The sequence below is a fragment of the Gossypium raimondii genome, chromosome 3 (genome assembly GCF_025698545.1).
Source record: "Gossypium raimondii isolate GPD5lz chromosome 3, ASM2569854v1, whole genome shotgun sequence".
NCBI lineage: Eukaryota > Viridiplantae > Streptophyta > Magnoliopsida > Malvales > Malvaceae > Gossypium > Gossypium raimondii.
Window position 1 is genome coordinate 57,008,665 of NC_068567.1, and position 72,089 is coordinate 57,080,753.

A 72,089-nucleotide genomic window follows, 5' to 3' on the forward strand; every position below is an offset into this window, starting at 1 on the left:
TTGAAGCGACAAGACATAGTGGATTGGAATAGGGCTACTTGAAGAAGAAAGACACCAAGAAGTCAAGACTCAACGAGACCGGGCAAAATCGGTCTTTCTTAGTCTTTACTCTATTCTCGTTACACGACAACGAGTAAAGAGGGGCAGCTGTATAGCCTAATTTTATACCCGAGCCCAATTAACCTTCAGCCCATTGCAAACCTACCCAAAACCCAATACAACACAACCCAAACAAATTTAACCCTAAGCCCAATGGCCCAACTAACTAAACAATTTTCAGAAAAAAAAAGAAAAAATAGAAACCCTAGCCCCTAGGTGCGCCGCACCTAGGGCCTTCTGCCACCGTCCCATCACCCCACTCGTCACCGCCTCTGACCAGCGCCACGCGGCCTCACCTGCTCCCAACTGCTTACCTGCAAACAAGTAAACAAAGCAGCAACAATAAGAAAATAATAGAAAAATTGTAAAAGGCTATATAAAGCCATTCGAATTTTTTAAAGGGGGATTTTTTTGTTTTGAAATCGGTATAAAAACCGATAGAAACCATTGTAACGTGGAACCATTTTTTTGTTTTTTTCCTGGTTTTTGAGAAATAAAAAGAGGAGATTCAAACAAAAAGTAAAAAAAAAGTCCCAAAAGCAAAGGTTTTTACTTTTGTTCTTTTTTCGAAACCTTTTATTCATTTTTTAATTGCTCTCTTTTAATATACATATATATACAGTATGTATATATATATATAAACGGGGAAATGCACCTTTTCAACTTTCTGGCCACCGTGGACGGCGACGCCGTCGACGGTGATCGACAGTCGGCGCGGCGGTGGTCGGCCGATCCTCTGGCCGGATTCTGGGCAGCAGTCAGAGAAGGGGAGAGTGTTTTTGAAATTTTTTTTGAAAAGAAGGAGAAAATGAAATGTTTCGAAAAAAAGTTGGCTTAAATAGGCTTCCCAAACGACGTCGTTTTGGGCAGCCTTTTCAAGCACCAAAACGGCGCCGTTTTAAGGCCGACTCGATCTGCCCGACCCGTTCCAGGCTAAGATCCGCGCTTTTTTTAGCGGAAGGGCTAATTGCGCTATCAGCCGTTTCGTTTTTAAATAATTTTGCAATCAAGTTTTGTTCCTTTTTAAATTTGCCCTGTAATTTATGTTGATTTACTATCTGGTCCATTTTGAAACGCGGTGCTTTGGAGGGTGGGAATATTTCCCATTTTGGTCCCTCTATTTTTACGCGCGTTACATTTAGGCCCCAATTTTTTTTTAAAATTTGGATCTTTAATTTTATTTTTCTTTCAACTTAGTCCCTTTCGCGTTTTATTTCTAATTTAGTCCCTTTCGCTTTTTATTTCTAATTTGGGCTCTCAATTCTATTTTTAACTTCATTTTAATACGCTTTTCGTTTATTATCATTTTTTTATATTTATATATATATATGTACATTTTTATAGCATATTTAATATGTACATACATACATATTTTTATATATTTTATAATCTATATATATATACATTTTACTAATATATATACATATTTATGTGTTTTTTATAAATTCTATATACATATATGTGTATATACATACTTACATAAACTTTTATATTTAATAATTTTAAAATACATATATACATATATTTTCATATTTTTATATATTTATGTACATACACACGTTTTATAACGTATATACTTATATTTCATATATTTTTGTATTTTATAATCTATATACATATATATGTAAATACTTATATTTTTATATTTTATAATTCATATATATCTTTTATTTATTTTCTTCTTTTATTTATTTATTTACACGTCTGTTATTATTATTTGTTATGCTTTAGAATTTTATTTGTTTATTACTTGTTATTGTGCATACGTGATTGATTTTATATATATATTTGTCTTCTTATTTATTTATCTTTTGTTGTTGCTTGTATTATTTTACTTACATCATCATCATTGTTATTCCATTACACCCATTTTTATTTAGATTTCAAAAAAGAAACTTTAAAAATATAAGTAATACTCGGTATTTGGGATCTTCGAGAGAATCGAGCCCTAACGTATTGGGTTCCAATTTTCTTCGTTGAACCTAAATAATCGAGATTACTCTTTAAAAAATAATAAAAAGCTCATTATCGGGAATTCAATACGTTGTGTCCTAACGCATTGGATATGACACGTTGTTTTCCCGATATGAGGACCTAGCCTAATACCTCTAGCCCAGTCAAACCCATACGGCCCAAATGACCCTGCACTCCAAAGAATGAGTCAAACCAGGTTTCGAGATCGAAACCCTAGTGCTGTCACTGTCAGCGTCAACGACAAGTGGCCACCGACCCACCGCTCACCCACTTGCCCATGCCATTGAATACCTGCAAAACAATAAAAGAGCAAGTAGATAGAAAAGAAAAGGGGGGCTATAAAAGCCGAACACTGCTGTGATTTCGGGGTTCTTCTCCGTTTTTTGTAAAAAAAACGTTACAGAGAAACACAAAAATAAAACAGATTCAAGTAAGAAAAGAAATGCAAGCAGAAAAGGAAAGCCAAGGTTTCTCTCTTTATTTATTTTTCTTTTCTCGAAACCATCCACAAATGTACAAGTATTTATTTATATAATACGCATACATCTATACATATAAAAAAAAGAGTAAAAAAGAAGACGAGGATACCTGCTTATTAGGTCGTGTGAAAAGAGGAATTTTTTTAGCCCTCCGGCCGCCGCATACGGTGGGGCGGTGCCGGCAGCCGATGTGACGTCGACTGGCCGGACACCGTCCAGGCCCTCAGACCCCCAGAGAAAAGAGCCATTTTTTTCTGAAAATGAGAAAGAAATGATTTTTTTGAGAAATTCTTGGATTAAATAGTCGAACAAAACGACGCCATTTTCCCCCCAGGATACTCGTGTCGACCCAACCCGCAAGAGAGAATCCGCGTGTTTTGTCAAAAGGGGAAATTGCGATTCTGGCCCCTCCATGTTCTAGCTTTTCGCGATCAAATTTCTTTTATTTTTAAAATTTTACCCTTTAATTTATTTTCAACTTCAATTTGATTCTCGTTGGACGATGTCGTTTTATAAGCGAGGGGTTATCCTCCTCTTTAGTCCTTCGCCCTTTCGCGCCCTTCCGCTTTTGGTCCTCCTTTGTGCATTTTAATATAATTTTAACCTTTAAATTTTATTTTTTTCCAAATTGGTCCATTTTTGTTATTTCATTATTTTATTAACTAATCCAGTTATTATTATACTTATTTTATAGGTATATATATATATTGCTATTACGTTATTATATCTATACCATTAGCTTTATATTATAATTTTATTTATATTTACTTATTTAAATTTTAAATAAAATTGTCTTATTATATTACTATTATAATTATTTATATATATATATATATCATTACACCTAATCATGTACATATGTTTATATTTCCTCATATATCTATACTTCCTTATATGTAATTTTATATATGTTTTCTATACCTTATATACACACATATATATATATACATTTTACAATATATACAAATATAAATTTATCCTTTTATTACTTATGTACATATTTACGTATTTATATACCTTTCTAATATATTGCATTTTATACCTTATATTATTTATATACCTTTATATACATATATATTTAATGTATTATATATATCTTTTATACACCTTTTAATTTTGATATACATATATTTATACCTTTATATATACATATATATACGTATACATATATCTTTTGTATTTTATTACTTTCACTTATTTATCTATTCTTTCATATTGTCATTATATTAAATGTTTCATTCTTTTCCTTATATATTCGTTATTCGGCATGTTATTAATTCATTTTTCTTGTTTTTATTATTGTTCGTATTATATTACATTATCGTATTTATTATTGTTTCGCATACGTATCCAATGTAATTTTTTTTCGCATTTTTTTCATCTTACTTTATTCAATATATCAAAACCTGTTTTTCTCATATTTCGATATTCGAAGAATCGTACCCTAACTTACGGGGTTTCAATTTTCTCGATAAATCTAAATACGTGAATCATTTCAAACAAAGTTTTTAAATGCACTCGGGAATTAACGAAAGATCGTGTTCTAACTCACGGGACATGATCTCTTTCCTAAACCCGAGGTAACCAAATATCTTTCAAAAATAAATAAATTTCAGCATTCATTCGCGCATTGAGAATTCAAGACATTGTGTCCTAACTTACGAGATGCGATTCTTTTTTTCTCGATCAACGTGAAGTATGCCCTTTTTTCTTTTCAAATAGTTTTTGTATTTCGATAAAATATCGCATTTTAAATCTCTTCAAAGTTTTCAATCTTTCGACACTAAGACATTAATTAATCGACCAGGTACCAATTTTGGGTGTTACGAGGGTGCTAATCCTTCCTCGTATGCAACCGACTCCCGAACCTGTTTTTCTAAATTTCGTGGACCAATAATTGTTGTTTTAATAAAATCAAATCGTGTATTAAAAACAACCACTTTTCGAGGTGATCTAATCACACCTCATCAAAAAGGATTGGTGGCGACTCCCACATTCGGTTTCATTTTTTATAAAACCCAAGTTGACCCTGTTTTTATCAAAAAATGGTGTCAACAGCTTGGCAACTCCACTGGGGACCAAATAAGTGAGTCAAGCCACGAGTTGATTACTTTTTGTCTTTTTTTCAAAAATCAAAAACTTGGTTTAAATATACGATCCTTTCGTTGCATTTCATTCGTCTTTATTACGATCGTCATCATTGTGGTTTATAATCGCTGTGTTTTGGTATCTTTTTGCACATTGCATTGCATGACCATTGGTCGCATCCTTTTAAGTGGGAGTGAGAAACTACGATTTCGTGAGGTTTTCACCTCCACATGGGATAGTGAATCGCTTCCAGGATACATCCGTACCTTTTTCTTTGTGAGATTTTCATCTCCGCATGGCCATAGGGAATTGTATTCCCTGAACTGAACTCGATCTGTATGAGCCTATAATGGGTGAGGATCGAGGAATCTGCTGGTTCGGGTACCTTTACTTTAGAACTAAACCGCATGTAGAACACCTTAGGAGCCCACCCTAGGTAGAGCCACTTCAAGCCCTTAGTGGTCACCCAAATAGGTGCTCTATGTATTTCTTTCTTGCTTGCTTTTGATTTGTACTAATCCATTTTCTTTTTTCTTGGTTATAATTGCATTGCATTATCATCATAGAAAAGAGGTGTCGATTCACGTTCAGCATCTAGATAGAAAGCTTATCATGGAGAAGGGGTTTCTTGATAAAGTAGAAGACAATGCAGCTGTCCGAGTATGGACTGAGACGACGCAACGAGAGAAAGGCGATAGTCTTACAGAGGGATATGCATTAGAGTTGTGGGATTTCACACGTATCAGCGTAATCCAAAATGATCTTCAGGAAATGAAGGAAATATGGGGACAATGGGATGATAAGATCAAACAGTTGTTCTACTGCAACTACGGTGACTTGCCTTATCTGCTCAGTGTCAAAGTGGACAAGCATTTGTTCTGAGCCCTTGCCCAATTTTGGAATCCTGCTTACAGTTGTTTCACTTTTGGAAAAGTGGACTTAGTGCCTACTGTAGAAGAATATACAACCTTGCTTCAGTGCCCAAAGATTCAAGTTGACAAGGCTTACTCTAGAGCTGTTAGTGACCCGACATTTTTGAAAAAAATGATGAACATTACAGGAATGAGCGAACAGTGGGTTGCTGCCCGAATCTAACAGAAAGGTGAAAGTAATTGCGTTCCTTGGAAAAGCTTGAGAGATTTAGTGCTAGCACACCCTGATGTGAAGAAAAGAGTTGATGCCTTTGCTCTAGGTATCTATGGATTGGTAATCTTCCCCAAAGCTTTAGGACACATAGACGAAAGTGTCTCTGATTTATTTGATCGGCTTAGTAAAAGGGTCACGCCCGTCCCGGCAATATTGGTAGAAACTTTTAGATCCTTGAATTCATGTTGGAGAGTAGGCGAGGGAAGATTTATTGGATGCACACAGCTCTTATTAGCATGGTTTCATAGCCACTCCTGGAAAGTAGAAAAAGTCTATTATCGAGTATTCTCCGATAGCTACTCCCCTCTGGAGGAATTGGTGGCTACGCCAAGGCGAGATGATATTTCGGAAGAAAAATGGATGGCGATACTTCAGAATCTCCGATATGAAGACGTCGAATGGAGAGCCCCTTCGATGATTCCCAATGAGATTTTATACTGATGTGGAGATTTTGATTGGGTTCCTCTACTCGGAATATGGGGAGTCATCGAATACGCTCCTCTACTCGTATCAAGGTAGTACAGATCACGACAATTCATACCAGCAACGCAGGGGCTGGCCCAATGCCAATTTTCCTATAGGGGTGACAATTACAAGAAAAAGGTTCAAGAAATGTCTAATGCCTAGAATCAAACCTGTCGAATGAAGACCTTGGCTGTGGGTCCAGCAATGACCCTCGAATATAGGTGGCGTGACTAAAGGGTTAATGACAACATCCCCGCGGCAAATCCAAAAACCGCTCGATCTTTGGAAGAGCACCTACAAGTAATTCCCTCTGAGCTGGAAATCATCAAGCAAGATTTTGAAAAGAGGAATTTGGAATTAGGGAGGAATATAGAGCAATTAGAGGAAGAAAAAATACATCTAGGACTAGATGTTGATGTTCAAAAATTAGAGGTCGATAAACTGATAAAAGGAAAGAACAAGGCCAAAGAGGATTTAGACAGCCTGAAGACGGGCTACAAGAAGTTCCGTAGGTCAATGAGAATTGCCGGCTTGGGTAAAATGTCGGAGCAATGGCGACAAGAAATTCAGGAGGAAAAGATTAAAGTTGGTCAATGGGAAAACAAATTCCAAAATACTCTAGCTCGAGAAGTTACCTTGGAAAAGAGTTTGTTAGTATGCCAAAATGAGAATACGGGATTGCAAGTTCGAGTAACCGAGTTAGAAAGGTCACTTCACCAGCACCGTAGCCGTAATTCCATGGTCGAGTTAAAAGTAAGCTTAAGCAAAATCGAGGAATTGAGGGGAAAAGTGGGAGAGCTCGAAGACGCGTTGTAGAATAGCGAACTTAGAATAAAGCTTTTTGAAAGGGGTAATAAATAGTGGCAAGAGCAGCTCCATCGATCCCAGGACCAGATTAGAGATAGAGATTATATTATGGGCGAGGCGGTGGCCCAGGTGCGCGAACTAGCAGACCATCTACAAGACCTAGCAATTCAAGCTGATGTATTAAGTTTGAAGTATGAGTCAGAATCGGACCGGGGCCTAGAGTTAGCTTGGCTTCTTAGAAAGGTTAAGGCTTTGAGTATAAGGGCAAAGCCGTACATGTAATCTATTTTATGTAAAGAAATTTCTTTTCTAGTAAAGTTTTCTAGTGAAGTTGAATCAAAATCAATGCATCTTTTTCCATTCATCTCATGCATTTGTATTACATCACATGCATCAAGTTTAATAACATGCCCTAATAAAATAAAATTATAACAGTTATCCTGGAACATCCCTACGTCACGCGAAGGAAAACGAAAGCGATGGATCAAATATTAGAAAGGTTGGAGCAACTGATGGATCAAAGATTAGAAAGGTTGGAACAATTGCAAAAAGAAATGCAAGATCAAATACAAGAAAAACTAGCTAAAATGCTGCAAGACATGGAAGAATCTCAAAGAGATTTATTGAGTCATTTAAAATAGTTACTAGCTGGGGGGCAAGATAAGGGAAAGAGCCCTGTGGTCAATTTTGGGGATGATCATGAAGACCCTGTCTATCCTCCAGGTTTCGCCCCAACTAATATCCAGGCGCAACTAGAGGTGCACCCACAGAGGGTACCTGTCACAATCAGATCCCAATACCAAATCGGTGCCCCAGCGTCGATGAACTTCCCAGCGGGCTCAGGTTCTAATCTTAGGGATAATCCTACAAATCACGTAGTTCCTGATCTCAACGATGTAGCAGAAATGAAGAAGGCAAGAGTCGACCTGCCAAAACAACTAGAAGACCGGTGTAGGTGGCTAGAGGAGAAGTTTAAAGCCATGGGAAACGCTAACTATCATCGAGGAATGAACGCTAAAGACTTAAGTCTGGTACCTGATTTGGTGCTCCCTCCCAAATTTAAAATGCTGGAGTTCGAAAAGTATAACGGGACTAGTCGTCCTGAAGCTCATATTACTATGTTCTATTGGAAGATGACGGGGTACATCAACAATGATCAATTGTTGATTCACTGCTTTCAAGACAGTTTGACTGGGTCAGCGGCAAGATGGTATAACCAATTAAGCCGAGCCAACATCCATTAATGGAAGGATTTGGCGCAGGCTTTTATGAAGTAATACAGCCACGTGATGGATATAGCACCCGATCGAATTACATTGCAGAACATGGAAAAGAAGCCTGGTGAGAGCTTCAGACAATATGCCCAAAGATTGAGAGAAGTGGCAGCGCAAGTCCAACCACCACTTCTGGAGAAAGAGACAACCATGCTTTTCATCAATACTTTGAAGGCTCCATTTATCAATCATATGTTGGGCAGTGCCACTAAAAGCTTTTCAGACATATTGATGTCCGGAGAAATGATAGAGAACGCCATAAGATGCGGCAAGATAGAAGCGGTAGAAAGTGCTAAAAGGTCATCCTCGAGAAAGAAAGAACACGAGATAAAAAATGCAAATATAATTAACAAGGACTATTCCAAACCAATCACGGTGAGACAAGTGAGAGCACTAACCATTAGTCATCAAGGCTCTTCAAGGCAGGAATCCAATCCAAGGCCAAATGTAGAATGACTCCAATTTACTCTCATTCCAATGACGTATCAGAGCTGTACCAAAACTTATTCGATGCACATGTGGTGTCTTCATACTACCTAAAACCCATACAACCTCTATATCCTAAATGGTACGACGCGAATACCCAATGCGAGTATCACGCGGGGACTACGAGGCACTCGATTGAAAATTGCACTGCGTTCAAGAAGTTAGTTGAAAAATTTATCCAGATGGGGATCGTAAAGTTTGATGACCCATCAGGACCGAACGTAGCAGGTAATCCGTTACCTAATCATGTTGATAAAGGGGTTAACGCGATAATCAAGAATGGGAAAAAAGAATTAAAAATGACATAGCCGAGATAAAATCCCGGTTTAAATGGGTTTGGAGACAAATGATAAAAGGAGGCCTTATCAGACAGGATTCAATGGAAAGGCCTGAGGGAACGAGAAAGTACTGTGAGTTCCATGCTGAAGAGGGTTACGATATCTAAAAATGTGCTGAGTTTAGAACAATGGTGCAAAACTTGATGGATAACAAAGAGTTGGAGTTTTATGAAGAGATCGATGGATTAGAAGGGGGAGAATTTTACGCCTCAGAGGAAGGATCTGCGGGGAAAACCCAAAAGGTTAATCACTCAGTGGTGATTATTTCAAGGCTAAAGAGCACAGAATCTGGAATACAAATAGCGCCAAGGGTCATAATCCAAAAACCTATTTCCTTTTCCTACAAGGATAGCAAAAGAGTTCCTTGGAATTATGACTGCAACGTGGCAATCCCTGGAGAAGAGAACTCGGTAAATGCTACTAAAGAGAATGACAATGTAGGCTTCTATACATGAAGTGGAAAATGCTACGATCTGGCGAATGCAAGAGTGGAACCTACAAAAGGAAAAGCCTTAGCAGTTGAGCTAGGGGAAACAAAAATAGATAGAATTGAATCGCATGTTAATCAGCCAATAACTCAAAATAAGGCTAGAGAATTTCTAAAATTCTTAAAGCGTAACGAGTATAACATGGTGGAACAACTACAAAAGCAACCAACTCATATCTCGGTGCTCGAGTTGCTTCTAAGTTCAGAGACACATCGTAATGCACTGATGAAAGTACTAAATGAAACTTATGTCGCTAACGATATCTCGGTGAACAAGTTGGACCGTCTGGTTAGCAATATAAGTGTTGATAATTTTATTTTCTTTAATGATGATGAAATACCGCCAGGGGGAAGAGGAGCCACCAAAGCCTTACATATCACCACTCGTTGCAAAGAATACACGTTACCAGGAGTGTTAATCGATAATGGATCGGCCTTAAATGTCTTACCCTTATCCACCTTAAACAGGTTACCTGTGGATAGCTCTCACATGAAGTCATGTCAGAATATAGTGAGAGCATTTGATGGCACTGAAAGGAGGGTAATAGGAAGAATAGAAATACCCCTTTTGATTGGCCCGAACACATACGAGGTGGATTTCTTAGTGATGGACATCAAGCCTTCGCATAATTACTTGTTGGGAAGACCTTGGATTCATTCAGCAGGAGCAGTGCCTTCATTATTGCATCAAAAGTTGAAATTGGTAACAGAAGGCCGATTAGTTACGATAAGCGCTGAAGAAGACATTATTGCATCAGTAACCAGTGATGCACCATATTTAGAAACGGATGATGAGGCGATTGAATTTTTTTATCCTTAGAATTCGTGAATATGACATTTGTTGTCGAAGGGAGTAAGAACTCAATGCCTAGCCTATCTAGAGCCACGAGGATGGGACTACAAATGACGGTTGGGAAAGGAGCCATGCCTGAGAGAGGACTTGGAAGGTTCCTTCAAGAAAGGATAGAGGCGCCAGTGATGAAAGATAAACGAGACCTCTTTGGCTTAGGATTTAAGCCAAACGCAAAGCAAAGACGGAAAGAGTTAAAAAAAGACCAGAGAGAAGGAAGGTGCGTTTGAGTGGAGAAGAAATTGATTGAGAACCTATGACTTTCCCCCACATATCCAAGACCTTCGTATCAGGGGAACCATGTATTCTAGATTGAGGACACCAAGAAAGGAAACTACAGAGGAAATGTTAGGAAGCTTGAACATGAATGCCATATTCAAAGAAGAATTCGAAGAAGGAAGTATATCAGGCATCCGTCCCTTTGAACCTGGAAGTGTTCTAAATAATTGGACTGCAGAATATATATCTAAAGTTTTTAAAGCTTTCCCAAAGTAATATTCAAAACATACTAATTGTTTTAAGCCTAGAGACAGTGAAAACTTTTTGTGAAATTAGCATATGTTTGAACATTGTGACTTCAATGAAATATATCTTCGTAATTATTTTTTGAGCATATATTCTTCTAAGATTCTTTCATTCTTTCATACGAATAGTCATCTTGGATGTTTTTATTTTATTTCAAATCATTCTTCCATTAATTCATGGCCATACTATAAATAAGTATTCTTAAATTCATACATTCCTTGTATACTTTTTGGTACATATAACAGGTCCTTAAATATCAATGACATGAGTGGTTCTACTATGGACTCAAAAAATCCTTTTGAATGGGATACGTGTCTAGAGGAATCTCATGATTTTGAAGATAACATAGATTGCAACCTATCTCCGGACTTGTTGAGGATGGTAGAGCAGGAGGAGAAACAAATCCTACCTCACAAGGAGACGGTGGAGACTGTGATTCTAGAGGAAGGAAAGGTGGTGAAAATTAGAACATGCATAGCTGAAGAAATGAAACAAAACTTTATTAAGTTGCTTCAGGAGTTCAAAGATGTTTCGCATGGTCATACCAGGATATGCCTGGGTTAAATACCGATATTGTAGTTCACCGTCTCCCTATAAAGGAGGATGGCAAGCCAGTTCAGTAAAAACTCTGAAGAATGAGGCCGAATGTTGTACTAAAAATAAAGGAGGAAGTGCAAAAATAATTTGATGCTGGGTTCCTACAAGTGGTCAAATAGTCCGAGTGGGTAGCCAATATTGTATCTGTCCCTAAGAAAGATGGAAAGGTACGAGTGTGTGTAGATTACAGAGATTTAAATAAGGCTAGCCCAAAAGATAATTTTCCTTTCCCTCATATCGACACCTTGATAGATAACACGGCAGGACACTCGCTGTTTTCTTTCATGGATGGTTTCTCGGGATATAACCAAATTAAGATGCATCCTGAGGATATGAAGAAAACTACATTCATAATCTTATGGGGACTTTCTGTTATAAAGTGATGCTATTTAGGTTGAAAAATACGGGAGCCACATACCAGAGAGCCATGGTGACCCTTTTCTATGATATGATGCATGAGGAGATTGAAGTATATGTTAACGACATGATCGCAAAATCCCAGACGGAAAGAGAACATGTGCAAGTTCTAAGAAAGTTATTCTTAAGATTAAGGAAGTTCCAACTCAAACTTAATCCATCCAAATGTATCTTTGGAGCTAGGTTAGGGAAACTTCTGGGATTTGTAATCAGTGAAAAAAGGGATTGAAGTCGACCCAGACAAAGTCAAGGAAATTCGAGATTTGCCTCCACCACGTACTCAGAAAGAAGTTAGAGGTTTTTTTGGAAGACTGAATTACATTGCTCAGTTTATTTCGCAGCTAACTGAGAAATGTGACCCAATATTCCGTCTTTTGAAGAAGCACAATCAAAACATGTGGAATGGGGGATGCCAGGAGGCTTTTGATAAGATAAAACAGTACTTGTCCAAGACTTCAGTATTGTCACCGCCTAGGCCAATTAAACCATTGATCCTGTATTTAACAGTGTTCGACAACTCCATGGGATGTGTGCTGGGTCAACATGAAAAGACAGGAAAGAAGGAAAAGGCGATCTATTATCTTAGTAAGAAATTTACTGATTGCGAAATGAGGTATACGCCTATTGAAAAATTATGTTGCGCCTTGATCTGGACGACACGAAGATTGAGGCAATACATGCTCTATCATACTATTTGGCTAATTTTAAAGTTAGATCCTCTAAAGTATATGATGGAGTCAATGGCATTTAATGGGAGGATGGCTAGGTGGCAGATCCTACTCTCTGAATTTGATATAGTCTACGTAAATCAGAAGGCTATCCAAGGGAGCGCGATAGTAAAATTTTTAGCCAGTAGAGCTTTAGAAGACTACGAACCTCTAAATTTTGATTTCCCGAATGAAGACTTGATGTATGTGGCAACCGCTAAAGAGGATTCCCACGAAAATCATCCTTGGAAGTTAAGCTTTGATGGAGCTTCGAATGTTGTAGGTAATGGAATTGGGGCAGTCCTGGTGTCCCCTGACGGAGATCATTATCCTTTTACCAGTAAATTGGATTTTGATTGCATCAATAACATGGCTGAGTATGAAGCTTGCATCATGGGCATCCGGGCAGCCATAGAGCGAAAAATTAAGATACTAAAGGTATACGGAGACTCTGCATTGGTAATATACCAGCTCAAAGGGGAATGGGAAACGAGAGACCCAAAGTTAGTCCACTATCAAAAATTGGTTCTGGAATTGATTGAGGAGTTTGATAGTGTCACCTTTTGTTATCTCCCACGAGACGAGAACTAGATGGCTGATGCTTTAGCCACGCTAGCCTCTATGATCAAAGTAAACAAACCAGAAGATTTGAGGCCTACTCAGATCAGCATTCATGAGACCCCAGCTCCTTGCTACAGTATTGAAGAAGAGGAAAATGATGACCATCCATGGTACCAAGACATACTATGATATGTAAAGAACCGTTAATACCCCAACCATGCGATAGAAAATGAAAAAAGGAAATTGAGAAGACTGGCTATTGATAATGTTCTGGATGGAGAGATTTTGTACAAGAGGGGAAGGGATCAAGTATTGTTGAGATGCGTAGATGCTGTGGAGGCTAAGAAAATCTTAGAAGAAGTCCATAAAGGTATCTATGGAACGCATGCCAATGGCCTCACAATGGCCAAACAGATTATGAGATTCGGGTACTATTGTTCCACCATGGAAGGAGATTGCATTAATTATGCCAAAAAGTGCCATAAATGTCAAATTTGTGGTGATAAAATGCATGCACCACCTTCGCCCCTTCACATTATGACCTCTCCATGGCCTTTTTCCATGTGGGGAATGGATGTCATTGGGCCAATATCTCCAAAGGCTTCTAATGAGCATCGTTTTATTTTTGTGGAGACTGCTTAGTATGCTAACATCACGAAATCAGCAGTTAGCAGGTTTCTGAAAAAGGAGATTATATATTGATACGGGATGCCTGAAAGGATCATATCTGACAATGCGCTGAACTTGAACAACAACTTAATAGCGGAAGTTTGTAATCAGTTCAAGATCAAACACCATAATTCGTCACCGTACCGCCTCAAAATGAATGGTACCGTGGAAGCAGCTAACAAAAATATCAAGAAAATTATAGGGAAAATGACTGAAACCTACAAGGACTGGCACAAGAAATTACCTTTCGCTCTCCTAGCATATCGAACATCCGTTAGGACTTCTACTGGAGCGACACCGTTTTCTTTAGTTTATGGGATGGAGGCAGTGTTACCCATTGAAGTTGAGATCCCTTCTCTTCGGGTGTTGGCCTAGCTCAGGTTAGAAGAGGCTGAATGGGTTCAATCTCGATATGACCAGCTAAATCTGATAGAAGAAAAGAGGCTGAGAGCTATTTGTCATGGTCAGATGTATCAGAAATGAATGATACGAGCCTATAACAAAAAGGTTCGTCCTAGAGAATTTCACGAGGGGGGCCTAGTGTTGAAAAAGATTCTTCCTCTACAAAAGGATTTTAGATGAAAATGGATGCCGAATTGGAGAGGACCTTATGTCGTAAAGAAGGCCTTTTCTAGAAGGGCTCTGATCTTAAGTGTGATGGATGGTGAAAGCCTGCTAAATCTTATAAACTCAGATTAAGTCAAGAAGTACTTCACTTGAAGAAAGAGGACCAAGGTGAAAACCCACAAAAGGCGCTTTAAGTTCTAAAAAAAAAAAGAAGGAGAGGCCAAGGTGAAAACCCATAAAGGGTGCCTTGAGACCTAAGGTGATTTGAGTTGAAAACCCGAAAAGGGCAGCTCAAATTTTGGATCAAATTGGGGCATGAGGTGATCAGAATAGCTCAAATGCAGACAGGGGCATATGGCGACCTTGTTATACCTAAATCAACAGGAAAGGGTAGGCAGCATCTTGGGGCATCGACAAAAGCACTATAGATCTCCTAAATACATGTCAACTTCAGAAGGGTCTTTAGGAAGTTTGCGTGGAGAAGCCCATGCTACGATATCTGGGGCACCTGTTGTCATTTTATCTATCTAGAATATTAGCAAAATTTGTTGTCTTGATTAATTTTTTTAGAGCTCTGCACTCAATAAAATTCCATTTTGTCCATTGGGACAATCTTTTTCATCCTATTTATTTTGAATCTTAGCAAAATTTGCTATCCTGATTATTTTACTTGTTTAGAGCTTCGATCTCAATAAATTTCATCTTGCCCCTTATGATGATCTTTTCCAAGTTTTTTCCATTGAAATGAAGTTTAATGGACTATTAAAGGAGTTTTGCATATTACTCCGGAAGCTTCTAAATAATACGGGAACCTGAAATAGGACTATTGTTTAGAATACGCCAAGTTTAAAGGTCGAAATGTCTAAAGAGGAAAGTCTAAATCAGGACTATCCTTTTGGATTTTGTTGTCCAAACATGGATTGAACAAAACGGTAAAATGTCGTGTTGGTGACAAATCTTCGATGAACAAACAAGCAATAGTCACCGAATGATAAGAAGAGGTTTCTCGAAAGAGAAAATTCTACAATTGTACATAAACATTTGATATGACACCCTTGGAAAGGTGTAGGGGACTAAGAAAATTCGGATCCTGTATCCCCGAATTACAGTGGGAAAGTTTTGAGAAAGAGTCAGATCTTATACTCAGTAGGAGGAAGATGGCTCGAATGTTATATCCCAAAATTACCGTGGACTTAACCTTGAAGATTACAACGGATTGAACTTTGAAGATTACAGTGGGGGGCAATCCGGCTAAGTAAGGGGTGAGTGTTACCAGCTGAGCAAGATAGCATTTTGACGCATTGGCAATAAAGCCTTATTGAATGATGAGCAATAACAACTCGAAATTGAGGGATCATTTCTCATGACATTTCTGCATTCGTCCAAATGTCATTCATACATGTCTAGATAGGAGCATTTGATTCATTCTGATCATGTCATCCTAATCACTAGGCAAAATTAGGTTCATAAAATTGAATATACAAGTCATGTTCCCCAAAGAACAGATCAATGAAGTTGCAAATCTTGCCTTCCTGTATTGGCAGTAAAGCAGATCGGAAGCACTAGTCTTATCTCCCTAAGCAGTAGTAGAGCAGATTGAAGTCACGATGGCGAATCTTACTTTTCAGGTGATGCAATGGAACAAATTAAAGCCGCAATGGTGAATCTTGCTTCCCCGAGAATACAGTTGAAATGATTGAAGCCACTACGGCGAATCTTACTTCCCTGACGGTGCAGTGGAACAGATTGAAGCCGCAACGGTGAATCTTACTTCCCTGACATTACAGTCAAAAAGATTGAAGACACAACGGTGAATCTTACTTCCCTGGTAGTGCAGTGGAACAGATTGAAGCCGCAACGGCAAATCTTGTTTCCCCGACATTGCAGTCAAAAAGATTGAAGCCACAACAGTGAATCTTACTTCCCTGGCAGTGCAGTGGAACAGATTGAAGCCGCAACGGTGAATCTTGTTTCCCCGACATTGCAGTCAAAAAGATTGAAGCCACAATGGTGAATCTTACTTCCCTAGCAGTGCAGTGGAACAGATTGAAGCCGCAACGGTGAGTCTTGTTTCTCCGACATTGCAGTTGAAAAGATTAAAGCTGCAACGGCGAATCCTACTTCCCTGGCGGTGCAGTGGAACAGATTGAAGCCACAATGGTGAATCTTGCTTCCCCGACATTACAATTAAAAAGATTAAAGCTACAACAGCGAATTTCACATCCCTGATGAACAAATCGCATCCGACCTTATCCCCCTGAAGTTACAGTGGGGCAGGTTGAACATGCCAATCTTATATCTCTGAAGTTGCAATAGAGCAAATTGCATCTAACCTCGTCCCCCTGAGGTTGCCGTGGAGCAGGTATAAGAAAAACCAAAATCTTGTCTCCCTGAAATTGCTGCAAGGAAGTTTGAAGTTACAAGTCAGAACTCTCTGAAACGCAGTGGAGTGGGTTGAAGCACCAAGGCGCAGTGAACTGCAATGAAGTTGCTTGAAAAAGTGAAACACCAGAAGAAGTCGAGAATCAACGAGACCAGGCAAAACCGATCTTTCTTAGTTTTTTCTCTGTTCTCGTTACACGACAACGAGCAAAGAAGGGCAGCTATACAACCCATTTTGCCCGGCCCATTACAAACCCACTTAAAATCTACCCCAAAGCCCAAATTACACCTGGGGCCCATTACAAATTAAACCCCAAATAGACCTAACCTTATACCCCTAGCCCAGTCAAACCCATACGACCCAAATGACCCCAGACCCAGCAACGAGTCAAACTAGGGTTTCAGAGACTGAAACCCTAGTGCCGCCGCACCTGTCGCGTCAACAGTAAGTGGCCACCGACCCACCGCTCGCCCACTTGCCCACGCCATTGAGTACCTGCAAAACAATAAAAGAGCAAGTAGATAGAAAAGAATAGGGGGCTATAAAAGCTGAACTGTAATGACCCAAAATTCACGGGCATCGGAAAAGTATAATATCGGGCCTCCGTCTTAGTAAATTGTGTTCGAAAATAATTATTAGAAATATTTACTAGACTAGTTATGTGTTTAATTAGGTTTTAAATAGGTGAATTTTAGTTTAATTAAGAGTAATTAGGAAAAGGGTCAAATTGAATAAAGAATGAAAGCCTAATTATAGATTAAAAGAAAGTAAAAAGGGCTAAAATGGCAATTAAGCCATTTATATGAGATGAGGGCATATAAGCATTAAAATCTAAGATTTTATTTGAGTTATACATAAATATTATATATATTTATAATAATTATTAACCATTATTATGGTTTTATATTATTATTATTATTATTATTATTATTATTATTATTATTATCATCATTAATAAATAAAGTAAATAGTAGACAAATGGATGGTGATAAAATAATAGATGTGTAATTAAAATATATATATTAGTAGTTTGTAGATTTAATTTGCTTATTAATTAAGTATAAGATATTTATTATTTATTATTAGTTATTAGTTATTATTAAATTAAAACATATTTAATAATTAAATAATTAGTATAAGATTTTGGGTAATAATAAATTATGATTTTGCCAAGTGTGTGGTAAAAATAAAATACAAGTGTATTACATTTATTTATTTACTTATAATTTAAGTAAAAGATATTAATTAATTAAATAATTATATTATGAGATTTTATTTGATAAACAAATTAAATAGTGACAATTGTATGGTATTAATAGTGTACAAATGTGAATATATGATTAAGTATTTAATAGATATTTAGGATAAAACATATTATATTATTATAACATAAAGTAAATAAAATAAAATAAAGTAAATGAGTTATAAAAGAAATAAAGAACAAAAAAAAAGGAAAGAAAGAAGAAACAGAGAGCATTCGAAAACAGGGAAAAGAAAGAAGAAAAGAAAGAAAAAGGAAAATATGGTTTTAAAGCTTGAAGTTTAATTTGGTAAGTCAATTAAGCCATTTTCTTTTAATTTTGATGTTTTAGAAGCTTTAGAGTAGAGTTTGATGAAATTAAGTTGAGGTTTTGGAAGTTTATAGGTTATTACGTATGGTTCATGTGGAATAAATTGTTGAATTAGGGATTTAATTGAATGGATTTTAAGTTAGAATTAATAAAGGGATTAAATTGTAAAAGAAACTATAAGTTTTATGTTTTAGGGACTAAATTTAGATAAATTCGAAATTAGGAAAATATGCTGAAATTTTAATAGTTAAATTTGAGTTTGGATGAAATTTGAATAGAAATAGAGTGTGAATTGAATTAGGAAAGTAAGTAAACTTAGTTAGGATTAAATTGGAATTAGGGTACAAATTTGATAAAAATTCAATTATTATTATTAATTAGTGCTGTAATTAATAGTGTAAATTATCATTATTTTCGTAGCTAACAAAGAACTCGAGGCATCGGCATCAAAAGGAAAGGAGAAAGCTATCGAGGACTAAAACGGGAGAATTACGGTTTGTATTACTATAATTCAAGTTATTTATTATTAAATGTTAAATTTTAATTTATGTGTTTGGTAAATGAAATGTGAGGTTATTATTATTATTATTATTATTATTATTATTATTATTATTATTGTTGTTGTTGTTGTTGTTGTTGTTATTGTTATTAAAATGAGTGGGAATTAAATTGAATAGTTGATATGAATCAATACTTGAATTCTTTGTTGATTGAAAGCGGGAAGTGAATTTGAATCGAATAGTGACTGATATTAAATTGAATGGAAATGTATTGAGTTGTGAAAATGTGTGAATTGTGGATTAATTATTGATTGAAAGGTGGAAAAATGATTGAATTGAAAATGTGAGAAGTTGTGATTGAATTGGGACTATATGTGACTTAAATACCCTATTAACTAGTCGGGCTGAGTCGGATATAGTTGGCATGCCATAGGATTGGAAGAGTTCAGGGATACTTCGACCTCGAATCGATGAGACACTGGGTGTCACTATATTTCTTCGAATAGATTCGATGAGGTATTGGGTACCAACTTTCTTCGGCTTTGCCGATGAGACACTGGGTGTCAACTTTGCTTCGAACCATCCGATGAGGCACTGGGTGCCATTCTGGTGTGTTTGGTTGGATCCGTGTATCCGCCAAAGTCCGAGTTTTGTTAATAGGGTAAATGATGAAATGATAAATCGAACGAGTTGATCAAGCGAGCTATTAAAATGAAATGAAAAAGTTGAATTGTGAATTGAAGTGTGATATGAGATTGAGAAATGAACCTAAACTTCATGATATGTCCAAATTCAAATTGTGGATGTATGATTATCAATTGATGAATTGTTATTGTTGAAATATGGAATTTAAATTTAAATTTGTATATATGATTTATGCCTTATGTCGAAACCATTTTTTTGAAAACAAAAATTTAGTTATCGACTTTAAAAATAAAACTGGGTCGAAACCATTTTTTTGAAAACAAAAATTTAGTTATCGACTTTAAAAATAAAACTGGAGTCGCCACCGATCCGTGATTTAGGTGTGATCGGCTCACCTTAAAAACAAATTTGGTCTACGAAATTTGAGAAAACAGGTTCGGGAGTCAATTACGCACGAGGAAGGGTTAGCACCCTCGTAACGCCCAAAAATCGGTACCGAATTTAATTATTTAATGTCTTGGTGTCGAAAATTAAAAAGATTTTGTTAAACTCAAATGTTGAAATCTGAAAAGGATAATCAATTATTCAAGTCATACGAAGAAATTGAGACCCAATACGTTAGGGTACAATTTCTCAAAATCCCCGAATTTTGAATATCACTTTTGCTTTATAAGTAAATTTTTCATTTCGAGGAAGCAATTATGTCATGCCTAATACGTTAGGACATAACAAATTAAGTTCCCAAAAATGATTTTTACTTATATATTTTAAATAAAAAATATTCTCGGTTATTTGGAATTAATAAAGAAAATCAGAACCCAATACGTTAGGGCTCAATTCTCCTCGAAAATCCCTAACCTTGAATATCGTTTTTATTTTTAAAACCTTTGAATCATAAAAAATGATTTTAATGTTTTGATAAAATCAAAATATATTTTTAAAAATATATTAAAAATGTTAATGCAATATAAAACAAATATTTTAATTCAAATTATGGGTATTCATAAGTATGATATACAAACAATTTTAGCAAACATGTATAAGGATGTTAAAAAAATGTGTAAGTCATAGAAATAAAAACAACGATAAAAAACATATAAATATATTAATAAATTTTAAAAAATATATAAGTATAATGTATTAGTAAATATAAAAACATGGAAAATATTTATAATAGCCTTGAAAAGAATGCAAAAATATATGTACACGTTATAAAAATATATAAACATATGAATTATAAAACCTGAAAGTATAAATATTATTATAAAAAATATGAATGTATATATAACACATATAAACTATAAAAATAAAATGATATGATAATAAAACATATATACGTACTGCCTATATATTTGAAACATTGAAAATATACATATATATATTAACATATATATATACGCGCACATATATACATACAATAATGATAATATAGTAATAATTACACTAATAAACAATATAAACAACATAAAAAAACAAATTAAGGACTAAATTAAAAAGACAAACAAAATTTGAGAGCTGAATTTGAAAACAAAAATAAGAAAGGGAGTAATTTAAATATACGCAACCAGGGGAAGGACCAAAAAACAATTTACCCAAACCACCCAAAGCATTGCGCAATATTGGACCAATTTGAAACAAAAAATAAAATGTGCAGTAAAATTTAAAAAAAGTAATAAATTTAATTTAAAACACATTGTAAAATAGGAAGGACCAAGGAGATAAATATCCCCTCCATTGGAAACGCGCGGATCCAAATGGGTTTATGGGTCGGGTCGCACGAGTCACTAATACGGCGCCGTTTTGATAGTATATTAAAACTAAAATTTTCCTTAAAAAATTTCATTTTCTGTTTTAAAACAAAAGAAGAGAAAAAAGGGGGGTTTGCTCTGCTAGGGTTTCGACCCTAGCACCCCCCCACGTAGCCGCCGTCAAAGATCCACCGCCGCTAGGCCGTCCCTTGGCCTCCGACGACGCTCCGGCGACACCAGGTAAGCCTTTTTTCTCTCCCTCTTCGTTTATTTTTGTTTTAAGAAGCAAAAGAAAAAAACAAACGAAAAGAACAGTAAAAACAACAGAGGAAAAGAAACCAGATCTGTCACCTTCAAAAATGTTTTTTTCCGGCTCTTTACTCGTATTTTTTTAATATTTCAATACACTATTTTGCTAACCCCTGTTACATATTTCTATTTGGCTTTAATAGCCGAAATAAGGGAATCAAAAACTCCCAAAAACTACTCTCTCTTTTTTACATTTTTTCCCTTATATTTTCTGCCATTATCTTTGTTCTTGGTCGTGATTTGTTGCAGGTGTGGGCGTTGGAGAACGTGGGTTGTGCGAGGGCAACATGCTGTGACAGAGGCGATAACCGCTGAAGGAAGAACGTGTGCGGCACTGGGAAGGCTACTTGTTGCTGCAGCACTGATACGAAGAGGGTTCCTTGATGGGTTTATATGGCTAGGTTAAATTTGGTTTTAGGCTAATGACTTGGGTTACAATTTGGGCTTGTAACATTTGTAATTGGGCCACGTAAATTAAGTTTTTAAATGGACTAAGCACCTTTGTTTATTTAGGCCCGGGCTAAAATTGGGTATTACACCTTATATGTTTATTATTGTTATAATTTGAATTATGGTAATACCACTGAGTATGAAATACTCAGCGTACGGTTGTTTCCGTGCGCAGATTGATAGAAGTCAAGAATTTCGGTTCAGCATCCAAATCAATCCCGACTTCAGCATAACTTTGGTGATGTATATTTTCTTTTGGTAATGTGGCATGTACATAGGGTGTGTATAAATGTTATTATGTTTTAATATAAATGGTTAGAAATGTTAGTATTACAAGTTTATGAATTATAATGAAAGAAGTTTATCTATTTTTATTTAATTAGTACATTGTTGATTGAGTTGATTAGAAGGTATTAGAATAGAAAATGAGAATGTGACATGAATTGGTTGATTGATTATATTTGAAAATGATTTGATTTTTAATTGCAGGGGGTTTTATATAAAAATAAGCAGAAGTGCTGCCAAAATTTTTATAAAAATAAAAAAAATAATTAAAAACGAATGAAGTCAATTAGATAAAATATTATATGATTTTATGATTTTATCTTAATATGTTTGTTATTTATTTAAGAATTATTGTAACTATCCTGATATGTCCGGTAATGCCTCGTAACCCTGTTCCGGCGATGGTTTTGGGTTAGGGGTGTTACACGAAAAATCAAAGCTCCCCCTGAAAAGGCTTTCTTACAACATATGGACCTTCCCAATTTGGCATCCATTTTCCTCTAAAATCTTTTTGTATAGGGAGGATCTTCTTCAACACTAGCTCCCCCTCACTAAATTCTCAGGGACGAACCTTTTTGTTGTAGGCTCGTATCATCTGCTTTTGATACATCTGACCATACCGAACTGCCTTTAGCCTTTTCCCTTCTATTAAGTTCAATTGATCGTAACGAGATTGAACCTATTCTTACTCATCTAATTTCAACTCAGATAATACCCGGAGAGAAGGAATCTCTATTTCAATAGGTAAAACGGCCTCCATGCCATAAACCAAAGAGAAAGGTGTTTCCCCAGTCGACGTCCTGACAAACATTCTATAAGCAAAGAGAGCGAACGATAATTTCTCATGCCAATCCCTGTAAGTCTCGGTCATCTTTTCCACAATTTTCTTGATATTCTTATTGGCTGCTTCTACTGCACCATTCATCTTTGGGCGGTATGGCGACGAGTTATGATGTCTGATCCCGAATTGACTGCAGACCTCCGCTATTGCACTATTGTTCAAATTCAGTGCATTATCAGATATGATCCTCTCAGGCATTCCATATCGACATATGATTTCCTTTTTCAAGAATCTGCTAACTGCTGACTTCGTGACATTTGCATATGAAGCAACTTCCACCCATTTGGTAAAGTAGTCAATGACCACAAAGATGAAGCGATGCCCGTTTGAAGCCTTTGGCGATATTGGCCCAATGACGTCTATACCCCACATAGAGAAAGGCCATGGAGAAGTCATAACATGAATAGGTGAAGAAGGTGCATGTATTTTATCGCCATAAATTTGGCATTTATGGCACTTCTTAGCATAACTGATGCAATCCCTTTCCAAAGTAGACCAATAATACCCAAATCTCATGATCTGCCTGGCCATTGTGAAACCATTTGCATGTGTTCCACAGATACCCTCATGGACTTCTTCTAGAATTTTCCTAGCTTCCACTGCGTCCACACATCTTAGCAGTACTTGATCCTTCCCTTTTTTGTACAGGATTTCTCCATCTAGAACATAGTCAATAGCCAATCTTCTCAGTGCTCTCTTATCATTCCCTGTTGCTTGATCTGGATACTCACGATTCTTTACATATCACAAGATATTCAAATACCAGGGATGGTCATACTTTTCCTCTTCCTCAACATTATAACAATGAGTCGGGGTTTCAGAAATACACATCTGAATAGGCTTCATATCCTCTAACCTATTCACTCGGATCATAGAGGCTAAGGTAGCCAATGCATCAGCCATCTGATTCTCATCTCGTGGAAGATAACAAAAAGTAATGTCATCAAACTCGTCTATCAATTTAAGAACCATCTTTCGATAATTGATCAGTTTAGGGTCTCTCCCATTCTCCTTTGAGTTGGTATATCACCAATGCGGAATCCCCATATACTTCTAACACTATGATTTTACGCTCGATAGCTACACGAATGCCCATAATGCATGCTTCATATTCTGCCATATTGTTAGTGCAATCAAAATCCAGTTTGCTAGCAAAAGGATAATGATCTCCGCTTGGAGATATCAGAATTGTCCAAATTCCATTACCTACAGTATTTGAGGCTCCATCAAAATTTAACTTCCACACCTGATCCGTTTGGGGATTTTCTTCAGTGGTTTCCACGTACATCAAATCCTCATTTGGTAAATCAAAGTTCAAAGGCTCATAATCCACCAGGGCTCTGGTAGCTAAAATGTCAGAAATTGCGCTCCTTTTCACAGCCTTCTGACTCACATATACTATGTCAAATTCAGAGAGCAAAATCTGCCATCTAGCCATCCTCCCATTCAAAGCAATCGACTCCATCATATACTTTAAACGGTCTAACTTTGAAATCAGCCAAGTTGTATGATACAACATATATTGCCGTAATCTTCAAGTTGTCCAAACTAGAGCACAACACAACTTCTCAATAGCCGAATATCTCGCTTCACATTCAGTGAACTTCTTACTAAGATAGTATATTGCCCTTTCTTTTCTCCCTGTCTCATCATGTTGGCCTAACACGCACCCCATGGAATTTTCAAATACTGTTAAATACAATATTAATGGCCTATTCGGATTAGGTGGTGATAGCACTGGAGGATTAGACAAATATTGTTTTATTTTGTCAAAAGCCTTCTGGAATTCTTCATCCCATACGCCTGGATTATGCTTCTTTAGAAGATGGAATATGGGACCACATTTCTCAGTTAGTTGTGAAATAAACCGAGAAATATAATTCAGTCTTCCCAAAAAACCCCGTACTTCCTTCTGTGTGTGTGGTGGAGACAAATCTCGTATTGCCCTGACTTTGTCTGGATCAAATTTAATTCCTTTCCCACTGCCTATGAACCCCAACAACTTCCCCGATCTAGCCCCAAAGGTGCACTTTGTTGGATTAAGCTTGAGCTGGAAATTTCTTAGTCTCAAAAATAATTTCCGCAGAACTTGAACATGCTCCTCTTCCGTTCTGGATTTCGGAATCATATCGTCAACATAAACCTCAATCTCCTTATGCATCATGTCATGAAACAAAGTTACCATAGCTCTTTGATAAGTCGCCCCCGCATTCTTTAATCCAAAGGGCATCACTTTATAACAGAACGTTCCCCATAAAGTGATAAATGTGGTCTTTCTCATGTCTTCTGGATGCATCTTTATTTGATTATATCCAGAAAAACCGTCCATGAAAGAAAACAATGAATAGCCTGCAGTATTATCTACCAAAGTATCAATGTGAGGTAACGAAAAATTATCTTTTGGACTGGCCCTGTTTAAATCCCTGTAATCCACACACATTCGCACCTTCCCATCTTTCTTAGGGACAGGGACAACATTAGCTACCCATTCTGAATACTTAACTTCTTGCAAGAACCCAGCATCAAACTGCTTCTTGACTTCTTCTTTTATCTTTAACACAATGTCAGGCCTCATTCTTCTAAGCTTCTGCTAAACTGGCTTGCAATCCTCTTTTATGGGAAGACGGTGCACTACAATATCAGTGCTTAACACAGGCATATCTTGATATGATCATGCGAATACATCCTTGAATCCACGGAGTAATTCAATGAGGTCTTGCCTTGTCTTGGCGGAAATGTCAGTTCCGATATTTACCTCTTTTCCCTCCTCTAGACTCACAATCTCCAATGATTCTTTCTGAGGTAAGATTTGATTATCTTCCTGTTCTACCATTCTCAATAAGTCCGGAGATACATCACAGTCTACGTCATCTTCAAAATCCTGTGATCCCTCTAAACACATGTCTTGTTCAAAAGGTGATTCTGAGTCTGAAGCAGCATCATTCATATCATTGATATGATAGGTGCCAAAGAATATACAAAGAACGTATGAATTTATGAACAAAATATGATTATGCAATGAATAAAAGAATGATGTAGAAAAAGAATAATTACTCGAAAAAAGAATAAAAGAATGCTGGCTCAAAAATGCATACGAAAAAGTGTATTTATTGAAACTATGATATTCAATATGTGCATAATCCATAAAGAAATTATATTTTAAGTCAAAAACAACAAGGATGTTCTGCATATTTACTCTGAACAAGCTCTAAAAACTACAGGAATCTCTTCCGCAGTCCAATTATTCAGATCACTTCCAGGCTCGTAAGGGCGAATCTCTAACCAAGTCTCTCTTTCAATTGGGTCTAGGGCATTGATGTGGACATCTCCCAGCAATTCTTCAATACCTTTCACTTTAAGTACTTTTCGTTTCGGATGAATAAACCCTCCTGATACGAAAGTCTTGGATATGTGAGGAAAAGCCATAGGCTCCCACCTAACTTCATTTCCACTCAGGTGTGCCCTTCTTCTCTCCTGTCTTTTCTCTATTTCATTTCTTCTTTGTTTTACATCTGGTCTATCGCCCAGACCAAAACGATCAAACTTTTCTTTCATCACTGGTGCTTCAACTCCTCCTTGTAAATATCTTCCCAATCCTTTTCCCGGTACAGCTCCTTTTCCCACCATTAATTGAAGGCTCATTCTTGTAGTCCTGGATATCTTTGGTACTGGAATTCTATTCCCCTCAGCAATAAATGTTGCATTTACGAATTCTAAAGTCTGGAAAGAACATTCCACCGCCTCCTCATCCGTCTCCACGTATGGCGTATTGCTGGTTATTGATGCAATAATACCTTCCTCGGCATTTATTGTCACTAACCGTCCTTCTGACACTAATTTTAACTTCTGATGTAGAGAAAAAGGCACAGCCCCTGCCGAATGTATCCAAGGTCTCCCCAATAAATAGTTATATGAAGGCTTGATATCCATTACAATGAAATCTACTTCATAAGTATTTGGTCCAATCAGTAATGGTATCTCAATGCTCCCCAGAACTTTCTTTTCTGTTCCATCGAATGCCCTCACCACATTTTGACACGTTTTCATATGTGAGCTATCCACAGGTAGTCTTTTGAGAGTAGATAAGGGCAGTACATTCAATGCAGACCCATTATCAATTAAAACCCCTGAGACCATGCTTCCTTTACACCGAGCAGTAATGTGCAGAGCTTTAGTGGACCCCATACCTCCAGATGGTATTTCTTCATCGTTAAAGAAGATAAAATTATCAGCGCTTATATTGTTGACCAAATGATGCAATTGGTTGACAGAAATATCACTTGCCACGTATGCTTCATTTAACGCCTTCATCAGCGTATTTCGATGCACTTCTGAACTCATGAGCAAGGCCAACACAGATATACGAGCTGGCTATTTATGCAGCTGCTCTACCACGCTATACTCACTGTGCTTCAAAAATCTCAAGATTTCAATAACTTCTTCCTCCTTTATTGGCTCATTAATCAATGACCTTAATTCAACCCTCTTCTCTTCCTTTTGCTCTGCTGCAATGACCTTTCCCTCTACCGATTCTGCTTGAGCCTTTATCCGACTACAGTACTCCTCAGTATTCGTATAAGAACCTGTCTTTTTGTTTTCTTTCACAACACTAATTGAAGTTTCCTTCCCCAAAATTATTACCTCGCAGTCATAATTCCAGGGGACCTTCCTGCTATCCTTATACGAAAACTTCGTCGGCTTTTGAATAACAACCTTCGGTGTCACCTGTGCCCTAACTTCAGTAACCTTAGGGCGCGAAATGATAATCACAGGATGATTAACCTTTGGAATCTTCGTCTCTGACTCCGATGCACATATACTTTCTTTTCCTTCTACCTCTTCAAAAAACTCTATTTCTCCATTATCCATCATGCTTTGGATCAGAGCTCTAAACTTCTCACATCTTTGAATTTCATGTCTCATCCCATGATGGAACTCACAATAATTTTGGGTCTTGCCACCCCCACTAAATCTAAAACAATTAACCCTCTTCCTACCATTTCTTTCCACACCCTCTTCAAAGGGATCTTTACCTCAGCAATATTCTCCTTAACCTTCTTCCTCGTACCTTCACCCACCATGTTTACCCTAGCATCAGCATGATTGGGTAATGGATTTTCTATACCTGATGAATCATCTACCTTGACAACGCCCATCTTAATGAGCTTCTCAACAAGCTTTTTAAAAGCAGTACAATGCTCTATAGAGTGCCCCGCAACTCCTGCATGGTAATCGCATTGTGCATTCGCGTCATACCATTTAAGATATGGAGGCTGTAAAGGAGTCAAATAAAATGGGGCAACAACGTACGCGTTAAATAAATTCTGATACAACTCTTTGTATGGCATAGGGATAGGTGTGAACTGGGGCTCTCAGTATTTGGCCTCACACCAGATTCCTGCTTAGATGAACCCTGTTGACCTGCCACTACCTTCCTGGGCGGATTCACTGTAATTGACTTGTTGTATGTATTCACGTTGTTCACCTTACTTTTTTTCTTTGAGTTTTGCCTTCTGTTGTTCTTTCCAACATTAATCTTTCCGCTCGTTACAGCACTTTCAATCATCTCAACACTCATGACTATGTCAGCAAAATTTTTCGTGGCACTACCTAACATGTGTGTGATGAAGGGGGCCTTCAGCGTATTTACAAAGAGCACCGTCATTTCTCTTTCAAGGAGCGTTGGTTGGACCTGCACTGCCGACTCCCTCCACCTTTGAACGTACTGTCTAAAACCTTCATCCGACTTTTTCTCCATGTTCTGCAAAGTAATCCTATCAGGAACCATTTCCGCCACATGACTGCACTATTTCATAAAAGCCTATGCTAAATCCCTCCAGGAGCTGATCCTAGCACGGCTTAATTGATTATACCATTTAGACGCTGCCCCCGTGAGGCTATCCTGAAAACAGTGTATCAATAACTGGTCATTATTGACATACCCAGTCATTCGCCTATAAAACATAGTAATGTGGGCTTCAGGGCAAGTGGTCCCATTATACTTCTTGAAATCTGGCATTTTAAACTTGTAAGGGAGCACTAAATCCGATACCAAACTTAAATCCTTAGCATTAATCCCATGGCATCTTTCAGTAGTTTCCATCGCTTTGAATTTCTCCTCAATCCAGTTCCATCTTTCTTCCAATTGCTTTGGTAATTCCTCTTTTGTTTTCTCTTTTTCAACTGTTTCATCGAAATCAGGAACAATAGGATTGGCAGGATTATTCTCAGGACTAGAGCCTGATCCGACCTAGAAATTCATCGACCTTGAAGCATCGGCTTGAAATTGCTGAGGCCTAATCGTAACAGAAGATTTGCGCGGGTACACTTCTGCTTGGGATAGCACACATGGAGGAGTGAAGCCGGGAGGATATAGGAGTCCGTCATCACCTTCCTCTTCAACATTGGCCATAGGGCCCTTTCCTTTATCCTTTCCACCAATCAAGAATTGAGTTAACTGGGTCATCATGCTTCCTTGGGACTCCGCCATTTTATCCATCATTTTCTGCTGAATCTTCTCGAACTGCTCCTGCATTTGCTGCTGAAGTTGATCCTGCATTTCTTTCTAGAATTGCTAAAGCTTTTCTAATCTTTGATCCATACTTCTTAATTTCGCTCGTGTACCGTAATGGTGCTGAGTTGGCTGATTAGATTCTAGGTTAACTGAGGAATGATTTTGATTTAATCAGAACCATTTGATAATTTCAATTACTTTCAGAAAAACTTTATTAGAAAATAAATTTCTTTACATAGAATGGGCAACGAAGCTAACTCTTGTCCTCGATCTGACTCCAGCTCATACTTTATGCTCAACGTGTCGGCTTGTACTGCCAAAGTTTGCAAGTGATCTACCACTTCTCGAATCTGCACCACAGCTTCTCCCATAACGCGATCCCTATTTCTGACTTGATCTTGGAAATAATTAAGTTGCTCATTCTGGCGACCTTCCTTTGCCTCTAGATGCTCGATCCGAACCTCACAACTTCGTAATGTTGCTTCCAACTCTTCTATTTTACCCTTCATTTCTTCGATCTTGCTCAGACTTGCTTTCAGCTCTATTACAGAATTTCGACTTCTGTGTTGACGGAGAGACCCTTCTAACTAACTACTCTGTCCTTTAGTTCTCCTTTTTCCTTTTGGCTCTCTGACAAGCTCCTTTCTAATGCTTCATTTCGTGCTTGAATCTCTTGGAATTTTCTTTCCCACCGGTCTGACCTGTTTCTTTCTTCTCGAATTTCTTCATGCCACTACTCTGAAGTTTTTCCAAGCCCTGCAGTTCTCAGCGACAGACGCAGCTTCTTATAATCCGTCTTCAAGCTGTCTAATTCTTCTTCAGCCTTATTCTTTCCCTTCCTTAGCTTATCAGCCTCGAGCTTCTGAACATCCGCATCCAGTCTCAACTTCATCTTTTCTTCCTCCATCTATTCGATTTTCTTCTCCAGTTCTGCATTTTTCCTTTCAAAGTCTTGCTTTATGATTTCCAGCTCAGAAGGGACAACCCGCAAGTGTTCTTCTATCGACTGACTATTTTCTGAACCCGACCTAAGAATGTTATCGTTAATCCTCTTAGCCCACCATTCACTATACTCGGGAGTTATCATCGGGCCCAGAGCTAATCCCTTTACTCGGTGAGTCTGATTCCATGCACTGACCATCTCACAAACTCTCCTTTTGTAACCATCACCTCTATACGAGAATTCACACTCGGCCAATCCTTGAGTTACAGGCACGAACTGTCTTGACCTGTATTGCCTTAGCACTAGCAATGGTGCATAACAAAAGGCTCCCCAAATCCCAATCAAAGGAACCCAATCAAAATCCCCACATCGATATAGGATTTCGTCTGGAAGCAATCATAGAGCTCTCCACTCGATATCCCCCTCCTGTAAATTCTAAAAAATAGCCATCCATTTCTCTTCCGAGATGTCATCCCTCCTCGGTGTAGCCACTACCTCTTTCAATGGTTAATAATTTTCAGAGAAGACCCGATACAAAACCTTATCGACCTTCCAAAAGTGACTATGGAACCACGCAAGTAAGAGCTGCGCACATCCAATGAATCTACCTTCTCCCGCTTGCCGACACGCATTCAATGACCGGAAAATTTCTGCCAAAATTGTCGAGACTGGTGTAACTCTCTTATCAAGCCGATCAAATAAGTCAGTGATCACCTCATCAACATGCCCCAAAGCCCTAGGGAACACTACCAAACCATTTATACTTAAAGCAAAGATATCTACCCTCTTTTTCGTGTCTGGGTGCGCCAGAATGAGGTCCTTCAAATTTTTCCAAGGAATGCACTTGCTATCCCCCTTTTGCTTGATCCGAGCTGTAACCCACTGCTCACTCATCCCGGTTATACTCACCAACCTCTTCAAAAATGTCGGTGCATTTACAGCTTTCGAGTAAACCTTGTCCACTTGAATCCTCGAACATCGAAGTAAAGTTGTGTACTCTTCTATTGTAGGCACCAAATCAATCCTCCCAAACGTGAAGCAACTATAAGCGGGGTTCCAAAATTGTGCGAGGGCCCGAAAAAGACGCTTATCCACCTTCATATCAAGCAAATAAGGCAAATCCCCATAATTTGACTAAAATAACTGTCTAACCTCATTATTCCACTGATCCCAAATCTCTTTCAACTCCTGCAAGTTGTTCTGGATTGCACTAACACGGGTGAAGTCCCATAATTCTGATATGTACCCCTCGGCCAAGCTATCACCTTTTCCGCGCTGTGTGATTTCAGCCCAAGTTCGAATAGCCGTATTATCCTCCACTCTATCAAGAAACCCATTTCTCATGATAAGCTTTCTATCTAGCAATCGTATACGAACCAACGCCTTTTAAAATGAAATGCCATGTGATGGTAATGCCATACAATCAGAGTAAAACATATAAAAGTCAGTAGCAATTAAATTAATACAACCAAGAAATAGTAAAAAAAACTCCTAATTAGGCATCTACTAAGGTTAAGAGTAATTCTACCTAGGGTGAGTTCCTATGGTCTAGGACAAGGGTACCCAAACCAGCAGATTCCTCGATCCTCACCCATTATAGCCTCATATAGACCGAGTTCGATTCAGGGGAATACATTTCCCTATGACTATGCGGAGATGTAGGTCTCACGAAGGCATAGGTACGGATGTATCCCGAAAGTGATCCATTATCCTATACGGTGGTGAAAACCTCACGAAGGACTAGCTTCTCACTCCCACCTAAAGGGGTAAAAATTACTAACATTATGAGATGCAAAATGCAAATAAGATAACAGACATAAGCCAAACAAGCAAACAATGAAAATCAACGAATGCAAAGGGAAATTATGATTTAAAAAAAACTTTAATTTTCGACAAAAAAGACACCAAATAATCAATTTATGGCTCGACTCTCGAGGTCCCCAGCGGAGTCGCCAAGCTGTCGAAACCATTTTTTTGAAAACAAAAATTTAGTTATCGACTTTAAAAATAAAACTGGAGTCGCCACCGATCCGTGATTTAGGTGTGATCGGCTCACCTTAAAAACAAATTTGGTCTACGAAATTTGAGAAAACAGGTTCGGGAGTCAGTTACGCACGAGGAAGGGTTAGCACCCTCGTAACGCCCAAAAATCGGTACCGAATTTAATTATTTAATGTCTTGGTGTCGAAAATTAAAAAGATTTTGTTAAACTCAAATGTTGAAATCTGAAAAGGATAATCAATTATTCAAGTCATACGAAGAAATTGAGACCCAATACGTTAGGGTACAATTTCTCAAAATCCCCGAATTTTGAATATCACTTTTGCTTTATAAGTAAATTTTTCATTTCGAGGAAGCAATTATGTCATGCCCAATACGTTAGGACATAACAAATTAAGTTCCCAAAAATGATTTTTACTTATATATTTTAAATAAAAAATATTCTCGGTTATTTGGAATCAATAAAGAAAATCGGAACCCAATACGTTAGGGCTCAATTCTCCTCGAAAATCCCTAACCTTGAATATCGTTTTATTTTTAAAACCTTTGAATCATAAAAATGATTTTAATGTTTTGACAAAATCAAAATATATTTTTAAAATATATTAAAATGTTAATGCAATATAAAACAAATATTTTAATTCAAATTATGGGTATTCATAAGTATGATATACAAACAATTTTAGCAAACATGTATAAGGATGTAAAAAAATGTGTAAGTCATAGAAATAAAACAATGATAAAAAACATATAAAATATATTAATATATTTTAAAAAATATATATAAGTATAATGTATTAGTAAATATAAAAACATGGAAAATATTTATAATAGCCTTGAAAAGAATGCAAAATATATGTACACGTTATAAAAATATATAAACATATGAATTATAAAACCTGAAAGTATAAATATTATTATAAAAAATATGAATGTATATAAAACACATATAAACTATAAAATAAAATGATATGATAATAAAACATATATACGTACTGCCTATATATTTGAAACATTGAAAATATACATATATATATATTAACATATATATATACGCGCACATATATACATACAATAATGATAATATAGTAATAATTACACTAATAAACAATATAAACAACATAAAAAAACAAATTAAGGACTAAATTAAAAAGACAAACAAAATTTGAGAGCTGAATTTGAAAGCAAAATAAGAAAGGGAGTAATTTAAATATACGCAACCAGGGGAAGGACCAAAAAACAATTTACCCAAACCACCCAAAGCATTACGCAATATTGGACCAATTTGAAACAAAAAATAAAATGTGCAGTAAAAATTAAAATAAGTAATAAATTTAATTTAAAACACATTGTAAAATAGGAAGGACCAAGGAGATAAATATCCCCTCCACTGGAAACGCGCGGATCCAAATGGGTTTATGGGTCAGGTCGCACGAGCCACTAATACGGCGCCATTTTGATAGTATATTAAAACTAAAATTTTCCTTAAAAAAAATTTCATTTTCTGTTTTAAAACAAAAGAAGAGAAAAAAGGGGGGTTTGCTCTGCTAGGGTTTCGACCCTAGCACCCCCCACGTCGCCGCCATCAAAGATCCACCGCCGCTAGGCCGTCCCTTGGCCTCCGACGACGCTCCGGCGACACCAGGTAAGCCTCTTTTCTCTCCCTCTTCGTTTATTTTTGTTTTAAGAAGCAAAAGAAAAAAACAAACAAAAAGAACAGTAAAAAGAACAGAGGAAAAGAAACCAGATCTATCACCTTCAAAAATGTTTTTTCCGACTCTTTACTCGTATTTTTTTAATATTTCAATACACTATTTTGCTAACCCCTGTTACATATTTCTATTTGGCTTTAATAGCCGAAATAAGAGAATCAAAAACTCCCAAAAACTACTTTCTCTTTTTTACATTTTTTTCCCTTATATTTTCTTCCATTATCTCTATTCTTGGTCGTGATTTGTTGCAGGCGTGGGCGTTGGAGAACGTGGGTTGTGTGAGGGCAACGTGATGTGACAGAGGCGATAACTGCTGGAGGAAGAACGTGTGCGGCACTGGGAAGGCTACTTGCTGCTGCAGCACTGATACGAAGAGGGTTCCTTGATGGGTTTATTGGGCTAGGTTAAATTTGGTTTTAGGCTAATGACTTGGGTTGCAATTTGGGCTTGTAACATTTGTAATTGGGCCACGTAAATTAAGTTTTTAAATGGACTGGGCACCTTTGTTTATTTAGGCCCGGGCTAAAATTGGGTATTACACCTTATATGTTTATTATTGTTATAATTTGAATTATGGTAATACCACTGAGTATGAAATACTCAATGTCAGTTGTTTCGTCAAGCAGTTGATAGAAGTAAAGAATTCCGGTTTAGCATCCAAATCAATCCCGACTTCAGCATAACTTTGGTGATGTATATTTTCTTTTGGTAATGTGGCATGTACATAGGGTGTGTATAAATGTTATTATGTTTTAATATAAATGGTTAGAAATGTTAGTATTACAAGTTTATGAATTATAATGAAAGAAGTTTATCTATTTTTATTTAATTAGTACATTGTTGATTGAGTTGATTAGAAGGTATTAGAATAGAAAATGAGAATGTGACATGAATTGGTTGATTGATTATATTTGAAAATGATTTGATTTTTAATTGCAGGGGGTTTTATATAAAAATAAGCGTAAGTCTTTAAATTTTTATAAAAATAAAAAAAATAATTAAAAATGAATGAAGTCAATTAGATAAAATATTATATGATTTTATGATTTTATCTTAATATGTTTGTTATTTATTTAAGAATTATTGTAACTATCTTGATATGTCCGGTAATGCCTCGTAACCCTGTTTCGGCGATGGTTTAGGGTTAGGGGTGTTACACGAACCCTGCTGTGATTTTGGGGTTCTTCTCCATTTTTTGTAAAAAAACGTTACTGAGAAATACAAAAACAAAACAGATTCAAGCAAGAAAAGAAACACAAGCAGAAAGGAAAAGCCAAGGTTTCTCTCTTTAATTTTTTTTTTTTCGAAACCATCCACAAACAGACAAGTATTTATTTATATAATACACATACATCTATACATATAAAAAAATAGAGTAAAAAAGAAGACGAGGATACCTGCTTATTAGATCGCGTGAAAAGAGGAATTCTTTTTAGACCTTTGGCACATGACACGGCCAGTGCCAAGATCGGCGACCGGCAATGGCGACCGGCGGACGCCGCCCCTGCCCTCGCACCCCTAGAGAAAAGAGCCCTTTTTTTTCTGAAAATGAGAAAGAAATGATTTTTTTGAGAAATTCTTGGCTTAAATAGCCGAGCAAAACGACGCCGTTTTCGCCCCCAGGATCCAAGTGTCGACCCGACCCGCAAGGGAGAATCCGCGTGTTTTGTCAAAAGGGGAAATTACGATTCTGGCCCCTCCATGTTCTAGCGTTTCGCGATCAAATTTCTTTTATTTTTAAAATTTTACCCTTTAATTTATTTTCGACTTCAACTTGATCCTTGTGGGATGATGTCGTTTTATAAGCGAGGGGTTATTCTCCTCTTTAGTCCTTCGCCCTTTCGCGCCCTTCCGTTTTGGTCCTCCTTTGTGCATTTTAATATAATTTTAACCTTTAAATTTTATTTTTATTCCAAATTGGTCCATTTTTTGTTATTTCTGTTATTTTATTAACTAATCCAGTTATTATTATACTTATTTTATAGGTATATATATATATTGCTATTACGTTATTATATCTTACCATTAGTTTTATATTATAATTTTATTTATATTTACTTATTTAAATTTTAAATAAAATTGTCTTATTATATTACTATTATAATTATTTATATATATATCATTACTCCTAATCATGTACATATGTTTATATTTCCTTATATATCTATACTTCCTTATATGTATTTTTATATATGTTTTCTATACCTTATATACACATATTTATATACATATTCTTAATTTTCATACATATACGTAATTCTATACTTTTTATGCTCTTTAATCTATGTATATACATGCCTATTTATTTATGCACATGTCTATATTTTCTTAATATATATACAAATATAAATTTATCCTTTTATTACTTATGTACATATTTACGGATTTATGTACCTTTCTAATATATTGCATTTTATACCTTATATTATTTATATACCTTTATATACATATATATCATGTCTTATATATATCTTTTATACACCTTTTAATTTTCATATACATATATTTATACCTTTATATATACATATATATACGTATACATATATCTTTTTGTATTTTATTACTTTCACTTATTTATCTATTCATTCATATTGTCATTATATTAAATGTTTCTTTCTTATCTGCTTATATATTCGTTATTCGACATGTTATTAATTCGCTTTTTTCTTGTTTTATTACTTTTCAGATACGTTACATTATCGTATATATTATTGTTTCGCATGCGTATCCAATGTAATTTGTTTTCGCATTTTTTTCATCTTACTTTATTCAATATATCAAAACCTGTTTTTTTCGTATTTCGATATTCGAAGAATCGTACCCTAACTTACGGGGTTTCGATTTTCTCGATAAATCTAAATACGCGAATCATTTCAAACAAAGTTTTTAAATGCACTTAGGAATTAAAGAAAGATCGTGTTCTAACTCATGGGACATGATCTCTTTCCTAAACCCTAGATAACCAAATATCTTTAAAAAATAAATAAATTTCAGCATTCATTCGCGCATCGAGAATTCAAGACATTGTGTCCTAACTTACGGGATGTGATTCTTTTTTCTCGATCAACGTGAATATGCCCTTTTTTCTTTTCAAATAGTTTTTGTATTTCGATAAAAGATCGTATTTTAAATCTCTTCAAAGTTTTCAATCTTTCGACACTAAGACATTAATTAATCGACTAGGTACCAAATTTGGGCGTTACGAGGGTGCTAATCCTTCCTCGTATGTAACCGACTCCCGAACCTGTTTTTCTAAATTTCGTGGACCAAAAATCGTTGTTTTAATAAAATCAAATCGTTTATTAAAACAACCACTTTTCAGGTGATCCAATCACACCTCATCAAAAATGATTGGTGGCGACTCCCACATTCGATTTCATTTTTTTAACAACCCAAGTCGACCCCGTTTTTATCAAAAAATGGTGTCAACAATCGTATTTTTAATTATTCAAAGTTTTCAATTCTCGACATCAAGACATTAGCTAATCAACTAGGTACCAATTTTTGGGTGTTATGAGGGTGCTAATCCTTCCTCGTACGTAACCGACTCCCGAACCCGTTTTCTGAATTTTGTGGACCAAAATCGTTGTTTTAATAAAATCAAATCGTTTATTAAAAACAACTACTTTTCAAGGTGATCCGATCACACCTTATCAAAAAGGATTGGTGGCGACTCCCGTTTTCATTTTCATTTTCAAAATCCAAGTCGACCCCGTTTCATCAAAAAATGGTGTCAACAGCTGGTTCTTCAAATCATGCAGAAATAATTGCAATGCATGAGGCAAGTTGAGAGTCTGTTTGGCTAAAGTTATTAACCCAACGTATCCAGAAGGTATGTAATTTGCCTTTACAGGAAAAGATGCCAACTATCTTATACGAAGATAATGCAGCGTGTATAGCTCAATTGAAGGGTGGCTATGTCAAAGGTGACAGAACGAAACATATTTCACCAAAATTTTTCTTCACCCATGATCTTGAGAAAAGAGGTGATATAAATGTTCAACAAATTCGTTCTAGTGAGAATTGAGCAGATCTTTTTACTAAGGCATTGCCAACTTCAACATTTGAAAGACTACTACACAAGATTGGAATGCGTCGACTCAAAGATGTAATGTAATGCTGCCATCAGGCGGTGTTTAAAAATAAGTTCTACTCTTTTCTTTTAATTAAGGTTTTGTCCCATTGAGTTTTCCTAGTAAAGGTTTTTAACGAGGCAGCTTGTAATAGAAGATTGTGTACTCTTTTTCCTTCATTAGGTTTTTTATCCCACAAGGTTTTTCCTAATAAAGTTTTAACAAGGCAAATTATCTACCAATGGACATCCAATGGGGAGTGTTATGAATATCATATTAAGTGGATGTCCATCATTATAAAGATAAAGTTTTGATATACTTTAAATTCTAATAGTTATTAGAATTAGATATCTATTTCTTTTATACTTCTTATACCTATAAATAAAGACTCTAATGAAGCATTGTAATCATCCATTTTGATCAATAAAGTTCATTTTCATTGCTTTCATATTTTCTTTGTTCTTTATTCTCTCCATCTCTCTTTATTTTATAACAAGAAACATATTATTTCTATAATTATATAGATCTTTATTTCTAAAATTAAAAAATCAATAAAAATATTTAAAAGTTTATTCCTAAAATTGAAATTAAAAAAATATTTTTTATAATTACGAAAAGGAATGAGGTTCCTTAGAATTGAACCCAAGCTCTCATACTTAAAACATAATACTCTTGTCATTAAGCTAAAAGATTATTGGCAATTAAATTAAAATTATCTATATAATATATATTTTTACTTTTTGAATCATCAATTTTATATATTATAATAATTTTATCTTTGAATTTTCTATAATTAAATTAGAAATCATATGCATAATATTACAAATATATTATCTTTTAAAAACTTAAATATATATTTTAAGTTGTTTATATCTTTTAAAATTATTTCATTAATAATTTTAATTAATATGTAGTTATTTAAATAAAATAATTTTATAAAACACATGGGATAGAAAATTAATTACTTAAAATAAAACAATTCTAATAAAATGAGTTTAAAAACAAAATTGAATTCAACCATGAGATCATCTTTGATCTTTCTCCAACTCATCTTTCTTAGAAATAAGTGATATAGAATAAAGTCGACAAAGAATTTTATATAAGTTTTATATATAAAATTGGGAGGTCACTCTCAAAATTTTCTTTTTCTCCCTAAACAAGTCGTCTTCTTATGTTTTATGTTTGGACTTTTATGTTTGGACTATCAATAATTTCTGTCAGACGACGTCATTGATATTGATCCATGTTTGTTCTTATAGGGACTTTGATTAAAAAACTGAAATTTTTATCTTATTCTAGAAATATTTGAATAAAAAAATCCTCCAATTTTCTTCCTCTCCGCCTTATTATAAATTACTTATTGATTATTAGGAAAAATGAGATCTCACGAAAACTAGGAGAAAGGCCGAATGCAATGGAAAGAATAGAATTAGATGAAGCAATGCTACAAGGGCAAGCAGAGATATGGCGTTACCTGTACAGCTTCGCAGATTCCATGGCGCTTAAGTCTGCCGTGGAGCTCCGCATAGCTGACATAATACACTCTAATGGTGGCCCCGCCACTTTGTCGCAAATAGCCTCATGCATTAATGACAGCTTTACTTCGCCAAATATCACCGCCCTTGCTCGCATAATGAGATTGCTTGTTCGCAAAAAGATTTTCACTATCCACCCTCCTTCAGACGGTGGAGATCCCTTGTACGACTTAACTCACTCATCGAGATGGCTTCTATATGACTCGGAGCAAACCCTGGTGCCCATGGTACTAATGGAGAACCATCCATGGCAAATGGCTCCTTGGCACTACTTCAGTCAGTGCGTGAGAGAAGGTGGCATTGCCTTCAAGAAAGCTCATGGGTGTGAGACATGGGATTTAGCATCGAGGAATCCTGATTTCAACAAGCTTTTTAATGATGGCCTGGCTTGTACATCCAAGTTCATTACCAGTGCAATCCTGTCAGGTTACAAACAAGGGTTCAACTCCATTGGATCGTTGGTTGATGTAGGAGGTGGGACGGAGGCTTAATATCAGAGATCGTCAAAGTATATCCACACATTAAAGGTGTTAACTTTGATTTGCCGCATGTTGTCTCTACGGCACCGGCATACAATGGGGTCTCCCATATTGGTGGTGACATGTTTCATGCCATTCCAAATACCGATGCAATCATTATGAAGGTACTTACTTAAATCATGAATTTAAATTTGTTTTTCATGGAGAATAGCATCAAGAAAATTTTTACAAAAATTGTAACTGCAGAAACACGATTATTGTTTTTATCTCTTGTAATTGTGAGAGTGAAAATACACAACTCAAGGTATAAAAATCAAAGTAGTCCAATTCTAGTAAAAATGCCATAGAGATTTTTGTATAATAGACTACATAATTTTTAACTTTGTACCTTTAAAAAAGGCTTTACATGAACATTACCCTCAACACAAATAAAATTAAACTTAGACCATAAAACAGTAAAAGATTTTTATAATAATTGAAATGATTTGTTAATCTTATAAGGTGAAGATAATTAAAATCGTCTGCATTTTTTTTGAATAATCTCATTGTAGGTTCTGATTATATCTGCTCTTGTTGATATAATGCTTAGAATTACCTACAACCCCTCCCCACCCATAAATAAGAGAATAATGCGCTTCAACTTACTTAAACCTACGTCCTCATGCATTGATAATAACCAGAATGTTCTATAATTAATTTAAAATATGACTAAGATGTCATATTCGCATAAGTTATTGTATGTCATTTAGCTATGAAAAAAAGCTTGAGATAGGGCCCGCTTTTTTAAAGAATTTTGAAAAATAAAATTTATAAAAATTGTATAGGATCAAGCTTAAATTTTAAATAATTGTGAGTCAATATTTGAATTAATTTTTTAAATGGGAGAATATTTGATGTATTGTGAGTATATGAATTTTATTAATAATACAACATATCATTATTAAATAAAATAAAAATAATAAAAGGTCTATAAATAAATATTAATAATTTTATTTAAATATAATTAAAAGTAAATAATTATAAATAAATGTTAAAATCCTAAGCTCAGAACTCAATTGTTATTAGCATTTATTTATAATAATTATAATTAAGTAATATTAATTATATTTAAATAAAATTATTATTTATAGTTCTTTCTATTATTTTTATTTTATTTAATGATAAAATATCATATTATTTATTGATGATGCATGAGACTCATGCATTAACGGTATATTAAATATTATTTATTTTTAAAATACAAATAAACATGCAAATCGACAACTTTAAATAAATAATATAAAATTGAAATAATTAATTAATAAAATATAATTATTTTAAGGAATATTAAAAATATATAATTTGTAATTAAATAATAAAATAACATTTTAATATTTTTCCTAAGCAACTAAAAATAAATTCCAAAACTAGTAGTGAGTTACCATCACCGATGTCTTGATTTAAATACATTTTTTAAATAAAAAATTAATAGAAATGTCGGATTGAATATGAATTTTAAATTACATGACACTTCATCTCTCTAAATTACAAAATTTTAAAATAAAATAATGTCTAAAATAGTATATAAATTGAAAGAAAAAATGTTATTGGTGGAATGCAGTTGACCGCTATAACAACATTTTACTATAATGTTCAAGTTTCCATCAAAATCGATAATTTCTATAACAACAACAATCACAGCTAGAAGAGCATTTTTATTAAATTAATTTTTATAACAACATATTACTTAAAATTTTAAGTAAAATTATAACTATTTCATATAAATAAGCTTATTGATTATAATTCATTGAATACAAAAGATCTTAACTAAATTATTATTTTAATAAAATGTTTAAATTTCGGATGAAAAATTTATTAATCATATTTTATTAAATAAAATAATATTTAATGAGTGGAATTAAATATATGAATTCAATAAACTATTAAGTTTCCTAATTAATTAAATATTCTAATATTAATTTGGAACATCATAAACTTATAAATCAATTAGGTGAATTTAATAACTCATGATAAATTAATTAATTTAAATTGATAGCTTATATTAATTAATTGAACTTGTTGATTGATGAACTTCATAATTAATCATGTGGAAGAATATAAAATAAAAGATGCATAAAATAATAATGCATGCATTTGCTATACATCTTTTAATTTTTGTTGATTTGATCCTCACTTTCCTTTTAAATATAATTCTCACTTTTTTATTTGATAGAAATTCATTATATGAATTCTATTGTAGGTTTACAACAATTATCTTTTTATAACAATATATTATAAGTATATAACAACCACCTCTTTATAACAAACAAAACCTTGACGGAAAAACAGGGTTGTTATAGAGAAGGTTGAATGTAGTATAGATATAGATATGTTTGGTTCAAACTGATGTTTAAACCAATGAATTTTGTTTAAACAATGAGAGATTATAAATTCATAGGGACAAATTTCGATTACTTGAAAGATTTAAATAAAGAAAATAATTTTGTTTAATAAAAAAAAAGAAACCAGACATGACAGGAGGCCACAAGGTGAGGAAAGTTCCATAAAAAAGGGAAAAATATAATGCTATATCCATAAGGGTTTTTTTTTTCTAGGTGATTTTTAATATAATTACTTTTAGGTTGCAAATCATATATTTTGTTAGTTACCAGAATCAACTTAATAGTAGTAGAAGATTAATATCATGCCATGGAATTTTAATTAAGCTTCAGCACTATTTAGAATGGTTAACAACATATTTTAAGTAATATTAATTATAAGAAAATAACTAGATATTAATTTTTTGTATGTTTTTTATTTGCAGTGGATATTGCATGATTGGACTGACGAGGAATGCATAAAAATATTAAGGAATTGTAAGAAAGCAATACCAAGAGAGAATGGAAAAGTGATAATTGTTGAAATAATTTTGAAAGAAGATGGAAGTGGAGTGTTTGATGATATTGGATTTGTGATGGACCTCGTAATGTTTGCACATACCAATGGTAAGGAGAGAACAGAGGCGGAATGGAAGAAAATCTTGGAAGGCGGAGGTTTTTCTCACTACAAAATCATTAACATCCCTGCATTGGTTTCCATCATAGAGGCGTATCCTGATGCTCAGTAGCTTTTTAGCATAATGCCAGTGGTGGGGATTTAATTTCCTATTTTATGAATCTTCTTTTATTTCATTTAGGCGTCAATAAATGTATGTGATTGTGTTATTCTCTCTTTTCTTATTCTCTGTTGTAATGGGTCAATTTTATTTTGCCCAAAATAAAATAATAATAAATAAAATAAAATATTAAAGTCCAATAAAAAATAACAGTCCATTTACAATATGCCCCAAATAAGAAAAACTCTAACCCAAAGTTACAAGCCTAATAGCCAAAACATGTTTTCAGAAACAAAAACCCTAACCCTAGCCTGCGCGCGGCCGCCTCCACCTCGCCAGTGGTCTCATCGCCCGTAGTCTGCCATCGTCAACCACCACCTGCAAGGACAGAAACCAAACACGCAACAGAGGTAAGAACAGTGGAAAAATAGATAAAAATAATAGTGTAATCTGGCTATAAAAAAGCCTGAAAACCAATTGTAAAAGGGGTCCTTTTTTTTTAAAAAAAAAGAGAAATCGAATACGAAAAAAAGGCAATCGAAATACAAAATCGAAAAACTTTATAAGGTGATTTTTTATTTTTCTTTTTCGAATCTATTATTATATATATATATAATAAAGTAAAAAAACTTACATGAGATAAATCATCGCCGCCGTCATCTCCGGTCCTTTTCCACCGAGATGAAGGCCTCATCGAGAAAGCCAAAACCTTTCGGTTTCTTTTCCCTCGACCGAGTGTCAATTAGATTTTGAGGATTTAAACCCCAAATCTGGGTTCTATTCAAAAAAAGGGGCGCCGAAAAAAAGGGTCTTTTAGGTTTTTAGACAATAGGGAACAGCGAAGCCATCGCCGGCGACCAGTGGCTGTTGCGGCGGAGGCTCGCCGACGCCAGGGCCTGAGATGGGGAGGCTTGGAGAGAAAAAAAAAAGAGGTTTTTAGATTATTTTTTTAACTGGGATTTGAAATGAAATTTTTTCTTTTCTTTTGCTTATATAAGCCCCCAAAATGGAGTCGTTTTACACCGAACCGATTCGACCCGACCCAACAGGATTCGTGTGTTTTTGCTTAAAGGGGATATTTACAACTTTAGTCCTTTCGCCTTTTGAGTTGTTTTAATTTTAATCCTAATTTCGCTATTCTTACTTTTTAGAAATTTCCCCATTCAATTTTATCCCGCTTTCAATTAAGTCCTCAGTTCGCTGATCTCCTGGAGAAAGGACGCGTGTCCTGGGGGTTGGGATAATTTCACATTTAGTCCCTGTGTGTTTTCGTGCTTTTCATTTTAGTCTTTATTTACTTATTTTATCATAATTTATACTTTTAACTTCATTTTCATTTTGATTCAGTCCTTGGTTTATTTAATTTCAATTTTTCATGAAAGTTTTTATTTATTTATTTATTTATTTATTTATGTATTTATTTATTCATTGATTCCTTTATTCGTTTTGTATTTAAAGTTCATAGTGTTCTTTATATTTTATTTTGCACATTTTGTTCTTCTTCTTATTATTATTCTCATTATTATTATTGTTATTATTTATTTATTTTAATTTTAAAATTTTAAAATTATTTTTAATTAGTATTAGAATTAGTAATTTTAATATGATTATTGTCATTGTTAATTGGTGTTTTATTATTATAATTATATCATTGTCATTAACTAGTATGGTATTTTTAATTTTTTCGTACATCATCGTTTCATTATTATGCGTTTCCTTTTATTTTATTTTGTTATAACAATGCCACGAGTTATGTTTAAATGTACTTACACGTTTTTATACTATGCCCGAATAAGTCAAATACACATTATTTTAAATATTGCATTTGTTTTTGCACGAGGCACAAAAAAGGAAATTTTTTAAATCAAAGTAATGTTCATTATTTTGGAATTAGAAAAGTCGTGTTCTTAACTTACGAAATATGGCTTCTTTCTAAAACTGAGATAGTTGAATATTTACTTTAAAATAAAATAAAAACAAGATTTAAGTGATGATTAAATGACGTTCATTTTTGTTCTCGATGATCTAAGGCATTGTGTCCTAACTTACGAGACATGATCCTTTCTTCTCAATTAACTTGAAATAAGCCCTTTTTCGTGAAAATTAATTTAGTTATGTAATGTGATCTTAATAAAGGATCGTATTTTAAAATCTTTTCAAATTTTCAATTTTCGACACTAAAGACATCAAGTAATCAATTAGGTACCAATTTTGGGCGTAACGAGGGTGCTAATCATTCCAGTTGTGTAACCGACTCCCAAACCCGTTTTCTGGATTTTTGTAGACAGACAAATATTATTTTAATAAATCAAACCTCTTATTAAAACGATCAAATTACGAGGTGACCCGATCACACCTCCTAAAAGTGATTGGTGGCGACTCCCATTTTCATTTTAAAATTAAAAGTCGATTTCAAAAAAAAGGTTTCGATAGCTTGGTGAATCCACTGGGGATAAAAAAAAAAGTCAAGCCGTGAGATGATATGTTTGCTCTATGGGTTCGAGTTTCTTCATTGATAATTTGATTTAAATTTACAATCCCTTCATTACATTTCATCCTTCATTTTTGTGGTCTTCATCATGTTGTTACACAATGATACGTTTGCTCTATAAGTTTGAGTCTCTTCGTATATTTCCGCATATTGCATTGCATAATCGTTCGATTTTGCCATTCTTAAATGAGAGTGTGAAGCTATTCCTTTATGAGGTCTTCACCTTCGTATAGGATAGTGGATTGCTTTCGAGATACATCATTACCTATGTTTTCGTGAGATTTCCATCTCCATATAGCCATAGGGAAATGTATTCCCCTGAACTGAAGTCGGCACATATGAACCTATAATGGGTAAAAATAGAGGAATTTGTTGGTTCAAGTACCTTTACTTTAGAACCGAACCGCATATAATAAGCCTTAAGAGCCTACCATAAGTAAAACCATATCGAACCTCTAGTGGTCACCTGATTAGGTGCTCTACTTATTATTTCTTGCTTTGAATTCTAGATATGCATGAAATGTATTGACTTGGTTCGTTTTTTTTTTTTGCTATGATTGCATTGATTTTCATCTTTAAAAAAAAGTGTTGATTTTTGTTCGGTTGCTAAATAGAGAGCTTGTCATAGAAAAAGGGTTTCTTGGTAAAGTGGAAGACAACATGTCAGTGCGAATATGGTCCAAGAAAAGGCAACAAGAGAAAGGTGACAGCCTGTGAGAGGGGTAGGTCAGAAATATGGACCACGTTATGAGTGAAGCTTTGTCCGAGTACAAGAAGTAGCTGACCACTTATAGACCCTAGCCGTTCAAAGCCTGAAATATGAATCGAACTCGAATCGGGGCTGAGAATTAGCTTTGTTTCTTGGGAAAGTTAAGGTTTTGAGTGTGAAGGCGAAGTCGTATATGTATCCGTTTTATGTAAAGAAACTTGTTTTTTAATAAAGTTGTTCTAATGGAATTGAACTAGGATTAACACCGTTTTCCATGCATCTTTTCCTTTCATTAACATTACATTTCATTGTATGCAATTAGTTTCATGAAATCCAAAAGTACGTCAAGTTCAGAACTCTAGTACAGAGCCTAATGGATAACAAAGAGTTGGGCTTCTTTGAAAATATCGAGGGTTTGGAAAGGGAACTAAAAAATACCTATCAAGAATTTTTTCTTACGTCCTTGGGAGTGTTCTGAACAACTGGACTATAGAGGAGATCCCCGTAGTTTTTAGGACTATTTCAGAGTAATGTTCAAAACACACTTATTGCTCTAAGCTTGGGAGCAATAAGCATCATTTTCTGAAAAAGGCATATGTCCAGTATTTTTATTTCAATAAAATACATCTTTGTGTCTCATTTTGGAAAAAATTATTCTTTCAATTTCATTCATACTCATACAACACAGATAATTATTCTTAGTTTCATTTGTTCTTTGGGTCTTCCTTTATTCCTATAATAGGTCTGCATATATCAATGATATGAGCAACATTGATACTAACTCAGAATCTTCTTTTAAGCAAGATATGTGTCTAGAGGAACCTTAAGAGTTTGAAGATGATCGATATTGTAACCTATCTCCTGATTTTTTAAGGATGGTAGAAAAAGAGGAGAAACAGATTCTACCTCACAAATATTTAGTAGAAATTGTGAGCTTAAGAGACGAATAAGAAAAGAAAGAGGTGAAGATCGGAGCTTGCATCATCGCATAAACAAAGTGAGACCTCATTGAGTTACTCCAAGAATTCAAAGATGTCTTCGCATGGTCATACATGCCTGGGCTAAGTACTGATATCGTTGTACACTGGCTCCCCATAAAAGAAAAATGTAAGCCTATTTAATAAAAACTCCGAAAGATGAGGCCTGACGTCTTGTTAAAAATAATAATAAAAAAGAGGTCAAGAAGCAATTTAACATTGGTTTCCTACAAGTGGTTAAATATTCAGAGTGGGTAGCTAATATAGTCCCCGTCCCTACGAAAGATGGGAAAGTACGAACGTGTGTAGACTATATGGATTTAAACAAAGCCAGCCCAAAGGACAATTTCTCGTTGCTTCAAATCGACACCTTAGTGGACAAAAAGGCAGGTTATTCACTATTCTCCTTTATGGATGGCTTCTCCAGATACAACCAGATTAAGATGCATCCTGAAGATATGGAAAAGACCACATTCATAACCGTCTGAGGAACATTTTGCTATAAAGTGACACCATTCGGATTGAAAAATACGGAAGCGACATATCAAAGAGCCATGATAACTTTGTTTCATGATATGATGCACAAAGAAGTTAATGTTTATGTCGACGATATGATTGTGGAATCTAGCAAAATGTACCTTCGGGGCTAGTTCAGGAAAATTGCTAGGTTTTGTAGTCAGCGAAAAGGGGATCGAAATCGACCCAAACAAAGTCAATGCTATACAGGAGTTGCCTCCGGTGCGCACTCAAAAGGAGATTTGGGGTTTCTTAAGGAGATTAAATTACATCATCCGGTTCATTTCATAATTAACCAAGAAATGCGACCCCATATTCCGTCTCTTTAAGAAACACAATCCAGGTGTATAGAATGAAGAATGCCAAAAGACTTTCGACAAGGCCAAACATTACTAGTCCAATGCCCCTGTGCTAATGCCACCTAGCCTAGATAAGCCGTTGGTACTGTACTTGGCAGTATTTTGGAATTCCATGGGATGCGTGCTTGGCCAACCCGACCCAGCAGGATCCGCGTGTTTTGCTTAAAGGGGATATATACAACTTTAGTCCTTCTGCCTTTTGAGTTATTTTAATTTAATCCTAATTTCGCTATTCTTTCATTTTAGAAATTTCTCCATTCAATTTTATCCCGTTTTCAATTAAGTCCTTGGTTCGCTGATATCCTGGAGAAAGGACGCGTGTCTTGGGGGTTGAGATAATTTTGCATTTAGTCCCTGTGTATTTTTGCTCTTTTCATTTTAGTCTTTATTTACTTATTTTATCATAATTTATAATTTTAACTTCATTTTTATTCTGATTTAGTCCTTGGTTTATTTAATTTCAATTTTTCATGAAAGTTTTTATTTATTTATGTATTTATTTATTCATTGATTCATTTATTCTTTTTGTATTTAAATTTTATAGTGTTCTTTAAATTTTATTTTGCACATTTTGTTTTTCTTCTTATTATTATTCTCATTATTATTGTTATTATTTATTTTTCACTATTATTATTTTTAAAAATTTTATATTATTATTTTATTAGTATTAGAATTAGTAATTATAATATGATTATTGCCATTGTTAATTGGTGTTTTATTATTATAATCACCTCATCGTCATTTATTAGTATGGTATTTTATGTTTTTCGTACATCATCGTTTCATTTTATACGTTTCCTTTTTATTTTATTTTGTTATAACAATGCCTCGAGTTGTGTTTAAATGTACTTACCGTTTTTATACTATGTCCGAATAAGCTAAATGTACATTATTTTAAATATTGCATTCGTCTTTGCATGAGGCACAAAAAATAAAATTTTTTAAATCAAAGTAATGTTCAATATTTTGGAATTAGAAAAATCGTGTTCTTAACTTATGGAATATGGCTTCTTTCTATAACTGAGATAGTCGAATATTTACTTTAAAATAAATTAAAAACGGGATTTAAGTGATGATTAAATGGAGTTTATTTTTGTCCTCGATGATCTAAGGCATTGTGTCCTAACTTATAGGACATGATCCTTTCTTCTTGATTAACTTGAAATAAGCCCCTTTTTGTAAAAATTAATTTAGTTGTGTAATGTCTTAATAAAGGATCGTATTTTAAAATCTCTTTGAAATTATAATTTTCGACACTAAAGACATCAAGTAATCAATTAGGTGCCAATTTCGGGCGAAACGATGGTGCTAATCCTTCCTCGTGCACAACTGACTGCCGAACCCGTTTTTTAGATTTTTGTAGACCAAAAAAAATTGTTTCAATAAATCAAACATCTTATTAAAACGATCAAATTACGAAGTGACCCAATCACATCTCTTAAAAGTGATTGGTGGCGACTCCTATTTTCTTTTTAAAATAAAAAGTCGATTTCAAAAAAAAAAAGTTTCGACAGCTGTATCTTGAATTTAACTAAAATATGAACCCATGTGTTGGCTTGATGGCTAAGATGATCACCGCCCTAGGTGTGGCCTGAGTACGAGTTGCGTTAGTCGTGTTGTTGTTAGGGCTTTGTCTCTTCTTGTAATTCACTAAAAGAAATTAACTAAAATATAAAAGCTTCATGAATCACATGAATGTGTAAAATTAGAAATTAAAGATTGTGTTTGTTTGATTGAAAATAAAAAAATTATTATTGAAAAAGAAATTATTTTTCTTACAAAGCTTATAATTTTAGTGTTTAAATGATTTCACATAAAACATTTTCTATTTTCTAACAAAATTTTCAACATTTCTCACTTGCATAAAATGGGCAAAATACTCTTATAATCAGTTTTAAGATATTGATATATCTTCTCTCTACATAGGTTATAGAAGAAAATAGGTTGTCAACCATCATATTTCATAATCTCCGAGAGTTGGCTACTATAAATTGTTAGAGCTCTATGTAGACACCTAGTTTTGTACAAACTTGCTATTCCGACTTGGGTTTTAAAATTATCGAAGGGTGATAAAAAATTTTTGAGCATGTTTATTTCGATTCTAAAACTAATTTTTTTTATCAATTTAATTTTAAAGATAGAATTAAAATAGGGGCTAAAATGAATTCTTCTGCCTTAAATTTTAAAGATTTAAAATTGAATTAAGTTAGATTTAGTTAAATGCCCGGATGAATGTTTTTTCAATGCCCGAACTGTTCTTGAAGCGACAAAAGCGGTTTGAGGTCAAAATCAATTTTGCAATTCGTTTGCTTTTAAAAGTCTAATTCAAATGTTCAGTTTGCAGCTATGGCTTCTGAACCCTAATTTCTGTATGGCCGCTAGTGTGAGCACAAGAGGATTTGAAAGCCCGCTTGAAAAATAAGAGGATTTGGTACAAGATACTTTAGAAGTTTTTTGTCTTCAAAAATTTTATGGATAAACCCAACACTCATTAAAAAAAATATTGAAATGTCATTTATTCCAATGTCAATTTAATAATATAATTAACAATAAAGTGTGTTTTTGTAAAAAATTGTTTTTTATTGGTGTCAAAAATAATGATTTCGAAATCTTATTTTTGATGTTCGAGACTGCAAATATTACAAGGTCAGTATAAAGGTTAATTAAAGTTTGGTCCCTTAATTTTATTGAATTAATGGTTATTTAAGATATAAGGATTAAATTGTAAAAATTATAAAAGTTTGTTCCTTTAAATTTTTACATAAATAGACCAATTGAGCAATTGGACCCTCTTTAAAGTGCCAAACGGTGGTGGATGCTATTTCTCATCCACTAACTTTGTTAACTAAGCTTAACATTAGATTAATTAAGATTTAATTAATTAATTATGTTTAATTAAAAGTTAAACAAGGTATATAAGCTAAAAGAAAAAGAAAACAAAACATTTTTCTTGTCATCTTGAAATTCCAACCCTCCCTTGGTAAGTATGTTCAATTAAATCATTTTCTTATCATTTTTATATTTTTGATGTTATAAGAACTTAATTTAACTAATATATGTATCAATAATGTTGAGTTCCATTATTGGAAACAAATTTATCTATTTTAATTTTAAAAATAAAATAAAAAAGAAAAAGGTGACCTATTATCTATTTTAAAGAATCTATCACCAAATGTTGAGTTCCATTATTGGAAAGAAATAGGAAGTCATACTGTAAGGCCCAATATTTGCCCAGCCCGTAATAAAAAAAATCAAATAAAAATAAAAACCAAATAAAATCACAGTCCAAATACATGGGCCCAACGTGGCCCAACCTGTTTTAACCTAAACTACCCAAACACTAGCCTAGCCCAAAACTTAATGGCCCAATACCTAGCCTAACTGAGACTGAAACACTAGCAGCTCGCAGCAAGCCATCGCGCCGCAATTAGGCTCTGCCCTTGCATGTGCGCCACTGTAACACACCACGCCTCCACGCCACACGCCTCTGTACACTGTAGCTGCAAATGAAACAAGGACAACGCAACACACAAAGAAACAAAAAAAAAAAAGAAGAAGAGAAAATAGCAAAGGAGATTTTGTATTTTTTTTCTATATTTTTTTCGATATATAGACCGATTGCAATAGAACAAAAGGGGGGATACTGTATCAAAAAACGAAATCAATACAAAAAAAAGGATTGAAGGTAGATTTTCGTTTATTTTCCTTTCTCTTTGTTTCGATCCATTTAAAAAAAAGTAATATAGCTTGTAAATAAAAAGAAAAGAAGGAGAAGGTTTACCTGCCAACGCCTTCGGATTCGCGCAAGGAGCTAAAAAGCCCCTACGGGTGCAGCTCCGACCACCATTGACGGTGTAATCGCGGCGGAGATGTGGCGGACTGACGGCGGCGAAGGCTAGGGTCGAAACCCTAGCAGAGAAAACAAGGAGCAACAATTTTTTTTAAATTAAAATAGGCTGCTAATGTTTTTTTTTAGAAAATTTTGTTTAAATAACAATACAATACGGCGCCGTTTTGAGCTAGGGTTCCTAGCGCCCAAACCACGCCGTTTAGCGACCATACCCAATGACCCGATCCAACCGTGGCTAGATCCGCGCGTTTTGGTAAGGGAGGGATAATTGCGCTCTTAGTCCTTCTTACTTTGCGCTGTGTTCCAATTCGATCCTTTAAGTTTCTTTAATTTTGGGCAGCATAATTTGTTACAGATTTCATCTAGGTCCGCATGCAACGCTGCATTTTGAGAGGGGTTGGGAATATTCCCCTTTCAGTCCCCCATGTTATTCGCGCTTTGTAATTTGGACCTTTCCTTTTATTTATTTCAGATTTCTCCCCTGAATTACCGCTTTAATGCCAACTTAGTCCTCTGTTTCGTTGTTATTGCTAAAATTGTTTAGTTTATTATCTTTACTATTGTTACTACTGGTATTATTATCATATTAGTTTATATATTTACTTATTTTCATATATATATATATACATTATTTTATTTTATTACATACTGTTATTTTAATTCTTTTTATTCTAATGCATTAGTATATATTTTATGATAATTCAATATTATTTATACATTTTAATGAGTTTATTTTATAATACATTTTTCTTAAAATGTTTATTCATATATACTTTTGTGCTTTAAAAATCAGTAACATTTTTATATAACACTATTTTATATATAATTTGCATTAATTTTTATTATTATACATATATACGTAATATATTATCGATTACATGTTATTATATTATTTCCACTTATTTCATATATAATTTATTTCAAATCTATATATATATATATATATATATATTACTTATTTTAATTTTTTAATATATAATTTCCTTTCTTGCATGTTATTTTTTATTTTTTTTCAAAACTTGTAGCATTTTTTTTGTATTAAGTTGCTTGAAGCTTCGTTTAAGATGAGTTTAGTTCATTAGCTTTTGAATATTAAAGCTACTATTTGTATATGATGTGAGATAATTGCTCTTACGTGTATTGTATTGTTTGCACGTATCTATCGCTTCTTTGTCGTTCATTCGCGTACATTTTAATTTACGAATCACCATTCCGCATTGTACGTTATTATTCCATGGTTTTATTTGTTTAAAAGATTACGTTTAATATCATTCAAGTATCAAGAACATTTTTATTCAAAAAGTTTTTCAAAAATAACACGACACTCAGAATTTGGGATCTTCGAAAAGATTGTGTCCTAACTTACTGGATTCCAATCTTCCTCGTTGAATCTAAGAAACCGAGCATCCTTTTTAATTAAAACATAAATAAAAAGCTCATTCTCGAGAATTTGATACGTTGTGTCCTAACGCATTGGATATGACACGTTGTTTTCTCGAGATGAGGATTCTTTCTAAAAAAAAAACAACAAAGGCAATATTCGGCATTTAGGAATTTCGAGAAATTGAACCCTAACTTACTGGGTTACGATTTTTCGTTCAACCCAAATAACCAAATATCCTTCTCAAAATGCATAGGTTTAAAAGTCAAAAGATAAACTCAATTTTGAAGATTAAAATGTTGCGCCCTAACTCACTAAGTGTGACAATTTATTTCTTTGGAATAAATGAGTCTCATCATCCAATTCATTTTATTCAAGATAAAAGGATCGTATTTTAAATATTTTCAAAATGTTGACACTAAGACATTAAACAATCAATTTGGTACCAATTTTTGGCGTTACAAGGGTGCTAATCCTTCCTCGTACGTAACCGACTCTCGATCCTATTTTTTCAAAGTTCATAGACCTAAAATCGCTTTTCAAGGTGATCCGATCACACCTCATTAAAAGATCGGTGGCGACTCCAATTTTTTATTTTAATAAGTTGACAACTAAATTTTTGTTTTTCCAAAAAATGGTTTCGACAGCTTGGCGACTCCACTGGGGACCTTAGAGAGTCAAACCGTAAAATTGATTTTTTTTTCTTATTGTCGAAAATTGAAAATTAATTTTAAAAATTACGATCCTCTCTTTGCATGTGTTTGTATGATTATTGTAAATTGTGCTTTTATACCTTGGCATCATATTACATAAAGACTGTTTAGTCTTACCCTTTTAAGTGGGAGTGAGAAGCTACTCCTTCGTAAGGTTTTCACCTCCGTGCAGGATAGTGAATCACTTTTGGGATACATCCATTCCTATGTCTTAGTGATATTTTCATCTCCGTGTAGCCATAGAGAAATGTATTCCCCTAAATTGAACTCGGTCTGTATGAGCCTATAATGGTGAAGATCGACGAATCTGCTGGTTCGGGTACCTTGACTTTAGAGCCAAACTGCATGTAGAAGACCTTAGGAACCCATCCTAGGTAGATCCACTCCAAATCCCTAGTGGTTACCCGACTAGGTACTTTTGTTTTCCTTGCTTGCTTCTGTTTTGTACTAACCCCTCTTGTTGTGTTTTGATTATGGTTGCATTGCACTAGCATCTTAGGAAAAAGATATTGATTCAAGTCCGATTACTAAATTAGAAAGCTTGTCATGGAATACGGATTCGTTGATAAAGTGGAAAATAATACGACTGCCTGAATATATTCCAAGAAACACAGGAATGGTGATGAAAGAGTTCGTGACTTTACTTCGTGGCCCAAGGATTCAAGATGATTGTCTAAGAGCCTTTGACGTTTCAACTCCTTTAAAGAAGTTGGCGAGCCTTATGAAGATGGGCAGATGATGGATCGGAACTAGGACCAATAAGAGGGGCTAGCAGTGGCATACATTGGAAATTTACGAGATTTATTTTAAACATACGGATGAAGGAAGGGATCGATGTTGTCTCTTGGAATATAAGGGCGAGGCCGTATATATATCTGATTTATGTAAAGAAATTTACTTTCTAGTAAAGTTTTTAAATGTAATTGAATCAGAATCAATATCTCTTTAGGCATTCATTTTATGCATCTGCATTACATGATATCATATGCATTAAAATTCATTAAAAGAGTCTACTTGAGTAAATTTATTTCAGTTAATTTGGAACACCAACACCCTTACGATATCCAAGCAAAGATTAGAGAAATAGAACAAAGGTTGGAGAAATTAGAGCAAATGCAAATACAGATGCAGGAGCAATTGACCAAATTTCAACAGGAAATGAGAGATCAGATGCTAGAATTACAGAGAACTATGATGAGCCAGTTCAACCAATTGCTAGCTGGAAAGTTAGAAGAAGTGAAAGAGTCGATGGTCCACTTTGGGGTTGATAATGAGGATCTTGCCTATTCCCCAGATTGTACTCCGATAAGTGTCCAGGTCCAGCCAGATGGGTTTCCGTAAGGGGCACGCTTTACTATCAAATCCCAACAATATCAGACTAGTACATCGACACCAGTGAATTGTCTGACAAGATCCAATTTGAGGAACAGTTTTCCTGTTGCTCTTGATAACCCAACAGAAATAAAGCAGTCGAGGGTGGAGTACCTAGATACTACAAAGGCCCTAAGAAAAAAGGGGAATAAGTGGGATAATGCAGGCAGATATAATAAGGGCCACTCAAAACCAATCACTGTGGGCAGGCCAAAGACAAAAACCACCAGACATCAGAGTCCTTTAAAGCGAGAATCTTACACAAAGACGAATACAGAAAGGCTTCAGTTCACACCTATACCGGTGTCATATAGTGAGCTATACCAAAGCTTATTTAATGCACATGTGGTGTCCCCTTCTACTTGAAACCCATGCAGCCCCCATTTCCTAAAAGATATGATGCAAATGCCCAATGTGAATATCATGCAGGAACTACGAGGTATTCAATAGGGAATTGCACTGCCTTCAAAAAGCTAGTTGAAAAATTCATCAACATGGGTATTGTCAAGTTGGGTGACTCATCTAGTGCAGAAACCCCACTACTCAATCATGTTGACAACGGGTTGAAAGCGATGTATGAAGAAGTGTTGGGAAGCGTTCACATCAATGTCGTATATGAAGACTCAAAAGAAAATGGACCTTGTTAGATGCCCGACCTTATAAATTTGGGAGTGTTCTAAAAAAATGGATTGCGAAAGATCTTTAGAGCTTATTTAGAGTAATGTTCAGAACATTTTTGTTGTTTTTAGCCTAAAAATGATCTGAACGTCATTATTCTAATAAAATACATCTTTGCATTCATTTTTTAGCCAATATTCTTTCATTCTTTTTGAATAATTATTCTTTCATTCTTTTTGGATTTTCTCCCACATCATTCTTTCATTCATAATTATATTGTACAAATAATTATTCATAAATTCACACATTCTTTGGTACTTACTATGGGACCCAAGATATCAATGACAAGAATGACGCTGCTACAGACTCTGAACCTCCTTTTGAGCGAGACATGTGTTCAGAGGGATCTCATGACTTTAAAAATGACATGGATTGTAGCCTATCTTCGGACTTGTTGAGGATGGTCCTATCTTCGGACTTGTTGAGGATGGTAGAACAAGAAGATAGACAAATCCTATTTCAGAAGGAGTCATGGAAATTGTGAGCTTGGTGAAGATTGGAATTGACATGATCGCAAAGATGAAGTGAGACCTCATTAAGTTACTCCGAGAATTCAAAAACGCCTTCGCATGGTCATACCAGGTTATGCCCAAGTTAAGTACTAACGTTGTGGTATGTCATCTTTCTGAAGATTGTAAGCCAGTGCAGCAGAAGCTCGGGAGAATGAGGCCCAATATTGTGCTAAGGATAAAAAAAAGTCAAAAAGCAGTTTGATACTGTATTTTTACAAGCGATCAAATATTCAAGATGGATAGCCAACATCGTACTAGTCCTTGAAAAAGGATGGAAAATACGAATGTATGTGGATTATAGGGATTTAAACAAAGCCAGTCCCAAAACTCATTGTTTTTCACACTTTAATGGATAATATGGCAGGCTGCTCACTGTTTTCCTTCGAAAGTGGCTTCTCTGGATACAATCAGATAAAAGATGCATCTCGAAGATAAGGGAAAGAAGGCCATTCGGGTTAATACAGGGAATCACTTTCTATTAGACTTATCGTAGCTTTGCCCATTGAAGTCGATCGCTCTGCACTTTTGTTGGATTTCATCATTTCACCCCAAACGGCTCTATGAAAGAAATCTGGTACCAAAGAGGATTTTTCACATACAATATGAAAGTGGAAGATCTTACGTGGGAGACTTTATTGAAAAAAGCATTGGTTCTGATCAAAAGAGATAACAAGGACTTGCCTAATCGCATGAGTTCAGATCCAATTAAAAAAATGAAAAAATGAAAAAAAAATCAAAATCAAAAACAAAAAAGAAAAATCAAAGTCAAAATAAAAAATATGAAAATGATAAAAAGAAAAAAGAAAAAAGAAAAAGAAAAGGAGAGGCCAAGGCGAAAACCCGCAAATGACGCTTTGTGACCAAAGGTGGTTTTGAGTTGTAAACCCAAAAAGGGCGACTCAAATTTTAAGCAAAATAGGGTCTGGACGTCATCATTATCGAAGGCTTCTAATGTGCATTGCTCCACTGTTGAGATCATTAATTACTTCATCAAATGGATAGAGGCTGCTTCATACGCCAATGTTATCATATGCTTATATTAAATTCCAGAGAAGATGGTATTAGAAAATGCATTGAATTTGAATGATAGCATGATAGCTGAGGTATGTAATCAATTCAAAATCAGATACTGCAGTTCGTCATTGCATCGCCCAAAAATGAATTGCGAAAAAAATTGAGACTTACAAGGGTTGGCATGAGAAATTACCATTTGCCCTCCTTGCTTATCAGACATCTATCAAGACTTTCACTCGGGCAACACCTTTCTCTTTGGTTTACGGGATGGAAGTAGTTTTACCCATTGAAGCAGAAATCCGTGTATTGGGTTGAGCTAAAAGTTGGATGAAGCAGAATGAATTCAATCGTAATGTGATCAGTTGAACTTGATAGAGGAAAAAGCTAAAAGCTATTCAGCACGGTTAGATGTATCAAAGACGAATGATGCGAGCCTACGACCAAAAGGTTCGTCTCAGAGAATTCAATAAGGGGAACCTAATCCTTCCTATACAAAAAGATTTTAGAGGAAATAGATGCCAAAGGCCTTTTCTGAAGAAGCTCTGATCTTGAGTAGGATAGATGGTAAAAACTTGCCAAATCCTACAAACTCAAATTTAGTCAAGTATTACTTCACCTGAAGAAGGAGAATGGACCAAGGTGAAAACCCGCAAAGGGCGCCTTGATTCCTAAAAAAAAAAAGACCAATGTGAAAATCTGCAAAGGGCGCTTTGAGTCTAAAAAATAAAGAATAAACCAAAGAAAAAGAAAATGGAAAGGCCAAGTGAAAACCCGCAAAGGGCACCTTGAGACTAAAGGGGATTTGAGTTGAAAACTCGAAAAGGGCGGCTCAAATATTGATCAAAATGGGGCATGAGGTGATCAGAGCAACTTGAATTTTGATCAGATTGGGGCATGTGGTGATCTTGCTATACTTGAATTAACAGGAAAGGGTAAGCGACATCTTGGGGCGTCGACAAAGCACTATAGATCTCCTAAACACATGTCAAACTCAAAATGGTCTTCAGAAAGTTTGTATAGAGAAGTTCAAGCTGCGATATCTGGGGCACCCAATTTTTATACTATTTATATTGAATTTGTTTTTCTTGGAATACTTCATTATTTTTCAAGATACACATTCCCAATCAATTTCTTTGTTACCCTTCTTTACTATTGTTGATAATTTATTCCTTTCGAGCTATGCTTATTGCCAACTTTATTCTTATCCATTGTTATGACCTTTTTTGCAAGCATGTTGCATTAGAATAATGATTAATGGACTAATAAAACTTTCACAAGGGAAGTTTTGCATATTACTCTAGAAGCTTCTAAATAATACGGGAACCTGAAACAGGACTATTGTTTAGAACGCACCAAGTTTAAAGGTTGGAAATTTGAGAAGGAAGAGTCTAAATTTGGACTTTCTCTTTGTATTTTATTGTCAAATGCATTGATTGAACAAAATGACAATATGTCATGTTTGTGACAAAGCTTAAATAAACAAGCAAGCAATGATTATCAGACAATATGAAGAGGTTTCCTCGAAGAAGAGAGCCTTCATTTGTGCATGAGTCTTTGGTACGACATCCTGGGAATGGTGTAAGGGACCAGAAAAATTTAAATCCAATATCCTTGAATTGTGATAGGAAAGGATTAAGAAAAAGCCATATATTTCTACCCCTGGATTACAGTGGGAGAATGATGGTACAAATTTTACGTCCTAGTGGATTGGACTTTAAGGTTTACAGTGGGGGCAATCTGACTAAGTGTTTCTTTGGAGACGTCAGTTGAGAAGGAAGGTGTTGTAGCACGTCAGTTACAAAACCTTAATAAACTTCGAGCAATGATAACCAAAGGGATAAAGAAGGATCATTCTCAAAAAAAATTCTGTATTCACGCAAACACCATTCACACATGTCTAGTTAGAAGCATTTGATTCATTTTGATCATGTCATCCTAATCATTAGGCATAATTAGGTTCATTATACAGGTCATGTTCCCCAGAGAACAGATCAGTGATGATAGCAGATCTTGTCTTCCTGCACTGACAGCGAAGTAGATCGAGGACACCAGCCTTGCCTCCCTTGGTTACAGTGGAGCAGGTTGAAGATAGCAGATCTTGCCTTCTTGCATTGACAGCGAAGTAGATCAAAGATACCAATTCTATCTCCCTAGGCAGCAGTGGAATAGATTGAAGATTGTGAGTCCTATTTCCCTGGTCAGCAGTGGAATAGGTTGAAGATGGTGAATTCTATCTCCCTGGGCAGTAGTGGAATAGATTGAAAATCACAAATCTTCTCTCCCTAAACAGTAGTGGAGCAGATTGAAGACGGCGAATCTTATCTTCCCTAGGAGTAGGGAAGCAGATTTAAGCCACAAGTCCTATCTCTCTAGTCAGCAGTGGAATAGGTTGGAAATTACAGATCTTATCACCCTAAGCAGTAGTGGAGCAGATCGAAGACGGCGAATCTTATCTTCTCTAGGAGTAGGGAAGCAGATTTAAGCCACAAGTCCTATCTCCCTGGTTAGTAGTGGAATAGGTTGGAAATTACAGATCTTATCTCCCTAAGCAGTAGTGGAGCAGATCGACAACAGCGAATCTTACTTCCCAGGCGGTGTAGTGGAACAGATTAAAGCCACAACGACGAATATCACTTCCTCGACATTGCAGTTAAAATATTAAAGCTACAATAGCGAATCTTATTTCCTGGCAGTGCAGTGGAACAGATTAAAGCCACAACGGTGAATCTTGCTTCCTCGACATTGCAGTTAAAGATTAAAGCTACAACAGCGAATCTTATTTCCTGAAAGTGCAGCAGAACAGATTAAAGCCACAACGGCCAATCTTGTTTCCCCGACATTGCAATTAAACAGATTGAAGACAGTAATCCTATCTCCCTGAAGTTGCAGTGGAGTGGATTAAAATAATAGATCTTATCTCTCTGAAGTTGCAGTAGAGTAGATCGCATCAAGTCTTATCTCCCTGAGGTTGCAGCGAAGCAGACTGAGAAAGCAAGTCTTATCCCCCTGAATTTACAATGGGGTAGACTGAAGATCGTGAATCTTATCTCCCTGAGTTTGCAGTGGAGCAGATTGAAGCCAGTAATCCTATCTCTCTGAAGTTGCAGTGGAGCAAATTCAAACAATAGATCTTCTATCTCTGAAGTTGCAGCAGAGTGGATCGCATCAGGTCTTATCTCCCTGAGGTTGCAGCGGAGCAGACCAAGAAAGCAAGTCTTATCCCTCTGAAGTTACAGTGGGGCAGACTGAAGATGGTGAATCTTATCTCCCTGAGTTTGCAGTGGAGCAGATTGAAGCCAGTAATCCTATCTCCCTAAAGTTACAGTGGAGCAGATTCAAATAATTATCTCTCTGAAGTTACAGCAGAGTGGATCGCATCAATTCTTATCTCCCTGAGGTTGCAGCAGAGCAGACCAAGAAAGCAAGTCTTATCCCCCTGAAGTTGCAGTGGGACAGACTGAAGATGGTGAATCTTATCTCCCTGAGTTTGCAGTGGAGCAGATTGAGGCCAGTAATCCTATCTCCCTAAAGTTACAGTGGAGCGGATTAAAACAATAGATCTTATCTCTCTGAGGTTGCAGTAGAGTAGATCGTATCAGATCTTACTTCCCAGATGGTGTAGTAAAACAAATTTAAGCTACAACGGTGAATCTTTCTTTCCCGACATTGTAGTTAAAAAGATTGAAGCTACAACAGCGAATCATACTTCCCTGACGGTGTAGGGGAACATATTAAAGTTACAATGGCGAATCTTGCTTCCCCGACATCACAGTTAAGCAGATTAAAGTTACGAGTTACAAATCCTATCTCCCCGACGTTGCGGTGGCATAGATCGAGGCACCAATTTCTATACCTCTGAAGATGCAGTAGGATAGAATGAGGCTACTTGAAGAAGAAGAGCACCAAGGTCCAGTACGACCGAGAAAAATTGGCCCTTTTTAAGTCTTTGCTTCATTCCCCTTACACGACAATGAGCAAAGAGGGGCAGCTGTAAGGCCCAATATTTTCTCGCCTATAATAAAAAAAATCAAATCAAAATAAAAATAAAAACCAAATAAAATCACAGTCCAAATACATGGGCCCAACATGGCCCAACCCGTTTTAACCTAAACTACCCAAACACTAGCCTAGCCTAAAACCTAATGGCCCAATACCTAGCCTAACTGAGACTGAAACCCTAGCAGCTTACAGCAAGCCATCGCGCCGCAATCAGGCTCTGCCCTCGCATGTGTGCCACTGTCACACACCATGCCTCCACGCCACGAGCCTCCGTACACTGTACCTGCAAATGAAAAAAGGACAACGCAGCACACAAAGAAACAAAAATAAAAAAGAAGAAGAGAAAATAGCAAAGGAGATTTTGTATTTTTTTCTATATTTTTTCGATATATAGACCGATTGCAATAGAACAAAAGGGGGGATACTATATCAAAAAACGAAATCAATACAAAAAAAAGGATTGAAGGTAGATTTTCGTTTATTTTCCTTTCTCTTTGTTTCGATCCATTTTTAAAAAAAAAGTAATACAGTTTGTAAATAAAAAGAAAAGAAGGAGAAGGTTTACACGCTTAGCAAGCTTCGGATTCGCGAGAGCTAAAAGCCCTAGGGGTGCAGCTCCAACCACCGTTGACGGTGTAATCGCGGCGGAGATATGGCGGACTGACGGCGGTGAAAGCTAGGGTCGAAACCCTAGCAGAGAAAACAAAAAGAACAATCTTTTTTAAATTAAAATAGGCTGCTAATGTTTTTTTTAGAAAATTTTGTTTAAATAACAATACAATACGGCGCCGTTTTGAGCTAGGGTTCCTAGCGCCCAAACCACGCTGTTTAGCGATCATACCCGATGACCCGATCCAATCGTGGCTAGATCCGCGCGTTTTGGTAGGGGAGGGATAATTGCGCTCCCAGTCCTTCTTACTTTGCGCTTTGTTCCAATTCGATCCTTTAAGTTTCTTTAATTTTGGGCAGCATAATTTGTTGCAGATTTCATCTAGGTCCACATGCAACGCTGCGTTTTGAGAAGGGTTGGAAATATTCCCCTTTCAGTCCCCCATGTTATTCGCGCTTTGTAATTTGGACCTTTCCTTTTTTTATTTCAGATTTCTCCCCTGAATTACCGCTCTAATGCCAATTTAGTCCTATGTTTCGTTGTTATTGCTAAAATTGTTTAGTTTATTATCTTTACTATTGTTATTATTGGTATTATTATCATATTAGTTTATATATTTACTTATTTTCATATATATACATTATTTTATTTTATTACATACTTGTTATTTTAATTCTTTTTATTCTAATGCATTAGTATATATTTTATGATAATTCAATATTATTTATACATTTTAATGAGTTCATTTTTATAATAAGTTTTTCTTAAAATGTTTATTCATATATACTTTTGTGCTTTAAAAATCAAGAACATTTTATATAACACTATTTTATATATATAATTTGCATTAAGTTTTATTATTATACATATATCGTAATATATTATCGATTACATGTTATTATATTATTTCCACTTATTTCATATATAATTTATTTCAAATCTATATATATTACTTATTTTAATTTTTTTAATATATAATTTCCTTTCTTGCATGTTATTTTTTATTTTTTTACATTTTTTTGTATTAAGTTGCTTGAAGCTTCGTTTAAGATGAGTTTAGTTCATTAGCTTTTGAATATTAAAGCTACTATTTGTATATGATGTGAGATAATTGCTCTTACATGTATTGTATTGTTTGCACGTATCTATCGCTTCTTTGGTGTTCATTCGCGTACATTTTAATTTACGAATCACCATTCCGCATTGTACGTTATTATTCCATGGTTTTATTTGTTTAAAAGATTACGTTTAATATCATTCAAGTATCAAGAACATTTTTATTCAAAAAGTTTTTCAAAAATAACACGACACTCAGAATTTAGGATCTTCGAAAAGATTGTGTCCTAACTTACTGGATTCCAATCTTCCTCGTTGAATCTAAGAAACCGAGCATCCTTTTTAATTAAAACATAAATAAAAAGCTCATTCTCGGGAATTTGATACGTTGTGTCCTAATGCATTGGATATGACACATTGTTTTCTCGAGATGAGGATTCTTTCTAAAAAAAACAACAAAGGCAATATTTGGCATTTAGGAATTTCGAGAAATTGAACCCTAACTTACTGGGTTACGATTTTTCGTTCGACCCAAATAACCAAATATCCTTCTCAAAATGCATAGGTTTAAAAGTCAAAAGATAAACTCAATTTTGAAGATTAAAATGTTGCGCCCTAACTCACTGAATGTGACAATTTATTTCTTTGGAATAAGTGAGTCTCATCATCCAATTCATTTTATTCAAGATAAAAGGATCGTATTTTAAATCTTTTCAAAATTTTGACACTAAGACATTAAACAATCAATTCGGTACCAATTTTTGGTGTTACGAGGGTGCTAACCCTTCCTCGTACGTAACCGACTCCCGAGCCTATTTTCTCAAAGTTCGTAGACCTAAAATCGCTTTTCAAGGTGATCCGATCACACCTCATTAAAAGATCGGTGGCGACTCCAATTTTTCATTTTAATAAGTTGACAACTAAATTTTTGCTTTTCCAAAAAATGGTTTCGACACATACATCCCAAACATAATATATATATATATATATAAAGAAATATTATCCCTAAAGAGGTGACGAGAAAAAAAGATCTAAAAATATTTGTATAAAAAATCCTTGCATTCTCTTCCTCTCCAGTGCATTATAAATAATCTATGGTTACTAAGAAAAATAAAGAGAAAGCAATGGAAAGAAAAGAACTAGATGAAGCAAGGATGCAAGGGCAAACAGAAATATGGTGGTACATGTTCAGCTTCGTAGATTCTATGGCGCTTAAGTCTGTCGTGGAGCTTCGCATAGCTGACATAAAACACTTTCATGGTGTCGTCATCACTTTGTCACAAATAGCTTCATGCATTAGTGATGACCTTGCTTCGCGAGACATTACCACCCTTGCTCGCATAATGAAATTCCTTGTTCGTACGTAGAAAGGTCTTCACCGTCTTCCATTCTTCAAACGATGGAGATCCCTGTATGACCTGACTCACTCATCGAGATGGCTTCTACATGACACAAAGCAAACCCTAGCACCCATGGTACTGATGGAGAGCCATCCATCGCTAATGGCTCCTTAGCACTACTTTAGCCACTGCATTAAAGAAGGTGGCCCTGCCTTCCAGAAAGCTCATGGGCGTGAGATATGGGACCTGGCATCAGAGAATCTCGAATTCAATGGACTTTTTAACGATGGCATGGAGTGTATAGCCAAATTCGTCACCAATGCAATTCTGTTGAGTTACAAACAAGGGTTAAGCTCCGTTGGATTGTTGGTCGACGTGGGAGGTGAGACAAGAGGCTTAATATCAGAGATCGTGAAAGCATATCCACACATCAATGGTGTCAACTTTAATTTACCACATGTCATCTCGATGGCACCAGCTTTCAATGGGGTCTCCCATATTGCTAGTGACATGTTTTGTGCCATTCCAAATGCTGACACAGTCATTATGAAAGTACTTGCTTAAATCATGAATTTTAATTCGTTTTTCAAGAAATATAACATCAAGAAAAAAATTCCAAATATTGCAATTGTGGAAATAAGATTTATGATTTTTATTTCTTGTAATTACCATAGTGGAAATACAAGATTCAAGATAGAGAAATCAAAGTACTTCTCTCGAGTCAAGGATTTGGTAAAATAACCATACATGTTTTATATTATACTCCATATACTTTTGAAATGAAAGCTATTTTATATTAAAAATGTTAAATAGTAATTTTGTAATAATTGAAAAAAAATTGTTAGTCTTATAAAGTCAGCTTAATTAAAATGATGTACAACTAGTTTAAATATAAAGAGAAGAACAATGCTATATGATTTTTATTGTGGCTATTTAATGAACTCATGGGGAAAACGTTAATCTATTGCAAATCCTTTTCAAGCGACTAACAACATATGATTTTTTTGTGGCTATCAGAATCAACTTAACAGTAATAGAAGATTGATATCACGCCATGAAATTTTAATCAAGTTTCAGCTCTATTTAGAATGGCTGTTCATTAAGTAATATTAATTATAAGAAAATAATTAGATACTATTTTTTTGTATTTTTTATTTGCAGTGGATATTGCATGATTGAGGTGACGAAGATTGCGTAAAAATATTACAGATTTGTAAGAAAACAATACCAAGAGAGAATGGCAAAGTGATAATGGTTGAAATAATTTTGAAAGAAGATGGAATTGGAGTGTTTGATGAAATTGGATTCGTATTTGACCTCCTAATGATTGCACATACCAATGGTAAGGAGAGAACAGAGGTGGAATGGAAGAAAATCTTGGAAGGAGGCGTATCCTGATGGTTAGTAGCTTTTTTGCATAATATATATTTATTTTATGTCTAATTATTGTAATATATGTAGGTATGAATGTAATAAATAATTTTTTTCTCATGTTATTATACTAATAATAAAGTGATATATTAGTTTTTATGCAATTTGGCTGAAAGAAATTAAAAGGTACAAACTTCCCCGTAGTCCAATTTCCAAAAATTTATATGTGAATTCAATAAATATATCAACCTTGAGTGTTCACCTCCAAATTCATTTTGTGGGTTCGAGTCTTAAAGATACTATTGATAACGTTTGAATTGACAATAATTTGTTCATATATGTGATTTATTTTCCGTTTTCCTATTTCAATTTTACACATTTTATAATATATCATAAAATGTATATAGTTAAACAAATTAACTCTTGAAAATTAAAAGATTTGCATTTGCATAAAACTAAATGTATTTTAGAGCAAAAGGTAGGTTAAAATATGTCATAAATTTTTTGTTTTGAAAATTTAGAATTAAGTCTTTGTATTTTTATTTTTAGACCTTTCAAATTTTAAATAACTTGAATTTAATAAAAGAAAATAACAACATTAATAATTGAATCTAAAATTTAAAATTTTAAAAATAAAATGACCAAATTTCATTAAATAAAAATATAAAGAGTAAATTTTAATTTTCAAAAATTACATGATACGGCAACAAACCATATCCTCTCTATGGTTCTGTTCCTCTTATTTTATATATAATATAAAATTGGGAGGTCTCAATTTTTTTTCTCCCTAAACAAGGCTTCTTCTTATGTTTTATGTTTGGACTATCCAAATGTTATTCAACAGTTTGTGTTAGAAGACGTGTCATTGCTTATTGATTGATGTTTTTTCTTATAGGGATTTTGATTAAAGAAACTGAAATTTTATCTTATTCTAAAGACATTCGTTAAGAGGTGACGAGAAAAAGAATTAAAAATATTTGTATAAAAGAAATCCTCACAATTCTCTTCCTCTCCGCTTTACTATAAATTACTTCTTGATTATTAGGAAAAATGAGATCCCACGAAAACTAGGAGAAAGGCCGAATACAATGGAAAGAATAGAATTAGATGAAGCAAGGCTACAAGGGCAAGCAGAGATATGGTGTTACATGTTCAGCTTTGCAGATTCTACGGCGCTTAAGTCTGCCATGGAGCTCCGCATAGCTGACATAATATACTCTTATGGTGGCACTGCCACTTCGTCGCAAATAGCTTCATGCATTAATGACAGCCTTACTTCGCCAGATATCACCACCCTTGCTCGCATAATGAGATCGCTTGTTCGCAGAAAGATTTTCACTATCCATCCTCCTTCAAACGGTGGAGATCCCTTGTACAACTTAACTCACTCATTGAGATGGCTTCTACATGACTCGGAGCAAACCCTAGCGCCCATGGTACTAATGCAAAACCATCCATGGCAAATGGCTCCTTGGCACTACTTCAGTCAGTGCGTGAAAGAAGGTGGCGTTGCCTTCAAGAAAGCTCATGGGTGTGAAATATGGGATTTAGCATCGAGGAATCTTGACTTCAACAAGCTTTTTAATGATAGCATGGCTTGTACATCCAAGTTCGTTACCAGTGCAATCCTGTCAGGTTACAAACAAGGATTCAACTCCATTGGATCGTTGGTTGATGTCGGAGGTGGGACTGGAGGCTTAATATCAGAGATCGTCAAAGTACATCCACCCATCAAAGGTGTTAACTTCGATTTGCCGCATGTAATCTCGACGGCACCGGGATACAATGGGGTCTCCCATATTGATGGTGACATGTTTCATGCCATCCCAAATACCGATGCAATCATTATGAAGGTACTTACTTAAATCATGAATTTAAATTCTTTTTTCATGGAGTATAGCATTAAGGAATTTTTTACATATATTATAATTGCGGAAACACGATTATCAATTTTATTTCTTATAAAGATTTTTATAGTTATAAAAAATATAAACGCAATGACTTATGTTAACAAACTAATAACTTTTATAAGTGAAGATAATTAAAATGGTCTGGAATTAATTTAAAATACGGCAGACTTTTCTTAAATGAGGTGTCATTGGCATTGACCAAGAAAAAGGGCAGGAGATGGAGTCAATCATTTATGTCATTTAGCTTGCTTTTGATTTAGATTTCTAAGGGATCTCTTTTCATTTAAGTCCCCCGCGTTCGCCGGCTTTTTTTTAACGAATTTTTAAAATACTTTTATAATAATTGTTTTGTTAAGGATCAAGTCTAAATTTTAAACAGATTTGTGAGTTAATGTTGAAATAATTTTTAAAAGAGACAATACTTGATGCATTAACGAATAATAATACGACATATTACTAAATAAAATAAAAATATTAAAACCCTAAGTTTAGAATCCAAGTGTTATTAACACTTATTTATAATAATTATAATTAATTAATATTTACTTATATTTAAATAAAATTATTATTTATAGATTTTTTATTTTTTAATGATAATGTATCATATTATTTATTGGTAATGCATGAGACTCATCCACATATGGTACATTAAATATTATTTATTTTTAAAATACATTATGTAAAAAAATAAACACAAAATTTAATTTAAAAATATATAAATACAAATAAACATGCAAATCAACAAATTTGAATAAATCATTTAAAATTAAAATTAAAATAATTAGTTAACAAAATATAATTATTTTACAGGAATATTACAAAATATATCATTTATAATTAAATAAAAATAACATTTTAATTCTTTTCCTAAGCAGCTCAAATATAAATACCAAAACTAGCAGCAAGTTTATACCATAAATCGATAATTTAAATCCACTTTTAAAATAAAAATTAATAATAAAAAATTGGATTAAATATGAATTTTAAATTACATGCCACTCCGTCTCTCTAAAATACAAAATTTTAAAATAAAATAATGTCTAAAATAGTATATAAATTGAAAAAAAGAACTAGGGATTTTTTTCTATGTAGTACCACCATAACCACATTTTACTATAATGGTTAAGTTATTAGTAGAATCGATTTTATTTATGTTTTATTTTAACCTTTGTAACAGCAACAATTACGGTTATGAACAACATTTTCAATTAAATTAGTTTTTATAACAACAATATTTAATAAAATGATCTTAACTAAATTATTATTTTAATAAAATGTTTAAATTTCACATGAAAAATTTACCAATAATATTTTATTAAATAAAATAAATAGTTAGAATTAAAGATATTAATTTAATAAACTATTAAGTTCCTTAATTAATTAAATATTCTATTATTAATTTGTAACATCTTAAACTTATAAATCAATTGCGTGAATTTAACAACTTGTGATAAATAAATTAATTTAATTTGATAATTACTACTAATTAATTGAATTTGTTAATTGATGAACTTCATAATTAATCATATGGAAGAATTTAAAATAAAATATGCATAAAAGTAATCGTTGGTTAATTGATGAACTTCATAAAATTTACTATAGACTTTGTATCAGGGTTACCCTTATCTCCGAAAAAGAAAGATGCTATTTGGGTAATCGTTGATCGTTTGACAAAGTCTGCACATTTTATTTCGGTACGTATGGATTTCTCCCTGGACAGATTAACTGAGTTGTATGTTTCTGAGATTGTCAAGCTACATGGAGTACCAGTTTCTATTATTTCTGACAGAGATCCGCGGTTTACATGCCGATTCTGGGAAAAGTTACAAAAAGCTCTAGGTACACAATTTATTGCATTTCATCCTTAGATGGATGGTCAATCCGAATGTGTAAGTCAGATTCTTGAGGATATGCTACGGTGCTGTATATTAAAATTTGAAGCCAATTGGGGAAAATATTTACTGTTAGTCAAATTTGTGTATAATAATAGTTATCAGTTAAGCATAAAAATGGCACTTTTTAAAGCTTTGTATGGCCATAAATGTAGAACTTCATTGTATTGGATCGAACTTAGTGAGAAAAAGATACATGGAGTTGATTTGGTCCAAGAAACTGAAGAAAAAGTGAAAGTGATCTGGGATAGCTTGAAAGCAGCTTCTGATCGATAGAAATCTTACGCGGATCTTAAACGAAAAGAAAAAGAATTCCAAGTTGGTGATAGAGTATTTTTGAAAGTTTCACCTTGGAAGAAAGTTCTTTAGTTTGGTCGTAAAGGCAACTTGAGTCCGCGGTTTATTAGGTTGTACGAGGTTATTGAAAGAATCAGACCTATTGCATACCGATTGGCACTAACACCAGAACTCGAGAGAATTAATAATGTTTTCCACGTGTTTATGTTACGACGGTATCGGTCAGACCCTTCACATGTTATCTCTCCGACAGAGGTGGAGATTCAGCCTAATATGACTTATAGTGAGGAGCCGATCAAAATTCTGGCACGTGAGACGAAGGAATTGAGAAATAAAAAGGTAGTTTTAGTAAAAGTCCTCTAGCAACGACATGGAATAAAAGAAGCTACCTGGGAACAAGAAGAAACAATGAGGAAGCAATATCCAAACCTATTTACTGGTAAGATTTTCAAGGACGAAAATTTTTTAAGGGGGGAGATTTATAACAGCCCATTTTCAGTAAAATCGGAATAGTGGTTTCAAGACCACAAATTCGAATCTAAAAAGAAAATTATTTTAATATTATTTCATTGTCTAAATTATAATAGGAAAATCGTATGAAAATTTTGTTAAGAAAATTTTACCGATTACATGTTTAATTGATAAAAGGATCAAATTGCATGAAATGCAAAAGTTGGGTTCTAGTAGCTATAAGTATCAAATAACTATGAATTCAAAGTTTGAGGCCCTTATATGGAAAATAGACCATTAAGAGAAGTTAGCAGATAAGGATGATGATTCATCCATGGAAATTTAATTAAAGAAAAGGATGAAATTAGAAATAAAATATATTAAAAGATGATAAATGATTAAATAAAGAAAATATCATCATTTATCATCATCTTTCCCAATTTTTTTTGGAAACCCTAGCTAAGAAAAAGAGCTCAAGCAAGCTTTCTTGGTTTAATTAGGTATGAATTCTTGTCCCGCTTTTAGTATTTTTATGTTTCCAAAATTGTAATAGCATAATTAAGCTATTTTGGGGATTAATTTGTAAAGTTATCAAAGTTCTAGGATTTTTTCATGGATGAATATAGTTGAATTATGAAGTTTTATGGTAGAAAATGAAAGGTTGTTGATAGATAAACAACTTTTATTAAAGGAATTTTGATAAAATGTGATTTAGGGACTAAATTGTAAAAATGTAAAATTCATGGAAAAATTTTGATTTTTCTAAAATACATGGGCTGCTATTGATACATGTAAAATTCAGCTAGGCTTGGAATAAGGATTAAATTGCATGAATTTCATTTTTTGAGCCTAGGGATAAAATTGGAATTAATCAAAAGTATAGGGGCAAAATGATACTTTTGCCTAAGATGTAAATTGGATTGAAATGAGTATGAAATTGTATTAAATTGAGTTAATTTACTTGTATAGATCCA

The 72,089-nt window shown here is 34.6% G+C and overlaps 3 protein-coding genes and 1 pseudogene across 3 annotated transcripts; 3 read left to right on the forward strand and 1 right to left on the reverse strand.

Annotated features, from left to right (window-relative positions):
- Positions 1–27,639: 27,639 nt before the first annotated feature.
- On the reverse strand, positions 27,640–29,827 carry LOC128039991 (uncharacterized). Its single transcript, XM_052628949.1, has 5 exons — positions 29,615–29,827; positions 29,211–29,518; positions 28,658–29,069; positions 28,255–28,541; positions 27,640–28,171 (listed from the first exon to the last, which is right to left on the reverse strand). Exons 1-5 carry the CDS (start codon positions 29,825–29,827, stop codon positions 27,640–27,642), a joined length of 1,752 nt encoding a protein of 583 aa, XP_052484909.1.
- A 10,050-nt stretch (positions 29,828–39,877) lies between these two features.
- LOC105794889 (xanthohumol 4-O-methyltransferase) lies at positions 39,878–43,829 on the forward strand. The gene is given in 3 exon segments (XM_012624271.2): positions 39,878–40,532; positions 40,535–40,689; positions 43,329–43,829. Coding segments are annotated over 3 exon segments (1,065 nt in total). The 5' UTR covers positions 39,878–39,925; the 3' UTR covers positions 43,632–43,829.
- Positions 43,830–64,979: 21,150 nt separating this feature from the next.
- Positions 64,980–66,593, forward strand: LOC128039992 ((R,S)-reticuline 7-O-methyltransferase-like; annotated as a pseudogene).
- A 1,061-nt stretch (positions 66,594–67,654) lies between these two features.
- LOC105795986 (desmethylxanthohumol 6'-O-methyltransferase) lies at positions 67,655–68,431 on the forward strand. The gene has a single exon (XM_012625635.2). It carries the CDS (start codon positions 67,655–67,657, stop codon positions 68,429–68,431), a length of 777 nt encoding a protein of 258 aa, XP_012481089.1.
- Positions 68,432–72,089: the final 3,658 nt, after the last annotated feature.

Bases quoted from the DNA above. Each gene is read 5' to 3' on its own strand.
- LOC128039991 (XM_052628949.1), bottom strand. From the start codon at position 29,827: ATGCAGGATCAACTTCAGCAGCAAATGCAGGAGCAGTTCGAGAAGATT. The intron at 29,070-29,210 runs GTATGTCAATAA...GAAATAGTGCAG, and splicing joins TTTTATAGGCGAATGACTGG to TCATGTGGCGGAAATGGTTC. The intron at 28,542-28,657 runs GTGAGGCCAAAT...ACTCCTTTACAG, and splicing joins CATCTAAGCAGGAATCTGGT to CCTCCATATCTTAAATGGTA.
- LOC105795986 (XM_012625635.2), top strand. From the start codon at position 67,655: ATGGAAAGAATAGAATTAGATGAAGCAAGGCTACAAGGGCAAGCAGAG.